This window comes from Ambystoma mexicanum, chromosome 11 (assembly GCF_040938575.1).
Source record: "Ambystoma mexicanum isolate Mex_15411 chromosome 11, UKY_AmexF1_1, whole genome shotgun sequence".
In the NCBI taxonomy this organism is placed as follows: Eukaryota; Metazoa; Chordata; class Amphibia; order Caudata; family Ambystomatidae; genus Ambystoma; species Ambystoma mexicanum.
This window is the reverse complement of record NC_090934.1, coordinates 1,077,446,992-1,077,518,815: the sequence shown is the minus strand read 5'-3', so window position 1 is coordinate 1,077,518,815 and position 71,824 is coordinate 1,077,446,992. Positions and strand designations below refer to the sequence as shown.

General features: G+C 48.3%; 1 protein-coding gene and 1 long non-coding RNA gene across 2 annotated transcripts; one reads left to right on the top strand and one right to left on the bottom strand.

Moving 5' to 3' along the window:
- Positions 1-23,124: 23,124 nt before the first annotated feature.
- Positions 23,125-26,269, bottom strand: EZH2 (enhancer of zeste 2 polycomb repressive complex 2 subunit). Its single transcript, XM_069624338.1, has one exon. It carries the CDS (start codon positions 26,062-26,064, stop codon positions 23,836-23,838), a length of 2,229 nt encoding a protein of 742 aa, XP_069480439.1. The 5' UTR covers positions 26,065-26,269; the 3' UTR covers positions 23,125-23,835.
- Positions 26,270-26,461: 192 nt separating this feature from the next.
- On the top strand, positions 26,462-44,470 carry LOC138504118 (uncharacterized). Its single transcript, XR_011279780.1, has 3 exons — positions 26,462-26,624; positions 43,047-43,144; positions 43,953-44,470. It is a non-coding gene; the product is annotated as an uncharacterized lncRNA (long non-coding RNA).
- Positions 44,471-71,824: the final 27,354 nt, after the last annotated feature.

Here is a 71,824-nt window from a genome sequence, read left to right as displayed (position 1 = left end):
CGCTCAGTCACTGCCGGGATCCTGTTAAACCTTGGAACCACTTCTGGTAGCATTTGACAATCTTGGCCATACAAACAGAAATGAGGGGACATTCCCAATAAATCATGTTTGGCTTTGTTATAACAGAACTCCGTCAGCCAAAGAGACAAAACCCACGAGGATTTGCCTTTGGCCAGAAAACACCTCAGATATTGCTCCATGGTCTGATTTACTTTTTCAGTTTGACCATCCGTCGGGGGGGTGGTAACTAGTGGATAGTCCGCAGGAGATTCTGAGTAGCTTACAGAAAGCATGTCAAAACCGAGGTGAATTGCGACCGTAGTCAGATACAGATACTTTTGTCAGATAGTCCAGTACCACCAAGATTGTAGCACAATCTCCATCTCGGGGCAGCTCAGTAACAAAATCCATAGATACACATGCCCAAAGTTTTGTGGGGTAGCCAATGGCTGCAACAACCCAGCTTTCGCCAAATGATCTGCCTTAGATCAAACACAAGTCTCACAACCTGCCACATATTCCTGTACCTGGGAGGCCCACCCCTCCCACCAAAAATACTGTTGCACCATGTCTTGCGTTTTCCTGACGCCCACATGCCCTGCCAAGGGGGAATTATGGCACCAAAACAAGGCCTTGTTCCTCAATGACTCTGTGGGAAGAAACAGCTTCCTCACTTGATATGGCAAACCTCAACACGTTTGGCTCTGGCCTTGCCGTTCTTCGCCGTTCAAATGTTGACGTATCTCCCCCAGCACCACCAGAGTAACTGCTTCCACAAACTTCTCCAATGGGATGATACTTCGTTCTACTCAATGCTGCCCTCCCAAATTTTACTGCCTGGGCAATACATCTGCCTTTCCATTGCTCTTACCCGGCCAGTATCGGACCACAAAATCAAATTCTTCAAAGAATTGGGCCCATCTTAATTGCTGAGCACTGGAGGTCCTGGCTGATGTGAAATACTGTAAATTCTTGTGATCAGTGATAACCAAAACTGGATGCCGGGCTCCCATTAAGTAATGACGCCACTCCAGAAAAGCTTCCCCGATTGCCAGATGTTCCTTATCCATAATGGCATAATTCTGTTCACACGCTGTCAGTTTGCGAGAAAAATAGTCTACTGGATGTAAAATGCCCTCCCCATCTGCCTATGACAAGATTGCCCCTATGGCCAGATTGGAGGCATCCGACCCCACCTGAAACTGTTTCTCAAGATTAGGGTGACATAGAATCGGGGTCCCTCTGAATGCTGCCTTTAACTTCCCAAATGCTTCCTCAGCCTCCTGATCCCAATGGAACTTGCTAGCCTTCTTTATATATATAATGATGGCAGAGAAATTATTGATAAATCTTCGATAGAAATTGGTGAATCCCAAAAATGATTGTATGTCCTTCACACACTGAGGAGACGGCCATTTGGTGACTGGCTGTACTTTCTTGTCATCCATAGCTACTCCTGATAGTGTCAAAATGAAACCCAGAAATTCTACTCAGGTGGCATGAAATTGCCATTTTTCTAACTTGGCAAACAAAGGATACTCCTGTAATCTGGCTAGAACTGCCTTGACATGCTGCACATGTTGTTCAACAGACTCAGAAAGAAAAAAAAATATATCATCAATGTATACGATCACAAACGGATCCAAATATTCTCACACCACCGCTTGCATAAAATGTTGAAGTGCAGCAGCAGCATTGCATAAACCAAAAGGCATCATCAAATACTCAAATAAACCCCGCTTTGTACGGAAAGCTGCCTTCCACTCGTCACCCTCCTACACCCTGATGAGATGGTACATTTCCCTTAATTCCAACTTGGTATAAATCTGGCCCTCTTTACCTGGTCTAGCAATACTGAAATTAGGGGCAAAGGAAACCGGTTCTTGATGGTCACCCCATTTAATGCTCTGTATGCCCTCCTTCTTTGGCACCAAAAACAATGGAGATGAAACTGGGGATTTAGAAGGTCTTCTAAACCCACAAGCCAACATCTCATGTAAATATTCCTGTAAATGTTGCATCTCCTTTTCCGATATGGCATACATGAGACGGTAAGGTAATCTATCCTGCGGCTCCAACTCGATCATGCAGTCAAATGGACTATGGGAGGCAACTGGGACACACCACCGTTGTCAAAAACCCCAGCAAACTCTTGGTACTCTACCGGCAGGGTGATAACCACTGCCCCAATCTGGGTCTGCTGATTACCTCCTTCCACCCAAAAGGCTGTGGGACCCCCAATTATAAGGTTACTCACCGTAGAGACAACCTTACTCCTAGTCCATAGTCCCCTTTCCTACATACTTATGGGACATTCCTCCGTCCTGTGGGACGGGACCGGAGCAATTTGTAAAAAGCATCACATTTTTCAAAAATGTGTCCTTCTCTTTTTACGCAGGGTACCGCATGCGGCTGTAACCCCGCCCTCCTTAACTCCGCCCAGCGCATCGCCCATCAGTCCTTTTCTATCGCCAGGTCAGAGACCTTTAAGCAATAATAGAGGAACCTTATTAGAGGGGACGGCGGGCGTATGGAGGAAAGGGGACTATGGACTAGGAGTAAGGTGGTCACTACGGTGAGTAACCTTATAATACTCCTACGTCCCGCCCCCTTTCCTCCATACTTATGAGAGATTCCCAAGCACTACTCACAGGAATTACGGGTGGATGGAAAACTCCTTACTGGAAAATGTTTTTAAGCACAGCCTGGCCAAACTGAGCATCAGACCTGGAGCGCAGATCCAAACAGTAGTTATTACAAAAGGCTGATAGGGAGGCCCAGGTAGCCGCTTTCGAGATGGTCTCCCAGGGGACATACTTTTGAAAGGCAACTGCAGCTGCGTTGCCCTGTTCCAGGTGTGCATGGACCCCTTTTGGAGGTTGAAGACCTTGAACAGCGTAAGACTCCATAATACAGGCAGCAATCCATCTGGCGATAGTCTCTGTAGAAGCCGGGTTACCGAAGGTGACCAGGAGCTGAGAACTCCTAATTTCAGATGTTCTGTCCAGATAGAACTTAAGAGCTCTTCTAACGACCAGACAATGTAAAACCCTCTCAGCCTCTGAGGCTGGATCTGGAAAAAAAGACAGGAAAAGAGATTGACTGATTCAGATTAAAATCAGAGACCACTTTTGGGAGGAAAGAAAGATTAGTCCTCAGGGCAACCTTATCCTTATGAAAAACCAGGAAGGGATGCTCCACCGACAGGGCCTGGTGCTCACTCACACGTCTTGCCGAAGTCACAGCGACCAAGAAAGACACTTTCCACGAAAGGTGCTTAAGGTCTACAGTAGCCATTGGCTCAAAAGGTTTATGGCATAAGGCTGTAAGGACTACATTCAGATCTCACGTCGGATGCGGTTTGCGAACAGGCGGGTAAAGACGCATGAGACCCGCAAAGCACCTTTTAGCCGCTGGATTTGACAGAGAAAAAGAGCACTGGTCTGTGGATAGGTATGCGGCAACCACCGAAAGTTAAGTCCTGCTTGACAAGACATGAATGCCTGATTCTGCTAGATGAGAAATGAAGGACAGCACCACGTTGATTGTAGCCCCTTTGGGGTCCAGCTGTCTGGCTAAGCACCAGTGGCATAACCAAAGAAATTTGCTTCTGTATTGGGATCTCATCGAGGGCTCCCTGGCCGCCTGAATAATGCGCATGTTATCAGCGGACAAGTTGAAGTGTTCTAACGATCTGAACTCCGGCACCATGCCGCCAAGCTGAACGACTGTGGGGAGGGGTGCCACAGCTGCCGATCTCTCTGGTGAAGCAGGTCAGGAACCAACGGAAGCCTGATCGGTGCACACACCAACAGATGCTGAAGCTCTGAAAACCAAAACCTGGCCGGCCACCACAGTGCTAAGAGCAGGAGAGAACTGCTCATCGTGCCACTCAGCTTGCAAAGCGTCCGATGAAGCAGAGGCGGGAAAGCATAGGCCCTCATGTTGTGCCAGGGAATTTCGAGGGCATCCCTCAGAGAGGAGGCTCCCAGCTCGTTCCTGGAGGCATACAGGGGAAGTTTCCCGTTTGACGCTGTTGCAAATAGGTCCACTTCTGTAGTGCCCCAACACAGAAAGATTTGCCAGAGGACCTACAGGTTCAGCTCCCACTCGTAGCTGACCATTGTACGTCGGATGAGGGCATCCGCAGTAACATTCAGCTGACCCGGGATGTGCACTGCCACCAGCCAGATGCCATGCTGAACCGCCCATTCCCACATCTGAATGGCAAGATCCACAAGAGGAGGGGACTTGGTACCCCCTTGCTTGTTGATATAGAACATGGACACCACATTGTCTGTGCGGATCAGGAATACTTTGTTGACAATGACAGGCTGGAACGCTTTGAGCAACAGGAGCTCCAAGTGATTTATATGAAGGAGTTTGTCCTGCGGTGACCAGAGATCAGAAACCTGAAGAAGGTCCGACGTCGCATCCCACCCCAGAAAGAAAGAGTCCGTTCTGATTGTCACTAGCGGGCCAGGGTCCTGAAAGGCTGCGCGCACCGAGAAATTGTTGAGAGACGACCACCACACAAGGTCCGCTCTTATAAAAGATGGAACAGGAACCATTTTGGAGTCTCGGTCCACTGCTTTGCACCAAGAATTCTGAAGAGCCATCTGTGTTCGTCTCATCCGACATGCTCTCTGACTGCACAAACGCCTGACACGTGGCAAACAGATCCGCCATTCTGTCCCAGGTCAGATATACTCTGTAGTCGATCGTGTCCCAACGAAAACCCAGTCCTGAGAGACAGTCATGGAGGATCTCCGCCAGTTCACCGACAGCCCAAGATGGTGCAGGAGCTGGAGGAGAGACCGAAGGTTGCTCAAGGCTGACTGAGGACAAGGAATGCGCAGCAGCCAATCATCCAAATACGGATACACATGGATACCCTGAAGCCGAAGATGAGCTGCGATAACCAACATCATCTTCGTAAAGACACGCCGCGCCGAGCTGAGGCCAAACGGGAGCACTCTGAACTGGAAATGTTCCTCCCCCCACGGAAAAACGTAGGTATTTCTGATGCGGACTCCGAATCAGATTATGCATATAAGCATCCTGAAGGTCCACCACGCTGAGCCAATCGTCCTTCTGTAAAGAGGACTTTATCTGATAGGGAGTGATCATCTTGAATTTCTCTTGGGGTAGAGAGAAATTGAACTGGGAAAGGTCTAGGCTGGTGCGCATGCCAGCCTGGATGGGTTTGGGCACCGTAAACAGCTGGGAGTAGAAGCCCTCCCCTCGCTCCCCTATGGGAACGGGTTCCACCACTCTTAGATCTAGCAATTTCTGAATCTTGGCTCTGAGAGAGGGCGACCCCGATTGCTGGTGCCACCAGAACCTGAAGAGGAGGCAGAGGAAAGGGAGAAAAACCGACCCTGTTGTTGCCTACGGGTTTTCCGATCCAGAAATCCCTTAAACCCAGAAGACGGCCGAGGCTGCGAAGATGTTCTCTGAGCCCTGAAAGGCGGTTTAACCAGGACAAAGACATGGCAGTCTGGGTGCTGTCCTTAGTCTTAGTCAGTTCAACATCTGCCGTTGAATGAAAAAGCTCCTTGCCATCAAAAGGCAGGTCCAGAACCTTATCCTGCACCTCTTTAGTGAACTTGGTAGCGTGCAGCCAAGCCTGACGAGAGGTGTCCACGCCAAGCATAAGGCCCCGGACAGAAGTGTCGACATGATGCGCCATGGCCTCCAGCATATCCTGTGCCAGGACCCTGGCATCTGACAATCCTGCTTTAAAATCCTTTAGTTTATTAGCGGGAATAAATTTCTCAAACTCTGACAGACCTTTCCACATTTTCATATTCGCCCCACTAGTACCAGTTCCGCGTTATCTTGACGTAACTGCAGGGCTGAATTAGCGAAAATCTTCCTCCCCAAAGAGTCAAGAAGCTTGTCCTCTTTGGTCAGAACCTGCGTTGCCGCTGTAGAAGACGATGAAGCGGGTCTGGATTATAATGTAGCAGCAGCCACCACCGTGGAGGAAGGGGGCGGACACAATGTTAAGGCCACTTCTTCCAAAGAATGGAGCCTATAACGAACATCAATCTTTTTGTTAACAAACAATCCAGAGTGTGGTTCCTCCCAGACTTTATGGACCTCGGCTAAAATGTCCTTCTGCAAGAACAAGCCGGTACGCTCCAAAGGAAACAAGGTGAACGCCCCCGAAAGCACCCCTTCCTGTGAAGCGGGTGCCTCGGGTACTGGAACATCTGTCAGGAATAAGGGCTGGATCCGCAGGGGAGTGACAAGGTTTGCTTATTAAGCCTGGTGCGGAAAAAACAATACTTTCCAGCATTCCATGGGAAGAACTATAGTTCTACAAGCGCGAGTTGCCAGCTGCAATTGATTAAGGGCAGCATAAGGCAGCAACGCGCGAGCACGCAGGTGTGGCTTATTTTTCCTTTGGGTGTGGCTGGAGCTGGACACTGAACAACTTTCACAGAATGGAGATCTAATCATTGCTCATGAGGACGCTGTAGCGAGGACAGAGCAGATGATGCAGGAAGCGGGGCGTTGTGTGGTAGTAGCATCCGAGCGTTCCAGTCATATACTGGATGAAAAGGATGTGCACAAGGAAAACAATGTTCACCTGAAAAGCCGCTCCCCCCACCCAGCGCCAATAGCCTAGTTGTAAGGGATGTATCCAAAATGGCCACCGTAGTCTTGGCGGGAAAGGCCGCCATTTTGTCAGCACCTGAGGAGAACTGCGACACATGTGGAAGTGAGGCAGGGGTCTCCACAGGTGGGTCAGGTTTAGCCTTCACACAAGGAACCTCGGCAGAGCCGATACTGCGTGGACAAGGATGTTTCTGAGACATGCCATCAGCCAGAATAGCCTTCAACAGAAGGACCTTGGCAACACTGGTAACAGAGAAATTTCAGTCAGAGACCTCACTCCGTGCCCCCTCAACAGAACTGGCGTCACCACTTGAGCGGGAGCGATGAGGAGTGTACCTCACCGACAAGGCCTTAACAGGCCTCTAAGAACTGTCGGTCACCTTAGCCCTCAAACGAGGTACCTCAGACCAGAGCCCGGTAAAAGCCCCTTCACGAAGGGCCTCGAACTTTAGTTTGGTACAGAAAACCTCAGGGAGTACCCCAGTGTCTTTAAGGGAAGCTCCAGAGAAGGAGACCTCAAAGCAAGCTCTGGTACCCGCCGCCTCACTAGAGCTGGACCCACAAACAGCCCCCACAGGAGGGGCCTTTGATTGTAATCCAGTGTCAATAGGCCACTAACGGAGGCCCTCAGAGAAAACTCTGGTACACTTTTTAGTCCTAAAAGGCACCGCAAGGCAAGCCCCGGTAACAGAGCTTTTGACACTCCTCGCGGACCGGGAAGACCTAAAAGACCGGACCGAGGTGCTCTAAAAAGTAAAGATTTAGGGTACTTGAAATGGATAGGTATAGGGAACATAAGGAAAGATACAACCTGCTAACAAACACTTGTCTTAAACCTGTGTGACACCTCCTGTCACCAGCTAACAACCTTCTTGATTAGGATATAGCTTCATAAATCACCTATTTCTCACTTGTTAATCGCTGCCATCAACAAATATAAGCACATAATGAGTTATTGATGGCCCATAGATAACTGCAGCAGCGTACAACATGAAATGGACAAAAGCACAAGACAAAGAACATGCATCTTGCAGCAGCGCGGTATTCCCATTGAAATAGCTCAAACCCCTCCTGTCGTTTATCAGGTGAATGTTTACTCCTAGAAATGTATTGAGCATAAGCACCTTGACACAAACAAGAAAGGGAAAAGAGCAAGCTGCCAAAAACAACACATAAGCATCTCTCTGCTTCTTATGCGAAAATGCTCCCCCCCCACCAACGTTCTACAGTTCAGAGCACTAGGATTCCACTTCCCGCAGTTTGCCCAGCATGTGTTCATGAAACTCTGATCTGCAATGAGACAATACACGTGTGGTACTCCGTGACATGCGTTACTGCTCTTAACGTGCGGAGAATGAATACTTAGAGAGTGACATCAGAGCGAGTTGCACTCAAGTAATGGCTGTAGGTACCCAAAAATATCATACACATTCCTCGTAGCACTTTGAAGCCTGGGGGCGCTTACCGGCACCTCCCCAGTCGAAGCATATCCAGCGTTGGACGGACTAACTGCTGTGATTTGCTCTGTGCCCTGAGGGACAGAGTCTTCCCGGGGAGCATGTCACCTCACCGCCTGGCCGGGGTCCTTCACATAGCTTTCATGAACGCCTGCACACCTGCTCTCCTCCGGCCCGTACTTGCCATGCCAACAATCACCAACAGGCAGCACGGGCCAGGGAGGGTCTTAACTAGAGCAAATAAGTCTGGGCATGCGCCGGCTCTAACGGATTCCCAAGGCTCATGGGAAACAGTTTTTGGCCCGTTCTCGAACGGGAGCACTGTCCTGTGCAGCCTTGCTGCCTCCTTTTCCTCACAGGTTTCAACTCAACCTCTGTGTAGAGGACTGTACATAAGAGAACAAACCCAGTCCCTCTGAGGCCGCTTTACGATTATTCAGATTTGTTAACATGATATTGGACCCATCCAGCCCAGTTAGGTGCAAGTTCATGCAGCACTCTCAATGAGACTAACCCTCCTATATTTTTTTCAGTGTTGATCCAAAAGAGAAGCCCACAACTAGGTCTTCCTTACATTCAGAATGTTGGATTGTTGCAAACCCCAGTCCATATCTCCTGGAGTACAATAATGGCAAGCGCCTGGATGAATTACAACAATTTGTCATCCACCATATTCCTGCTCAGCCCTGCAACATTCCACAAGAGTATGTGGACACAATCTGGTGAAATTTCCACCACCCCACCACCTGGAGACTGAAGATTCCCTCCAGAAACTGGAATACCAAGTGAAGGGGACATAGGTAACACCAGGGTGGTGTCCAGTCATAATGTCGAACCAATAATGTCGAATTACAAAAATGTCGAATCCAAAAAGTCTAAAAACAAAAATGTCGAATTTTTATTTTTTTTATTTATATATTTTTTTTGGGCTCCGGGGGTAAAAAAAAAAAAAGGGGTAAAACAAAAAAAAAATTTAAATAAGGGGGGTTGGGACCCCCCATTTCGAAAAAAAAGCAACCAAAAAAAAAATTCGACATTTTTGTTTTCGACTTTTTGACTTTCGACATTATTGGATTCGACTTTTTGACTATAAACCCACCAAGGTTGGGTGTGCGCCCGGTCAGTCTATGTTACCCAGAACCGACACATTATTAGTGGCTATATCATAGATAATTCCCCCCCCCCCCCCAATTGAAAGCAAAGAATCGACACCACATTGTCGGCTTTCGGGGGAAGTTCTGTGGTCAAAGAATACAATATTTTAAAAAATGACTGCCGAGCTGGCAAATAACTCACTTTCTTTGTACTTGAGGAAAAACTGGGCAGATTTTATGCCCCAGTCAAGGGCCAGCGCGAACTATCAGCTCTGGGGGTTACCCTTCCGTGCAACAAAAAAAAAACAACCAAAAAAAAGCATTTCATCAACTGAATGTAGGAAGGGGGGTCTGTCACCAGATTCCCCTCATATCTCTTCCCAGACAATTCCACAATTTCGATGGGAATGAGATTTCCATTCTAGGGATGGCAAATCTAGAGATAAAAATTGGGCAACATTGTTTAAAACACCCAGTGATAATCGTGGCTCTAGAATGCACTCCTTGTTTACTGGGGACCGATTTCCTTCGGAGGTCATCACCTGATTGATTGCGTGAACCAGGTACTCTAGACCCATACTAAGCAGCCTATCAAACTCAAGAAAAGTACAGACTAGGGGAGTGCAAATGGCACCTGCCATCTGATTGAGCAGCATACTGATCAATTGGAATTTCGTTTACAGAACAACCAAGTCACAGGAATCACCATCATCTCTGCAGGAGGAAAATAAACAGTGATGGAAACTCTTCTCAGCTCTTGAAAATCAACCTTCCACCCAGTTGCAAGTGACATTCCACACTGGAAGGGGACAGTCTGAAACAGAACACCAGTCAAAAAATTACAAGAAACACTGAATCCCTTGGAAGAGGAAGCCCAAAGTCAGAAAAAAGGTGAACACTTACCTTTACCCATTCAGGGGAGAGCCAATACCTGCCAGAGTAAGCCTGAATAATGGAAAGCTTCTTCAGCGAAAGATTATACAGGAAACTTCAACAAAAGAAAAATCAGACCATTCCTGCATTTAAATTGAATGATAAATGGGAAGTGGGTCTGGAAACATCACATTCTAAACATTTCCTGCCTAGAAAGTATGTGGCAACAATTTTCATTGGCAACCAAACTATAGAACACAATTGTTGGGTAGTTAGAGATGTCCCTTCTGACTTTTATTTGTGTAATAACAATATAAATCAATGCTCTAGTGGGATTACCATATATTGGCGAAAGATGAGAGGCAATTCCAAAATAGAGGGTCCGCATAAAACTGAATTAATTACCTGGCTGATCAGATGGCAAAAACCAGAGCTCTGCAGGGGAATTCATAGATACTATGCTGGATGAAATTCATGTCACAACTGTAACCAGGTCTCAAACTTGTGCCAACAAGGAACTCTCAACTGTTCAGTGGAGTAAAGATGCCCCGGATGCAGACTTGATCATGGCACAAAAAGAGGACACTATCATTGGGAAATTCTATCAACACATTGAAGACCCTGTGAGTTTTCCTCTAAAAGAAAGGATTATACTGGTAAAGAGGATCGCTGGCTGTTGATGACATTTTCCAAAATCCAGGACGGTTTGTAGTGTGAGAAACAAAAGGGTGTCTTCACTTGCAAGTCCCCAGGGATCTCTTTGTCGGCCAGGGCACAGCCATTGCCTTTGGATCCAGACCCTGGGGTGGGCCAGTGCAGGAGGATCACCTGAGTGATGGATCTTTGGGGAATGGGGTTGAGATAACCAATGGTGAGCCACAGTATCCCCCCCCCCCCCTTTCCCGTGCCCACACCCCATCCTATTTAACAGGATTCTTCAACGTTCCAACTCTCCCCCTTTCTACACAAACACTGGGCAGAGGAGGACCGAGAGTAAAGAGACTAACACTTGCATATCCCATTGGACATGTCAGACAAAGTCAGGCACTTGACCGTAATGACATACATCGGATACCCATTAGCTCCCCCCACACGGATAAAAGGTGGAACGCGAGACGTAGAAGATCTGGGGCGAAGGCAAATCCATTGGAGCAGGATGACCGATCGAGTAACTAGAGCAAGGGGTAGCGAAACCCTGAAGATCCCTGCAGGAGGTCATTGCCGGTGGGAAACCATGAAGGATAAGCAGAGAAAGCCAAATCCAACAAGAAGAAGCCTCAATTGTGTTTCAAGGACGACAGCAACCCTCCCAGGTGAACAGCAGAGTTGGGGAGGTGAGGTCAAGCCTGTGGTATCAACCTTGACTCATGATTTAAAGCCACAGAGAACTGAAAGGAATGCACACAACCGGTGAGTTAGCAAAAGACATGAAAGGCCGGTTTGTGTCAAGGAAAGATTGAAGCCGTAACAGTATCTATGAATTGAAGGTTGTTCGCGTGCTGATGAGATTCAAAAGAAAGCAAACCTGTAGTGAACTTAGTCCGCAGTAAATGTGAAGCCAGCGATACAGAGTAGCAGAGTGGCCTGGCGAAAAAAAAAAAAGTCAGTCCGAAAGTCTCTGTATAATGTTTTGTTATAAAGCGACATAGTGCCCAACAGTCAAGATTAACCCCAACAGGAGGGGAAGTTAAAAGGGGATTGCTTCAAGAGAAAGATTTATTTGAACTTTTCTGATTGTGTTATGGAACTACCAAGAAACACTTGGGAAAATACCATAAGAAAGAGCTGACTTGGAAGTGAAAGTGGTCCTGCGGTGGTCTATGGAAAAAGTCTCACACATTCAAAATTCTTCAACATCAGTGAAAAGTCTGAGCCCGACTGTGGGAGACCTGGAACATGAAATAAGTTAAGGGAAAGGAACCCGGTACGAGGGTGAATAAAGCTTGGTGAAGGGAACCCCTGTAAGTGCTGGGATTGCATAGTCCAAGCCCAGCTGAGAGAGATCTACATTGAATCAGGTACTTTTGTTGAAAGGTCAGAGCCAGACAGGTTGGAGACCTACGTGAATTTTTGTTGAACCGTAAAAGAACTTTTGGTGAACTTAGTGACTAACATGGAACACCAAGCGGGCCCTGGCCCACATATTGAACTGTCTGTTTTTGATAACCTGAGCCCGAGTGCGTCATCCTGTCTACTGGAGCCGCCTTACTCTGTGCTGTCCAACGTGGGGAGGAGAGCTGACTCGCCATTTTTGATCCTTTATCTTACAACACAGACTTTCCTTTGCAAACACATTCCCTTTTGCACACTTAGAGATAGGGCAGGCATTTGTGTTTTTAGTATAGGCCAGTTTGATTTGACTTAAGACTGACTAGAACTGCATTTTCTTTATTATTTAATGGCAGAGACTATTCCCATCATAGCTATAGGGCAAAGTAGGAGTTTTTCCAAACCCCAAGAATGTAATAACGGTTTTGAAACTTGTAGCTCATATCAGTGTCATACTTGTGATAGCATGCCTCCCTTACAGTAGGTACAGAGATCCCCTTCTGGAAGTGACCAGTGGGTTGTACCATCCTCATTCCGGAGCCTGATGTTGAATCACGCCCATGATGCGACCACTGCCATATGGGTTTTGGAAATCTTGTGCAAGTTTGCACACACGCCACACAAGGCCAGGACCTTAATATATATTTAAATGGGTGTCTTGTGTGTGCACAATTTCAGACAAATTCCCCCACACACAGAGCTCCCCTACAAACAAGGAGCATAACAGTGCCTTGGTCAGATTTGCAAGTAGACTTCATCAGGCCAGTGATTCGCTCCTCGAGGAAACAAGTACATGTTGACTTAACTAAAAAAAAAGGTAGCAAGCTCCCCTCTAGAACGAACATGGCATGATAACCTGTTCTGTGTTCCCCACTCCCCACATTGAGAGTCCACAGCCATTGCTTTTAACTCACTTTGCTCAGAGAGGCACAGCTCCACCTCACTGAGGCCCAACAAGGCTGAAACACATGTATGGGGTTGATGTTGGTACTCTTGCTCAAAGGAGGTTTGCCTGACATTTTGGTGCTGGACTGCCCTTGTGTGTGGGACAAAGACTCATAATATTCCTCCTTTGTGAAAAGTACAGTGAGCATAAAGCAATGGCTGCAGAGTCTCGAAAGTGGGACACAACCACATAACAGGTTATCCTGCCATGTTCATTCTAGAGAGGGGCACCTGCTACCTTTTTGGTATACATGTTGACTTAAAACGCTTGTTTACAAAGTGGGTAGAATGTCTTCCTGGTCCCAATTGTAAGGCGGAGTCAGCTGCCACGATAATGATCAACCACATCATCTCTCTTTTCAGCCTCCTGCAAAAAATGCGGTCTTACTGAGGAAGTAATTTTACTAGTGAAGTGATGACCAAGATGTGGGAGATTCTAGGGGATCAAAAGAAAAAACTCCACGTTGCCTACCGCCCAGCATCAAATGGAGAGGTTGAGATATACAATAGAATTGAAGAAGTTTGTGGCAGACTCTGGACCCGATTGAGACTTGCGATTACCACTTGTCTGGATAGCTAGGTCTACACCATCTTCTGCAACTAAAATGGCTCAATTTAAGCTTATGACCGGACGCAAAATGGCTTTACATCAGCATTATCTGCTCTATAGAACTCAGGAGCAGATTAACACATCCACTACTCACAAGTGCATTGAGAACTGAAGGAAGGACATTCAGCATGCTTTTGATTATGCTCAGTGAACCTTAGAGCAGTCCGCAGAAGGAATTACATTGTACTAGAACTGAAGACCACAAAAAAGGAGTACAATGAGGTTTACCTGTACAATTCCCAGAGAAACCAGACCAAGGAACAGAAATATCTTGTGGCTCGGCGTGGTAGTTTTGAAACTGGACAAAATCTCACCCGTTCCTTTTAAGATCTGCATCCCAAAAAGGAGAACAGACTGCAGAGAAATTGATCCATATCAAATTAGTTAAAAAGCGGTCACCCCAGACTAGCTTTAACGGTGATTGAGGAGCCCACAAAGTTAGAGCGGAGGAACCATCTGAGGAATGAAAAGGTAAGATCAGAAACTAAAATCTGGAACAGGTGAGGAATAAATTATAATTTATGAGTCATGGTGGTCAGTGAATATTGCCTGTGACTGAAAAAGTTATGTGTTTTCTAAAATGTTATCCGGGGAAGCAAGGATCAAACAAATACTTAACCATTCTTTTTACTACTTTCTTTAGAACAGTAGCTCCTCTTGCTTCCAGACTGAGGACCGGAAGAAGGGGACTCCTGGGAGGACCCCCCCTGGAACCCTTGAAAGGAACAAAGGAGAAATGAGGGAAGGGTTTTGTTGCCGTACCCACTGAACTCAAATTAAGGAGGTGGCGAGTAGACCACCCACTCCCAAAAGAAAAATGAGTGGGACGTGCTCTATCGAAGAATTTGAATTGTGAGAGGAACCCCAATCTTCCCTGCTCTTTCCCAGGAGTGAGCAGAGATGGGGTGGGGCGGATGTGGCATTCAATTACAGCCACAGACAAAGAGGAAACTGCATTTAGCTACGTTGGGCCTAAACACGCATAGCATTGAAAATAGAAGGAGCCGACTGCCAAACTGAAAGGGTAGCATTTTAATTCTCACCTACCAAATCAAAATGCTGTTTCCAGAGAAATCAAATTAAATGGACCTTGCATTTGAGCTACTAGGCCAAAGGCTTGAAACAACTTTCCATCACATGTGATTGATGTCTAGAGTGCAGCCTTGCTGACACACAGAGCAAAGAATAAAGGATAACTTTGCAGCAGCAACAAAAAAAGTTAACATGGAAGGGTGTACATTGCACAGTTTAGAGCAATGAACAGATGGGAAAATGAATCTCAATTGCCAGAATTATTCAAAACTGCCTATGAGATGGTCAAATGTCTATGCAGGCCTCATGTCTGACGAAAGAAATTGTTACATTTAAAGTACAGATCTTCTGTTCATTACAACTGACTTTAAAACAGATTCAAAACCACCTTCCCCAATGGATGCAGTCCTCTGCTCTATCTGAAATACAATCTCTTCGAGATTTCAGGGCCAGAGAGGAGGCTGTATTCATAGATGACAGAAGTTCTTGGGGTGGAATTTGCAGCTGAGTTAACAGAGAGGCAGCCCTTAATGGGTTGAACTCTGAATAATTCTTCAAATTAAAATCCATATTTGTGATCAGCTCAGAGATATGGAGGTGGGGGCAATCTGCTGTTTTTCAAGATAAGCCAACAGATCATCCATTAGCCCGGCCTTTGATTGTGCAAGAATATTTATGAACTTTATTGCCGGCTTGGGTCAACAATGTCACACCTGTATACAGGTCATGGGACAAGAAGCGTGCCGTTTGATTGTAATAATAATAAGCATGTAAGTATTTTGCCATAGATTTACATTAAGGATCATATGTTGTCCATTTTGTTGAGATCCCCATCGCAGAAAAATAACCCAAATATCACTGAAATGCTTAGGACTAGTGCAATCTGCTGAGACTACACCTGCAAAAATGTGACTTTGGGAACGCAAGTTCTAATCTGAAATGTGATGATAGCTTCCCAGAGAAGGTCACGAAGCAGACATGTTGGAATATAGTAGCCTATGGAAGTAAAGAATAGTTTGGTGATACGGATTTATTTTTACAGAATTCACGAAAAACTGGCATTCAAACCTGCAACATCGTGCAGAGACAACACGTTTCATTAAGTCCTGCATGGGCAGGCCGTTTTAGTCATATTATTATGCTTAACTATAAATTACAAAATGTTGTCATGTTGTGGTTTTAAGTGCAAAATTGAAATGTGTAGAAGAGTTCATTTCAAGTGGGAGGACTTGCCCTTCCCGAACTTGGTAAACTGAAGGGGCCAATCAATGAAAAGGAGGCTCAGCCTTGAAAATGAGGATGGAAAAGTTGTCCAATCAAAAACACATGACCAATGAGCTGGCATGACATCATTTAGATATTTTTGTGGGACTGTGAAAGATTCATAAGGGGGCTCACAACGGAAATCCAGAAACTACCTGAAAGTACCCGGGTTGGAAATGCCGATAAGATTACTGGAGGAAACCATGAGATGGGCCAGAGGATGGGATCTGATGTTGGATTCTGGTGGTTCCTGTCCTGTACCTGAAATAGGAGCTGAGCCTTGATGTCCTTTGGCCTGAGTGCAAACCGAGATACTAACTTGTACAAACAAACCAATCTTGTGGGGATCTGTGTGATGTTGTTTTTCCCTTTATGGATTGGGTGGGCAGGTTAAAATAAATTCTTAGCATTTTATAAAATAATAATGTAATTAATTCCCAGATAGCCAAATTACATGGGCGATTTTGTTGAAATTCGAAATTAACATCGCTTCCAATATATATATCATATTAAAGTTATTGGATACGCACATTTCTTTTTGCCAACCCCAAAAAATTCCCAACTGGGAGGTGTGCATTAAAAAACGAATTCCCTAATGCTCCACCTTCCCCTGCCTTAAGGTAGAGGGGTCCTAAATGATCAACTGAATCTGGGTGTGCGCGCTGGGGCAAAACAGTGTCTTCTGAAAGTTCAACAGAGTGACATCACTGATTTAAAGGTACATCGCTGTAGAAAGCAGGAAAGTGTTTCCTGAGAGAAGGGAGATTTTGCATTGCAGAGTGGTGATGAAAAGGGGTTTCAAAAATAAATAAGTGTTTCTTTTGAAAAGTTTGTTACAAGACTGTCAGCACTGCAAAGAGCACAGCATCAGTCAAAATTATTTTACCACTGAAAATGTTACGTCATAAATTCAACCCTGTGTAAAGGATTGCCAAGCATGCAGGGAGATAGAAATACAGGTCGCTGCATGTGTGAAATTGTTCTTGCAAATAGTAAACTGTTGTATGTTATTTAAATTAAACTTCATGTTCCGGGTAAGTGTATGATCCGGTCATGTTTCAAAGTGCTAAAAGTTATTAAAAGCGAACCTCATAAAAAGTGTTTTGACTGTACATGTTGTGAGTCTGATGCGTTACCCTGAACCAACTAGTGTTGTCAATTGTATAAAGAGATTGATAGGAACGAAAACTATTTGGGGCATGATGTGTGATTTTGAACAAATATTAATTTATTTATTAATAAATATTCTTTCTATATGCCAGCCTGGTTTACTAAAAGGTGACGAATATACGTGGGAACAGCTCGGACTAGATTGAACCGAAAAGGAATATTGGTGAGAGGCTTTTGATTGCTGTGGGATAATTTCCTGCAGCGATGGTGGTCGCATAAATATCTCCTGCAGAACACTGTTAGGAGTGCTCCAGGTGTGATGGGAAGTTTGGTTTACTAATCTTTTTATAGCTTGTAAATGAACCCAGCAGCCCTTCTATTGGTACAAGTGTTGGCGGTAAGCTTCCTACATTAGTATTTTTAAGAGCTAAGGACACTTACTTTGAAACAAATGTATAGCGACCTACTCCCCTACCTAACCGTGGGAACCTCCAGTATGGTGGTGAAAGGACAGGGGCCACTACAAGCTAGTGGTTCCTGAACCCAGATGTAGTATACAGCAGATCCCGCAGTCTACTGTCACAAGTCCCACAATAAGGCTGGGATGGACAGACTCCCAAGACCACTTTCCAAACCTTTTGGGGACCTTAAAGGGCCAAAGGGACTGATCCAACACCCTCCTCCCCAAACCAGCAGGGATAAAGCTCAATTTAAGCAATCCCAAAATCAGAGGGGGGTGAGGGGCAGGGGGGGGGGGCGGATTTCCTTCTTCTATAAGGAAACCCCATCCCCACTGGCCAGCATCCAGGAAAGCGGTATTTAATGTTGTTCTTAGATGAAACATACCTCACTGAAACTTCCCTGCAAGTTTGACACAACCACTGGGAATGTAATCCATGTTACTTTGTTTAAGGTCTATGCTCTCAGAAAGCTGAACGAGCTGCTTCACTACACTACTATGAATGAGCTTCATAACAATAGGCATGTGGGTACAACAAAGTTGCCAAAGCTACTTCCCCAATGGAAGAGATGTACACACACTTACACCAAACAGGTTACTAGGACACAGAATCCTCATGGCTTAACAATTGGCACTAGAAAGGAGGGACAAGGTGGCTTTCAAATGACATAAGCATTCTGATACACCTTGCCCAAAAAACACTCTGTGCTGGCAAGGCTCTTAGACAATCCAAGCTGTTGCTCAATCAGCAGCCTTAGGTGCAAACTACTGACAGGGGAAGGAGTCCGAGCACCATATAACTCAGCCAGCTGAGTCAGTGTGGCATTTGAGCAGGAGCTGGAGGAAAGTACTTGGCAGGCAGTGGAGCATAAGATATTTTGATGGGGAGAAAGGAATGGACTTGGGGGTAGTAAGTTATATTGGAGAAAGGTAAAAGCATTTCACCTGCTTTCAATGGGAGATATAGCAGCATTGCCACAGAGGGTATGCAAGAGTTCCCCCCGCCCTACTAGCTAATAAGAGCAATATGTTCCCAGCAGACAATGGCAGCATACAGGGTCGGCAAGAGGAATGAGACAGTGCAACTTTACTGAGGGTAAGTTGGGTGTAGTGAGCAGGGGAGTGTCACCGCACCGAAATGCTAGATCAGGGATGTGGTAATTGGAAAAAAAACAACCTCAGTACACATGAATTCCTAGTGAAAATGACCCCTATAGAGAAGATCGAGCTCTGCCTTAAACTACCGGAGAACTTTGTTGTTTGGCCCTCCAGGGGCCTTTGCTACAGATTCCACAGAAGAGGCTTCAAAAACCTACAACCTGAAGACAGAGTAACCAAGAGGACAATGGACTGTCAGGAGCCAAACCTGAAAAATTCTTAAGAAGCATTTATTTCTTTCAGATTACTCGTGAACAGTTCAACCGCAGTGTTTTTATAAGTTTTGTAATTAAAATAGTCTACTGCAAAAAACATTCTTGTGTCAGTCTGCGTTTCCCCCTGGGGTTCTCTGGGGCAGATTTAACATAGTAATGCAATATCAAATTGTATAACACATGATTTTTTAAATAACAATGTATTTAAAATAACTGAAAAACATGTAAAACAAATACATTGAAATGTCAATTCACCTGCAAAACTAAGATGTCACGCTTATCGCTCTAGTGAAACAGGAGACAGAAAGAAGAGTAGGGGGGTGTGAGGGATGGGGGACAGTAACCTTGCATTGGGCACAAAAACGTAGTCCAATATGCACTCTTGACTGACCTGTTATGCCTTGCAAGACTAAACAGACAGGAGTGATGTGCCAGTAACAAGATTTAGAAAAAAACATTATCCTAACTAAATAAATGGTTCTATGTGAAGACTTTTTTTTTTTTAATCTCAAGAGAAAAATATATTTACTTTGACCGATTTTCTTTTGATCAGAAAACGGCATGGTGAAGGTATTTTTCTCTAAAGACAGTTAAAATGTGCACCCCCCCTTATTTTTTTACATATCCGAGTTTCACTCTCCAAGCCCCCCCCCCATTGTTCCCCGTGCACCCACCTTTCCCCACTCCCCCAAACCAAAACACACACACGAACCCCCAATTCCCGCTAAACCAGAACCCAACACACACACTTACCTGTTCCCCTGGTCCTTTGCTTGCGGTGCCGCCCAGCCCATCAGCCCCTGCGTGCACTCGTGTGTGGCAGGGGCATGACAGTAGGATTTAGAAAGACGGCTCTGTGCGGTCATGGAGTAGTCCTTCTAAAACCTTGAAGTGAAAAGATCTTTTCATTTCGGACTAAATAAATACATGTTAAGCATCCACACATCACTCGGTCACTCACACAAACCATTACTCCAAAACAATAGTCCTAAAATAGGAAAATATTTGTGTAAACCATGGTATGGTGCCACTCAGTCACATGAACTAGACACGCTTATTTTAAAACACTGAAAAGGAATAACAAATTCAGCTTGGGGAGGGAAGTGAAACGTCTAAAACTGCTATCAAACATTTGCAATTTTACTGCCTGGGCAGGACAGGGAACTGATGAAAAACATCCATGGGGAGAAATACAGCTGTGCAGTGCGGTTAACACTATTCCAGTAGCTGGTAAATGTATTCCAATAAAGAAGGCCACTCAATTGTCCCAACTTTCTTAATACGAAAAATATTGGTCACCCATTCTGCACCGCTATAATCTTTGATTTCAGTGTCAAGAATCCTTTGTTACTGTATAGAAGAGAAAAATATGACAGAAGGAAAACAGTTTCAAAGAACATGGCCTATGTTATTCTATATGGGTAGTGGAGTGGTAGTAAAACCAAGCATATTAATCGTGTAATACATTTACCTTGAAGTTGAAAGTGATAGCGTTCCAGGTTGGGACTTCAGTGCAACTTTACATACTCACCGTAGGAGACCCACACCCGACCAAAAACATAAGTTGTTGCTTCAAAAGCAAACACCATCAACACGGGCTGGTCACATCGTACAAACTCTGAACCGATCCAAGTTTCTTTAAACGTAATATGCATGTCTGCCAACTTTTTTCTCGTGAACCAACATGTTCGTGAATATGTGATGGAGACAGAATGATATCAAATTAAATTATCAATAATACACTCAAAGCCAGACTATTTAGAAACGTACACATGCATCACTAAGCAGTGTGAATGGTGCCCTATATTAAGGAACGTACACATGCATCACTAAGCAGTGTGAATGGTGCCCTATATTAAGGCACCTTTTTAGTTAGTGCATGACAGATTATAATCAAAATATATGTCACTAAACATCACCTTTGTTTTGAAATGTTCAGGGATCACTTGGCCCAACAGTACAAGTTGCAAAATGTGAACATGTTAAGGGGCACTTCTGCGATGATTTTGGGGACACTTCTTTTTGGGTTTCTACAAGCGCCTCGATAGGAGAGAACATGAAGTATACCATAACACAAAAGAGAAGACCCGAGCTTCGCTAAAAGATGGAAACGGAACTGCACTGTTTAAAAGCAGCAGCAGGAGGGCAGATGTACGGATTTGAAAAGAAGGACATTTGCCCAAATAACAGAACAGAACGGTCCTAAGTGAAAAGATAGATTTCACTAGCCAGAATTGAAAGATAAATTTAAAGACAGCTCTTCTTTCTAAGCCGAACTGACATGCCCCTGCCGAACACGATGCGCGCAGGGCCGACAGGCATGCGAGAACACGTGTTTTTAGGGACAGGATGTCGGGGGTAGCGAGGGAGGTGGCGGCGGAAGGGGGACTGGTGCGGAACCCCTCGCCTTCCCACCCCCGATTTAGAAGGCATCCGGGCAGATATGGTGGTTGGGCGGCATCAAGGGGATAGTTTAGCTTTTTGCGTCACGCCCAAAAACGGTTGGATAAAATAATAAATCAATCAGTATTTTTGTTAGGCGACCTGCAAAACGAAAAATAGGACATAGAAACGTTTTTTCAAGTTGTGCCGCTTCAAATTTGAATAGTTCATGGAGTAATCTTTCTGTGCATCTGGACAAGTCAGGGGTAAATACGTCAAGCTACTACCCATAAACGAAAGGCACGCGCACCTGGCACAAATGCCATTTCTCCACATGCACAACCATACACAGCTTACCAAGAATAGCTCATCACTTAAATGCAAATGTTGAGCCCTGGATACTCGTCATTTCTGTAGTAGCCGTTTACAAACACGGGAAATTAAGACAAAAATAAAATTGGATAAGACACGCCCTTGAAGTGATGCCAATGCTATTGTGCCAAATAAACAGCCTGCTATCAGAGTATGTGTTTATGAAGACAAACCAAAGATTGGAGTGGATGTGCATGGAGCACACTGGCATCAGCTCTTTAATATCAAACTATCACTAAGTGAATCTGCCCCACTCCCTCCCACCACCTTAGAGTTATCACGCTCCCTTTAAGACAATTACCTCATGTATCTTTTCTGCATCTGTTCTACCATTCACCTGCCACAATACTCATTCTTCCCAAGTCACCCCACTCACTTCATTGGATGCCAGTTATTGAACCATCATCTACCTTCAGAGTAGTTAAATGCTTTCAGCTTAATCTTTGACATTGTTTTACCAGTCTGCACCCACTCAACCCACCCACAAGACTTTCAGCCTGTTGCTCAAGCCCCAAAAAGATGCAGCGTCATCTTTGAGAATGGTGGGAACTCTGCACCTCCAAACGTGTTGCCTCTTACAAACCACGCCCTGACCAGAGCAAATTCTTATTATAAGCACTGATCTCCCACGATCATTTTATCTACTATCCAGGGACTGGACAATCTTTCCTTGCCGACTCTTGAATAGGTTTTACACAATCCACACTTGTAACCAACAAATCATCACTTTCTCTAAAATCTATCATGAGAGCAAGCACTTCCTAGTTCATGGAACTCACCCTCTCCTTCTCGCCGGTTCTTTAATGCCTGCTGCAAACTTTGGGAGTGTAAGGGATCTGGGAAGTACTCTAGCACAAGATGTATGTAGGTACCCATTTGGAGCAGAACCACTGAAGGAATAGTATATATACATAGCTGCTAGATATAGCATTACAGTTCAAAGACTATGTAAGTCATTAAGCAATCAAGTTTCAACCTGTAAACACGGATCCAAATCCGCACATCTGTTCTAGTCCATTACAAGCAGTCTTCAAGAGCTACGCCATCAGTAAACTCAGGAAGAAACAAGGGTGCAAGGAAACAGAAAACAGGCCTTATCTTGCTACTCCACTGCCTGGTAGAACACTATACAGGTGCCAATCTGGTCCGTGCCAAAGCTCTTCCAGTTTAGGATGGAGCTCAAAACCTTACCCTTCAGTCAAGACTTATGTCCCACCTAGGATAACAGCATTCCCACATTGTATCTATGGGTGGCAGACTTCAGGCACACCAGACCATCCAAGCAGATTCAAGGTCATACCCTCCCGTCCCCCGTCATTGTGCACAGATTCACACCATTCATTACATGTAATAGCTCATAGCACTGTTGGATACACAGATTTTAGGTGCATTTACATTTGAACAACTAAGACTCTGGTGGTCTATTCCAGGTCACGGTTTTAGTGCATACCCTTTATTTGAAATTAAAGTACCGTACTCACCAAAACAATTTTTATTCAATATAGTTCAGGTTTTTACTGAACAGAAATCCTTAAAAACATGATATGCAAACCTCTGTTCCCAAAGACCCCATTGCAAATGTTAAATCTGTTGTGGAAAAGCAAAGGCCTCTACTTATTGTGTCTCTTCTTAATATTTTTTGTCAAGTTTTTGATGTTTCCCAGTCGAAACTGTTCATTGTGGAGGATGGCCCGTCTTTTGATTTCAGAGCTTAAGCCTATCAAAAGTTGTAGAAGTATTAGACCTTTGTTTAAGACTCTAAACTGTTGCCATTATTGGGTCAATCCAATCTCGTTTTAAGTGTGGTTATTTTCTTATCAAGTAAAGCTGTTCTTCTTTGGTCAGTCCAGCATGGCTTCTGTTGTGGTGGGCATGTCAAGTCATTCTTCTATGGAGATTGGCGGATCAAGTCCATAGGTCATTGGTGGTTGGCCATGTTTGCTAATGTACACGGTTTGTTTTTAATAGCAAGGTTAAGATTGTACACGTTATTGCATAAGTTAACTGTTAAAAAATGATTAGAAAAGGTAATACAAAGATGAGGTTCAAGTTTAGTAGTACAAACTGCAACTAGAAAATTACTTTGCAAGTTTCAAAGCAAAGCTTTTAAAATATCAAAAAGGAGCCCAAGTGCTGGAAAATTCCTGAAAATGCTAAGGCAGATATTTTTATATAGAGGTAGTCTACATCATGGAATTTCCATTTCTCTCTCAATGCCCACATACTTAAGAGCATCTGCCTGGCTGTATCTGTAATCAAAGAAAAGCTCTTCTCCGGTCTGAATGGCCCTTTTAGCAAAAATACCTATTCTATGATCACCATTAACCATCATAACTTTTGCATAGCAGTTGGGATTTACGGAATGATTTGCAAAACGGATCTTGTTTCCTTTGCGTGTTGCATCAACAACAAAGTCATTGTTCAAGTTGAAAAGAAAACTGCACATGTACTTATCATAGACCTTCCCTCGTCGGTCAGCTTCGTCCTGAGATATAATCTCACCACAGTATTCAGAGATAAATTCATTCTTCTGCACAGGCTCTTTGATGAAAATTCCCCAACCTGCCACATCTGAAGGAGCCAGGAGCAAATGCTTTTTGGACCCCCTCTGTATGCTGCAGTTCTTGCATGACACGTTCTTGCTCTCCCAGTGATCAGCTGCCCCACATGTCAGGCACAAGTCAGGATCACATTCACGGACAGCTAAATAGCATGGGCACTGCTTGGTGTTGCACTGTGCTTTGCAGCGGCAGCCAGGGAACCGATTCTGGCATTCTGAGCTGCACTGACAGAACTTCTCACAGAAATTCTGTGCAGTCACACAGGGACAGGAACCATCACATGGCTGACGTGGATGATCACATGGCTGGTAATTGTACACATGATTAGATGAACCATCTTTTTTCAGCTGAATTTTTCTACAATGTGCAGCCCACAACCTATGCTTTCTCTTCTTCTTTCGTGGAGGAGTATCAACATCTTCAGCAGGAGCTGGGGCGATGATGCTCGACTCCTTAACCCTAAACTCGTACACCTGCCGGCATGTCTTGGTTCCAATAAGCTTAGCAATAGTACAAAAGTTGTCATAGTAGGTGCCAATGAGGACTCTGAACATTGAGGCTTCTGAACCACTCCATTCAACATCTTCTGGTGGTTCAGTATTTGGTCTCATTTTTACTGGCGTTTGACATCTGGAATTTTCCTCCGATGAACTGGAGGTTTCTCCTTCCTTCTCCTCCTCTTCCTTATCGTTTTCGCCCCCAGTTTCTGTTCCAGCTTCTCGGTCGCTATCCGTGTCTTTAGATTCGGAAATATTGGTTGGTGTGCTTGGCCTACTAGCATTGGCAACACGCCCTCTACGACGACCACTTGGGCGCTTTGGAGGAGTCTCCACCCGCTCTGCTGTCAGGGCAGCAGCAAACTCCCGTGCCCCTTCCAGCAACTGGTAGCACTGCAGACCACAGGGTTTACCATCTGTCACCACTTCGTTATTCTTCCTTTTATACGTGTTAGGTGTTGCACGGAGTGGGTGCAAGAAGCAGTCATACTTGACACAGCGCCTGCAGAAAAGTGTGTGGAATGAGTGCAGGCTCTGCTCCCTCTGCACAGACCTGGCATGTGGGCCATCGATATTGGGTGTACACTCTGGGGGGAGGGCTCCTGGAGGTTGTTGCTCTGTCAATTCTTTATATTTCTCTCTTAGCTCCTCCGATGATCCCTTATCCGGAAACAGAGAAGAAATGGCTTCAAAGATCTTGTCAGATGGAAATCTTAGGAGTGTGTGGACTTTGCTAATCCCTACAGATTCTTCGTGAGACTTGTCACTGCCGTGTCCTTCATGTGCTAGGTTTTCTTCTTCATCTTCATCATCACTGTATTGACACAAGGCATTAACCAGCTCCACGAATATCTCGTCGTTGATGAAGCCGCATTCCCTGTCCCCGTGTACCTTCCCATCATAATTTTTGATGAGTTCCTCGATGAAGGTGCCGTCCTGGTCCAGCACTTCATCCCCCATGTAGGGGATGTTGTGCAGCACGGTCTCGTCCTCTACCATGAAGTTCTGCTGCAAAGGGGACCAAGAGTACATGATCGGCACCGAAGCCACTGCGTTCAGGGTGCGCAGAGGCACGGTCTGCGACGGGAAATCCCAGTCACTAGTCACCGAACCCTCCCGGGCGCCCTGAAGCGAGCTCACTGGGGGGCCAGCAGACACGGGTTGAATGCGTCGTCTCGCCCATTCCTGGTTGAGAGCCTCAGTCCGCTCCACGATTTTATGTCTATTGGAATTGAATGTACTCTTCACCTCATCGGCGCGGCGAAAGCGCTTCAGTTGCCGGAGCCGCATGTACTCGGATTTCACGCGCCTCCGCCAGCGGACTGGACCCTTCTCCGACTTCTTACCCATTTGGCCCATGCTTGATATCCTTAAGCCGCTCGCTGCACCGGCACCCTCCGGTTGAAAGCTCACTGGGCACGTCTGCCGGCACACCACTCAGATCTTTTCCACCAGAGCGTTTTAGGCGCCAAGTCACTTGTCTTCTTTTTTTTGTGTACGGTTGGCCGCTGTCCCATCCAGTCTTTTTTTCGTTGGCAAGTCCTTCTTTTGTTTCGGAACGGTAGTCTATTTTCAATTTCACTGAGCTAGTCTCTTTTCTTTTGATTCATGAGCTCTAGTCTTTCTTCTGTTGTACTTCTGCTTTTCCACCTGCAACGGCTAGTTTCGGAGCACGCCCTTACGAAAGACTTAACCGCAAATGAACTCTGTCACGTGATCTATGGAGTACGCATTTACGTATAAAAAAACACACATATGCTGTTTCTGAGGAGGTGAGCAGTTTGGTCTTGCTTTCTCGATTAGTGCTCAATGTGCCATTCTCAACCAAGGGCAGATTAAAAACACAATCGTGACAGCTGCTCCCGATCACTGCTGCGCTAACAATCAGTAGAAGAGACACGAAGAACGGCGTCTCCAAGGTAGGTTCTTAGTGGTAGATAATGAAGGTCGCGCCCCACTGTCGATGGGCAGGGCAGATTCTAGCCAACGTGTTGCCCAGGGCGAAACACTAAAATGCACCCCCAGCCCCTTTCCCGACTAGAGCTCGTCGCTCCCAAACTACACATGCGTGCCGAGCTACAAAACCCCGTCTCAATAATCAATACATCTTTGCTATACAAATGAAGCTGGTTTCATTGCACCGCAATTCAAGTGCTCTACAGAGGAAATCTAACGTGAAAACACAGCTGCTGCTGTCCAAGTAAATTGTTCTTCTGTCACCTGTTCTTGGTGAAGGGATTGCCTGAATGCAGTTTCGAACTGTCTGTACTAGCACACTGCGGGATAACCAGCCTACTGGAGTCTGAGGGCCCACTGGCCGTGTTGCAGGCATTCTGTTCGTACCATCTCACCTGTATTTAGCAAGGGACCATACTAGACTAACCATATGAATTATTTTCTGAAATGTTATCATTCCAAGATGGACAGTTTAGTACACTCCTTAGAGGGGGCATCCCATTGCGGTGCCTCCCCTCCCACTCCTACACCCTTTCCAGCATGCCACATTCATATGCCCCCCCACCCCAGGGCTGTATTCCCTGTAATAAAGACCCAAAACAAAATAAAGTTGGAAATCATAATGCCACAGCAAGCTTTATTTGCATAAAGTCAAGGAGTTGGCTTACAGGTGATCCGTGTACCCACCACACCACAGGTTATTCTATGCCGAGTGGGGTTTCATAGGTACACCCCCCCCCCCACTGTCCGTGTCCGGTGGACCCTTCCTGTTCAGTCCGACCCTCCCTACCAATTTCTTTCTACCCATGGCCATTCAATGCTTGTATTGGACTTTTCCAGACACTTTCCCTGTTGCCCTTATTCTCGGTCCACATTCCCCAGACACTTTTGTTGGTGTCCTTATTCACAGTCCATGTTTCTAATTCCGACACTTTTCTGGTGTCCAATATCACAGTACACGTTTCTACTGTGCTCTGTGCTCCCGTCCCATTTCGGTACCAACTCTAACTCTGAGGTGTTCGGGTTCCCTTACCCTACCCCTTCTACCATCTGGTTCTAGCGTTAAGTGCTCCTGATTCACCTTTCTGTCCCAGAGTGCTGTGCTTCACCTACATTCCATTCCTCCCACTTCCCTCAACCTTTAGTCCATCCTCAGTGATCTTACCCATTCTGGTCCCCCCGCCTGTTCCATTTATCCCTAGTCCTTACCCTCCATCCCTGCGCCTTGCCCCTCCTCTCCCTTCCGGTTCTCTTCTCTTATGCCTGACCCCCCCCCTTTGCCTCCACGTTCAGTTCCCTGTGATGCATACACCGCCCCTGCTGACCTCCATGTGACGTTCTCTCTATTTCCCAAGTACCCCCGTCTCTTCCCACCCAGCCTTGCGCTTACCCCCCCTTTACCCCTTGGACTTTCTGCCCCCCCAGTTCCCTCTTGTCCCCCCACTTACCCTTATGTATTATCTTTCCGTTATCCCTTCCCCCACCTGCTTCTTTGGCAACCATACTGTGCCACCATACCATTGTCTTGCTCCCCCCAACTTCCCTTGTTGACCTTTTGCGTTTTCTTCATTTTCCTCTTTCCGCCCCCCGCATTTGGGGTTTGACTGGCTTCCAAACCCCCTTCTTCCCCAGGGCCTCCCCCGAGTCTATTATTCCTGGGTGCCATAGGTTCTAAGCTGTTGGCTGAGCAGTCCCCTATGGGTCTTCCAGTGCTTTGCTAAATGGATCGACCTGTGACTCCGCCAAGACTCTCTGCTGTTCCCGCCCCGAGAACATGTCGCTCCTTAAGCCCCCATCCTGCTGCACCACAGCACGCATTCCCTCATTCACTTTTGGAGGGGACAGGGGAGGTGAATCCACCCCCCCCCCCATGTCCTGTCAGAAGTCCCCTCCTCCCCCCGCTTCCTGGCTCTTTGTACGGCCTCACCTTTGCCCCCTTGTAACCTCTTATGCACCCTGAATTTGTGCACCATGAATTTGTCAGCGCATCCCTCCACGGCCATGAGAGCAGTGCCGACATCTGACAAATGCGTCCTACCCCTGCCCCCCCCCCCCCAAAATAACCAGGTCCTTTCAGGGTGATCAGTGGGTGACAGATCCATCCCATACATCTGCTTTTTTAAGTAACCCCACATCCTTGAGTTTGCCTTCCTTCTTGCCACCTCTATTGCCCCAAGGCGCAATGCGCCTCTTGCCTGGCGATCATATCTGACCACATCACCTCGGTGCCCTGAAAGGCCCTCCCAACCCGTGTGAGAACCATCCTCATAAGTGCTGTCAATTCCCTTCTGCCTCTTGCCACCAGGTTGTTGCACCCTATGTGAAGCAACAAGATATCGGGTGGTGGGTGATGCTGGGCCGCCCGTTCCAGTATACCCCATAGCTGATCGCACTGTAACTCAGCCTTTGTGATCCAGTAAATATGGCTGTGTTGGAGGCCCATGTTGCCGTCCTCGCTCTTTCGGCTGCTCTGGACACGAACAAATGTCTCACGACCCATACCCGGGTGGCTTCTGTGAAGACGGGGGAGGTAATTAGTCTACTTTGAGATGGTTAGAGTACCCTCCCTGCGCACATGATGGGGGGGGGGCAGTGGGGCCCACCCATGCCCCCTTCATCGTCTCATCCTACCTGATATAAAGCTTGAATTTGTCCGATTGTCATCTCACTATCTTTTTAACAATGTCGTCCCTTAAACCCTCCCTGTGCGCTGTTGTTGCCGACCCTATGTGGAACGAATGCGTGGAGTAGGGAGCTGGGTCAATGCCAGCTTTGACCAAAGTTGCGGCTAAAACCTTTCTGAATTGGAACTGAGTGAGGGGCGTTCTGTCCTCGTGCATGAACAAGTAGGGTGACCCCCCCCCACCCCTAGCCGCTAGGAAGGCAGCCATGGTCGCAGGGCTCGTGGCCCAGTTTACCCAATACCAGCTCACTGCCTTTGACGCCTTGATCCGTTTTTCATATCCTGACGTTGACGTGTAGAGCCACTTCCCTTATTGACACATAGCCAACCAGTAAAGCCCTGTGTTCGTGTCACCCTTGGCTCTGGCCTCAAGCTCGCTGACCCGTAACGCCCCGAAGAAGGCTAAAGCAAAGCATGCTTTGAACATTGTGTTCATACCATGAGTAGCAGACCGCTCCAGTTGCTGCCATGACCTTTTTCAGAAGGTCAAAGTGAATGGGTCTCCTCTCGCCCCTGGCCTGAGGTGGCCCTCTGTCCCCGTCCCATCCTTTCAGGGCCTCCCTTACTAGAAAGCCCTTGGTTGGGTCGTGACTCCCCGCCAGCTGGCTATGACATGCTACTGTGCTGAGATGTGCCGCCACCCACAATCTTGATTTCCCCGCCCCCTTAGCCCATAACATGAAGGAATCCACCTTTTTCTCCTCGCTAACCCTCCCCACCCCTCCCCAAGTTTTTGGTGATCTCGAGGAATGTGCTGAAGTTGGCGTTGTATCTGACTCTCGTGCTTCCCGCCAGTGACCTTACAGCTAGCTGTCTCATACCTTCTCCCAACTCACTAAACGCCCTAGATGGTCGCTGAACAGGGTCATGGTTGGCAGAGCTTGTGGGTGGGCCTTCCGGAATCGCACCATCTGCGAACGTGAAAGTGCATCAGCTGCTATGTTATAACTCCCGGGGATGTGACGCGCTTTCACTACCGTATTCATAGATAAGCATTTTCGTACCAAGTGGCGCAACAGACACAATGTGGCAGGGCACCGCACCGAGTGGGTGTTGACCGCTTGCACTACCGCCATGTTGTCTGACCAAACCACTAGGCACTTATTCGCCAATTCGCTTGACCAAACGTGTAATGCTAAAATCACTGGAAACTGTTCCAAAACATTAATGTTTTTGCTCAGCCCTTTCCGGGTCCATGCGTTCTGCCAATCTCCCCTGCACCATTCACTCCCCAAAATTGCCCCAAACCCCACCCGGCCTGCAGTGTCGGTGAAGAGTTAAAGCTGTGAGCATGCTGCCCAGGGGGACCGCCGTAAGCACACCATATTGAAGTCTATCAAGAAATCGAGCCACACCCTCAGATCCTCCTTCAAACCTGTGCTCATGCGTACCTTGTGCCACCCTTTCGATGACCCCTCCCCACCCCCAGTTACTGCTGACAATCGCCGTGCAAAAACTCTTCCGGCCGGGATGACCCTTGCTGCAAAGTTAAACTTGCCCACAAGTGACTGAATAGTTTTCACGGTCGTCCTGTCGCCTGACAATGCCGCATTGATGTCGGCAATGCATTCCACAATCTTTTCCATCGGCAAACAGCAGGTCCCTAATTGTGTCTAATTCAATCCCTAGGTATGTTGATCTTGTGCAGGGACCTTGCATTTTTATCCCCCGCTAGAGGTACCCCCAGGTCTTCTGCCAATGCAATAGTTTTGTGGAGGAATGTATTGCTTATGTCGGAATCTCGCTTACCCACAAATAAGAAGTCCTCTAAGTAATGCATCCCCACTCCCCTCCCCTCCCTCCCCCCTGTTCTCCAACTCGTTGGGCCCACTCCAGGAAGGAGCCGAAAGCCTTGAAGTATGCACATGAAATGCTGCACCCCTTCGGCATGCATTTATCCACATACACTTGTCCATTGAACTGAAACATAAGTAAGAAAAAGCTCTCCGGGTGCACAGGGAGTAGCCTGAATGCTGACTCAATGTCTACCTTTGCCAGTAAAGCCCCTCTCCCTGCTTTTCTGGCGAGGCTGACCTCCTGATCAAACGACACGTATGACACAGAGCAGTCCGCCTCGTCCAACCAATCGTTCACCGAGTCGCCTTTTGGATGCAAAAGGTTGTGGATGAGGCAAAATTTACCTTTTTCTTTCATAGGTACTATCTCTAATGGCGATATAATTAGGTCCTTCAGCGGTGCTGTCTGGTATGGGCCCGCCCAATGCCAACTCCTTCATTTTGTCCTTGACTACTTCGGGCCATTCCTTTTGTTGATTTCAAATTGTTTGCTACCATTGCTCCCCGAGTGCCTTTGCGAAACCCCATTGTGAACCCCCCCCCCCCCCGCCTAGAGATCTTTCATGTGTCGGGGGGGGGGGGGGGTATCGTGATAGCCAGGGAAGCAGTTTGTCCACCCTGATTGGTGACAGGCCTTTTTTGCAAAGTTCCTTTGACCCCTACCCGCAAACCCCCTATGCCCTGGTGAGCCGGCATTACCATTGTAACTTGGCTCGTGCGACCTAACCGGCGTGGGCCCCCTTGGCCGGTCTCTTCCAGTAGCCCCAGATATACAGCCACCTTGAAGAAAATAACATTTAATTAGTTAACGGCATAGTTGTATCTGGTATTTACACAATTACAGCCACGCTGCCAAATGTCCCCTGTTGCCAGGGTCTATATTGCCTGTTTCCTCTAGTTTTGGCATAGTTGCACACGTGGTGCAACTATGCCGGAATCTGCAATTTTGACCCTAGTTGCATTCCCCCTCATTGTAAAACCTGCAAGTGAACTGGCCCCTGCCGTTGGAATAGCTCCCTATCCCCCCTCTGCCGCCCCTTGGCGTCCCTGTTAGTTGCCTACCCCCAGCGGCTGCAGTGATAGGTCCCCGTTTGACCCCCCCCTAGTTGCAGCATGTTGTTCCCGCCACCCAATGCGTTCGCCTCACCCTTGCCTTCTCTCCCTGCTCCTTGCTTCAATTCTGGATATGCCCTGGAGGGGGCCCCCCACCCCCTGTCAGGCGCCCCCCCTCCAGGTGCAAAATGCGATTAATGCGCCCTCCTGCTAAGATGATGCTGCACTATGGTTCCCCTGGTTGACTGCAGCCAGTCCTCCACTGATTTGTGATCCCATCTTAATTCTGGATCGTGCTCCATCCTTAAGCGGAATCACTGGTCCCTCAGCAGCCACTCACTCCTGCCTAGCTGATTCTGTTCCTCTATCATGCATGATCGGTAGCTCAGTAGTGCTGGCCCTAGGGTTGGTTCCTTTTGCAGGATGGTCTGCGCCATCATTTTAAAAGCTGCCAATTAGTTTGCCAGTGTTTCCTCAGATCTTACCCTTTTCCTGGCCTTCACTTTCTCCCTTCCTCCTTTTTCCTGCATGGTGTCCTGGCCTTTCGTTTCGTGCTCAAGTAAGGATAGAATATCAATGATTTTCATCAACCATATTTGGTTCTTCACCCATTCTGGCATGAGCCAGGTGGAGTAATCATCCCCAGTCATGGCGGGGAGTGTGGTGGTCTTCCTTGGACCGCCTGCTTCCTTTTCTGTATTTCCCTGCGCGCCCTCCAGGTTCCCAAGCGTCGCGCTATGGCCCATCTTCTTTTGGCTTGCCCCCAGCTCTTTCCCTAGCCATACATCGCTTGCCCCACCAGTGACTGGCCCCATGTTGCTATTCACCGGCGGCCCCTGCATGGCCTTCCCCTCCTGTATTGCCAACACAGCATTTGCAATCTTCTGAATTGAGTCCAGCTCACCATCCTTATTCGTGGTCGTGTTGGTTGGGCCGGCCCCACCCTCTCTGTTCAGAGTAATGCCCAAGTTGGCAGATAGTTTGGCAGTGTGGTTCTGCGGTGGGACCGGGATGGGGTGAAGCTTTGTGTTAGCTGCGGGCACTGGGGCCGGCGCCCCCACGCATGCTTTTAATGCAGCCAGCTCTTCCTCGAAGTCCCTCTTTGTCCTCTTCTGGTGTGCGCCCGCTTTTTTTTGCCGTTCTTTTACGTGCAGCAGCCACTTCCTGCCCCCCCCCCCCGATGGCTGCAATTCCCCCCCATTGGCAAGTTCCTGGTGTGGCGATTCCTTAAGGTCACTGGTTGCTATGTCCACTTCTTGATTGGCCAGCGGTGTTCTGTTGCCATTACCCAGAAATGGGGCCCCCCCATCCTGGTCATTGCAGCTTGCCACCCAATGACCTCTGCTAGTGCGGCAAATTCTACCCACGATTGGGTGTCCATGAAACGCCCTGTCAACGACGTTTCTGCAACTTCCTCTTCTGCTAGCCCTTCCTCCATCATCACAAGCTCTACGATGTCCAGCCATGGGTTTCCTGAACTTGCCTGAAGCGACATGGTGACCTGGTGGGTAACAACATTTTTGTCATGTCTCGCTATTTTATTTATTTTTATTTTTTTTGTGCCACGTGACCCCCAAATCTACCTTTCAATCAAGCTCGTTTCCAGGTGACAGGCGCACGGTTCACTTTTTCCGGCGTTCGCTTGTGGTGCCTTTTGAAAAAGTGATAATTGTGAGTCTTGCCTGATAATTCTTTCCTACTTATGCATCCTTGAACCTGAGATTACACATGCATTGGTTTGTAATGACCCCGCAACATTTGCGGGCCTATTGCCGTCGCCTTTTTTGATATCTGATTCCATGCAGAGCGCGGGGACCGAGAGAGAAGCCGTCTGCGTGCTGGCCTTTATAGGCCCTTACTCTCTCTCGGTCCCTCGCCCCTCCCCCCCTTCCAGTGTTGGCCCCGCCCATTTCTGGGGCGGGCCTGCCCTGTGTCCCCAGCAGCAGGGGGGGGGGGGGGGAGTCTGGCCGGGAACCCCCACTAAGGGGCAGCACCCGCCATGCCTCCTTCGTCGCATTCGCCCGCCAATTGTACAGTTTCAAAATACCTCAGTCGGAAAGGGGACAAATGGCACCAATGAGTGTTCTTGTCTGCTTTGCATTAAATCACAGAGCATTTCAGGAATATAACTGTGATCGGAGATCTCTATTTGATAAACAAGTCTGTGATAAAAGGGTTGTATGTGTGAATCTCTAAGTACATACCAGACACATGGCATGGTGCTCACATCACTGGTCATAACACACACCCTAACTTTGAAATGTTTGTAACCATGAACCATAAATACTCATTTGGACAGTGTATGTTTTTTGGTTGTGAGTATAAAATGACTTAAATATCAGGGAGATAAAAGGGCTCTTTTGCTTCTTGTTTCTGGAGAACTTTAGATCAGATGGGTCTGGGTCTCAGTGTGAGCATGCCCAGCCCAATAGAAACATATCTTTGGGGAATGAGTTCTATAGACGGAAAGGATACCGTACAATAGACACCCAATAAACAATGCACAGAAAGGATTTACCTCTTAAAAATTTAGCCTTACCAATAATAAGCTGATAAAGCGTTTTAAACAAAACCGGCTTCTAATGCATGGTAGAGGGTCCACATCTAACAGAGCTGGTTTTAGCATCTATTAGTGCTGCCTTGCAGCTAGTGAAAATGATGGTGTGGCAGTGTAGAAAGGGCATTTGGCCCTTCTTTGATTGCTTTGTGTTTGTGGGCACAGTATGGCATACCCATCAAAGCCACATAACATTCCACTGTGCAAATTATGGACATCGGACACATTAGACAAAAATAGGAATATGTGCTGTTACATAGAGGAGCACCACGTAGACGCCATTAACCAACAGGTTGGTCCCTTGTGTGGCACACAAATCATTGCTGCACACATAACTGCATTAATTTGCCATGGACCTCTGTCTGCATGGTGACACACAATGAAACCTGCTTTCCTAATCAAGGTGCCAAGTCACATTGATGAGCCATCTGGTGTGTGCTAGGCAGTGGTTGGCTGGTTAAGAAACGAAAAGAGCTTTGATGCTGTGCGGATGCGTTTAGTCCATATCCCAAAACAGCCACTAGAATACTTAAGCAAGAAAATTACAGTTAACCGCCCCAGGCATGCGCCATATGTAACAAAAAAAGTAATATACCAAAAAATTCTCTTGAAAGACTGTGTAGGTTTGGCAGCTAACTGATGCTCTGTACACGCCTTTCCGAATAAAAATGCCCTACGTTCAGTTCTTAAAACCAAAATGTTAAGCACATACTGTGTAAAAACAGTGACTTGTTTAATGAGGCATCACTTATAAATTACCCCCACTTTAAAGGCTCTGTCAATTCAATGGGCAAGGGGCACAGGGTGTGTGTCTTCAGAGCATCTCCTCGGAGGCTGTGTTCACACTATGCCTTCCTTTTTTGTTTTTAACAATGGAATGCTTAACTTTTTACCGGTGGTGAGCTCAGAGGCAGTTTTCTGGGTGGGCCCTTGCCTGCCCCCCTCGAACTCCTCTTCCCCCCCCCCTGAGCTATTTAGGTGCATTCCCTAGGCGGTCTACCGATTCGCCCGCCCCAGGAAACGGGTCTGTTCATGGGTTCTGAGAGGGGGAGATGGTGCATTTTTGTAGAGCGATGCTGGGAAAGGGGGTAGCGGGGAGGGTGTTGCGTTAGAGATCAGTGAGAGAAGGGGCCGGTCAGCGGTTCCTGTGGGGCGTTTCACTTGAGAGCTTGAGCAATCGATCTTCGGCCGCTACCCAGGTGCCAGTGAGGATGCTATAGACTTACTCACAGGCACAGCCAGAACACTTGTTAAGTACAAAATCCTGACACTAACATCGTTACACAGAGGACCTGTCACTTAACTCCTGCCTGAAAAAGTATGCTGCAGGCGTTTTTCTTCCCATACCACTTTTCCTGCGTTTCTCTAGACTTATGTTTCAGTCTTTTTTTTTTTTTTTTGGGCGGAGGAATTGTCCTCATGCTTAATTGTAGTAGGCTGACTCTTCGGTTTGCACCAACCTTAGTGGGGGCACTTATTGGCGTATTCAAATTCTTCAGTGTGGGGGAGTTAGTGATTGGGGTGTGGGCAGTAAGACAGGTGAGTTTAGGGGATGGGGTAGCAGTCAAGCTACGGGAAGGGGTGTGGCTTGTGTCTGAGATAGCTAGATGGAAGGAACCTTTTTGGTGAGTGAAGTTTTAGGGATTTGACCACTTCTGCACAGATATATAGGCATTCTAGCCCTCCAATCCAGTCTGTGAGACTGACATGGTATATGTCATTTATGACGAGCCTGTACACATGTTTCTAGGCGCGGCAAGACAGAGGGAGGAGAAAATGACCATCTTACTAGGCCTTACCATTCAGATCGTGCAAAGGTGCAGGGGGGAGTGCCATGGAAAGGGGAAGTGCAATCGGGGCAGGTTTGCTCTGAGTAATTGCAGCCAGGGCTGCTCAGCTCTCAGTAAGTGCAAGGAGGAAGATGACTGTAGGGTTACAGTTACAGCCCTTAAGTGCACGGAAGCAGTACAGGGGCGACTGGTTGTGGAGGAGCCTGGTACCCAGTGAGACTGAGGATAGCCAGGCACCCAGTCAGTGCAGCAGACAGGTAGATCAGCAGGGAACAGAGGTAGAAAGCGGAGGTGAAAAGGAAGGTTTTCAGCTGCTTCCAGCACTTCTGGTGGCCCGGCTCAAGTTTGAGAAGGGCAGGGAGGCCATTCCAGAGGGAGGCACCTACATAGGAGAGATGTCTACCCCCACTCTCTGCCTGGAGATGCGTCTGACCCTCGGAGAGTTGGAGGTGGTTGAGCGAAGAGCTCGAGAAGGAAGGTGTTTTGGAAGGGTTGGATGTAGTGCAGGCCCCGGCCTCAGAAAACCTTGTGGATGATGCAGAGGTTCATGAACTTGGTCCCCGCAGTCACCAGGTGCCAGTGGAGAGATTTCAGGGCTGGAGAGATACGTGTCCCTGGGCTTGAGGGCAAGGACCAGTCTTGCAGTCCTGTTCTGGATTAGTTGCAGAGGGCGGAGTGTAGAGGAAGGCAGATTGAGAAAGAGGCTGTTGCAGTAGTCCAGCCTAGAGAGAATCAGGGTTCTGGAGACTGAGCTTCTGGGAGAAAGTGAGCAAAGGAAGAGCACCTCTGAGGAGATGCTGCTGGTAGTGGGTCTACTTTGCAAGGTCTTTAATGCGAGGAGAGAGTGAAGTCGAAGATGACACCAATGTTTTTTGCCTCACAGGAAGGCGAAGGAAGAGTACCCAAGGAGGGCGGCCAGAGTGAGGGAGAAAGCGTGAGCAGGGTCCCAATAAGAAGGATCTCAGTCTTACTGGCATTAAGGCAGAGATCGTTGCAAGCGCACCAATTCTGAATAGCGGTTAGACGGTCAGGAATGAGCGAGAGAGGAGAGGAGGCTGAGGGGAGTCTGAAAGGAAAGGGAGCTGAGTGTCATCTGCATAACACTGAAAGTTAGAGGAGAAGGTAGAGATCAGGTGGGCCAAGTAGATATTGAAGAGCCAGGGTGAGAGGTTAGTGCCCTGGGGAACCCCACATGTGGAGAGGGAGGTGGTGGAGAGAAAGGACCCACGTTTGGACCTGGGAGGGTCGGTCCAGGAGGAAGGACGACAACCACTTCAGGGCCTGATCCGTGATACCCAGGTTCTCGCAGTCCATTGATCAGGATGACGTGATTGAGCGGGTCAAAAGCAGAGGAACGGTCAAGGAGGATGAGGACAGAAGGAAGGCTTGAATCGAGATTAGTGAGCAGAGTTTCACAGGTGTTCAGGAGAGCAGTTTACTTGCCTCTGGCTGCTCTGAAGCCAGACTAATGGTCATGGAGACAGCCAACAGATTCAGTGTGGAGAGTAAGCTGGCAGATGGACAGCTTTTCTAGGAGTTTGGACAGGCAAGGAGTGATAGAGAGGTGGTGATAGTTTACCGGACATGTAGGATCTGTAAAGGCTTTTTAAGGAGGGGGTGTACAATGGAGTGCTTGAGGAGAGAGGGGGGGAAATTCAAGTGGCCAAGGCTGGAGCAAGTGTGTCCATGTGGTCCTTGATGGTTCTAGAGGAGCAGGGGAGCACCTGTTTGAATGACACTTTCATAGATCAGACTTGTCTAGAAATCTTGTCAAGTGTTGTCTGAGAGAAAGAGGAGAAGGGAGAGGCGGCCAAAGGGGGGGGCCAAGAGAGGGAGAAGAGAGAGAGGACAGGATGTCCTGAGGTGTTTAGTGGTGAAGTGAGAAGTCGGAGCCGTTCGGAGGGAACAGGAGAGGTGGAGACTGCAGAAGTATTGGCCAGCTCCTTGCATAGATTTTAAAGCGTGCGGCTGTGTTGTTCGAGACGGCAGAGACACAGGCTTAATTTGGGCTCTCTTCTTGGACAGGACAGAGAGTCTGTATTGTCTTTGGAGCAGGCGGCAGGCGAGTTTGTTAGAGGATGCGCCCGTGGCCCTCCACTTCCTCTCAGCCACCCTCCACTTGCGTTTCAGGGTGGTGAGGTCGGAGTCATACCAAAAGTTTCACTTGGAGGTAGCTTCAGACAGATTCTCATGATGGGGGCAAGACCGTCCAGAGTGTTGGAGATAGAAAGATGCCGGTTAGAGAGGGCTGTTTCAGCGTGTGAGTCAGGCACAGGAGGAGCAGAGAAAGTAGCGGCAAAGGCATCTACTGACCCACGCTTCATGGGCCCAATAACAGAGAAGGTAGGTGGCAGTGCTGGGGTGGGCTTAGCCTAGGGGACAGAAATCATCAGGTGAGCGGAGAGCAGAAAGTGGTCAGTTCAAGAGAGAGGAGTGGTGAGAGGGTGCAAGAGGTGGATGTCTGAGGAGATGAGAACATCCAAGGTATGCCCTGCAGAGTGTGTGGGACTAGAGGGTAGAATGGAAAGAGAGAGAGTGTTGTAATAAACGTTCTTACGGTTTGTATTTAAAACGAAATGCACAATATAAAGTAAACAAATACATTTTAAAAAAGTGTTGCGGAAGATCCCCGAGGAGGGATTAGAAGCATCCAGGTGGATGTTGAGGTCTCTGAGGAGAAGTAGAGAGGTGTAGGCAAGGAGAGAAGAGGAAAGGTCAGACCACTCTTGGAGGAAGAGGGTGACCTGGCCAGGTGGCCTGTATATGGTGGCCACAGTCAGAGAGGCCAGGAGAGATGGCGAGGCTGCAGACCAGGCATTCAAAGGAGGAGTAGGCCTGCGTCGGAATGACAGAAACGGGTACCCACTCTGGAAAGATCAGAGCTACTCCATCTCCGGGGTGGCTGGTTCTGGGTTCGAAGAGGATCTTGTAGCCCTCAGGGAGGAGAGTGTTAAAATGTGTGACAGACCTGGCCGTAAACCATGTCTCGGTGAGAGCAAGGACATCCGGGTCAAGTTCTTGGAGGAGGTGGCAGATGTCAGAGGAGTGTTTCAGCAGAGCGAGAGTTGAGAGTAGTGACGTGGAGCAGGTTGCACATTTAGAAGACTTCCATGGAGGGGGTACAGGCATGAGGTATGCCCTGCGGAACTGGAAGACGGGCCCAAGAGTAGGCAGAGGTGGTAAAGGGAGGTGGCAAAGTAGCCAGAGAGGAGGAGGAGGAGGAGGGTGCCTGAAAGTTGGCGGATGAAGGAGGTGGCAGAAGAGCCAGAGAGGTGCTGGTAGAAGTAGCAGGAGAAGGAAGGAGGTTGATAAGACGCAGGAGACGCCTATTGAAAAGGAGGAGATTGGGCTGATGGCCGTGGACCAAGACAGAGCCTTTCAGATAGACATTAATGATGGTGGAAGGGGGCCAAGACGACCTCCCACTGAGTGCCACCATTAATGGCAGAGGAGGAAAAGGACAAGTGCATGGATCTGGAGTGGGAACGGCAAAGAGGATGTCAGTAAGAGTCTGTCTGGAGGAAGCACTGATGTAGGCATCAGCGATAGGGAGGTCTCAGTTGGAGACCAGGATGTCACTCTTGAACTTCTTCTCAAGTTAGTGAGAGGGATAGGATAGGAGATAATAGTAGCAGTTGGAGAAGATGGGGGGGGGGGGGGAGATGACAAGCACCATAGAGGGTGCAAGGACGAAGTAGGAAGAGGAGGGAGCCAAAGGGAGAGGAGAGATGCCCAGCGCCATGCAATGCAGAATGCCCAGGGTGAGGGTCAGGCACACAGTTGGGCACACACGGAAGGGGCAGATTGGTACACTGAACAGTACAACCGGTACCCTGAGCGGGGTGGGGTCCTAGAGAGTGGGAGAGAGCCTAGTGGGAATAGTTCACAGTATAACAGAAACCACAGTGGATGAAACCCTAGGGAGTGGGAGAGAGCCTAGTGGGAATAGTTCACAGTATAACAGAAACCACAGTGGATGAAACCCTAGGAAGTGGGAGAGAGCCTAGTGGACACACACAATTGCAATAGGTATGAATCGAGGACTAGGACCTAGAGAGGGAGAATAGGTCTGCAGGGTTTGAAATTGAGAGGAGCTGGGAGCTTTCTAACAAAGTTGAGCCTGTTGGCTTGAAACCAACAGCTACCAGGAGCTACTTTTGGCTCCTAATGCCAACTGGTGCCTTCCAAACATGTAAATGTGACATTAACGTTGAGTATTTGAGAATGTTAATAAACTTCCTCCTCCTCATACTTCCTCCTTGCACCCTCTATGGTGCTTTCCGTCTCCCCTATCTTCTCCAACTGCTACTCTATCTCATACCCTATCCCTCTCACTAAGTCGGGAAGAAGTTCATGACTGACATCCTGGTCTCCAACTGATTTTATATAATATAATCACAGTAGAAATGTTAGGGTAGTTACCACTGCCACCAGCCAGGTCTTAATGTTAAGGGAGCAAAACAAGGCTCTGAGAGGCACAGACAAAAAGGGATAAGAATTCACCCTTTCCAATACTCAATGTAAGATGGGGTGTACTGGGTCCGTGATAGTAAGTGACTATATAAAAAGTTAATGGCAACTTTACCTGTTTCTGGGGGATAGAAGTCAGCCTCAGAAAAATGTAGTCAGTGGGAAGTCTCAGACAACCCTGTGTCACTGCACTGAAGGTGCTGTGTAACGCACAGAAAAAGTGGTACACCTCGAGTAGGTGAGGCTCCAGTGCCCAAGATCACACAAAAAGTGAAAACACACACAGCAAAACACATGTAAGAGTGGGAAAAAGGCTCACACACTTACCAGGTGAAAAAAATCAATCCTAGAAATCCAGCAAAGCTGCTGAGGGACTCGTTGGGTAAGGGAAATCAGCCCTATATGAGAATTCTCCCTAACACCTTATGACCAATGTTGGTACAGTAGTCCAAGCACCAAAATATAATTCCCTATATTAAACATGCAGTGTACTCAGAGTAATGTGTTGAACCTTCCTGTAGGGAAACAGTTCCAGTGTTGCTAGTGCAGAGGAATCCATCTTTCTCTCACTGTGAAAATTAATATGAATTTACTACACACTCATAGATTCCATATAATCTATCTACTATTCAAAATCTGTAATGGGCTAAGTCAATATACTTACATGTGTGCCTAGTTGGAACATTCCCCTGCAAATCAATTGCAATAATGCGAGTCCATCCCTCTCGTTGGAAGCTGAAAATATGTTTACCATTACTTTACACCCATTAACTACTAGGATTACAGTTTCTCAGACGTGTAGAGCAATAGCACTATGCTCACTGTGAATGGCTTCGAGTATCCTCCTCACGTGGCAGCCATAAGCTTATTTTTGTTTCATTTTCGGCTGCCACGCGAGGGCGTGATGACGTCCTCGCATCTTCCCACGCGCAGCTTCCTGAGAAAGGTAGTCCCAAGTGGCTACACATAGTTAATAGTTATTGTGAGGTACGTTGTTTATGGTTTCTGGGGCTGATATTCCAACATGGTATTCTCCATAAAGAGAAAAGGGGTTGTCACAATTCACGTTGGCAAGTTCATCCGTAAACACCAAATGTATTTAGTAAAAAAAAACGAGTGAAAGAAAACAATGTCTATTTAATTCTCATGTGACTGCAAGTATTTGAAAAGCTGAAGCTGAAAATCAATGCATAGAACCTTCACCATATTTTTATCACGGCGCTGTGCAGAGACTACTATGTCGTTTTATTTAATTAGGGAGATTGGAATGGCTTATTCTCAGTGACTGCAAATACTACTGCAGTCACATGAGATGTAAATAGACTTTTTTTGCTTTCACTCATTTTTTTCTTATTAAATACATTTGGTGTTTACAGTTGAACTTGCCAGCGTGAGTTGTGACATTCCCCTTTCTCTTTAAGGAGTATACCATGTATCGTAATTGGAATGTCGGCCCCAGATCGCATAAACTTGCCTCACAATAACTATTAAGTGTCACAATAACTATGTGCAGACACTTGGGACTACTACTCCCGGAAAGCTGCGTGCAGGATGACGTGATGATATCATCACGCCCGCCTGCAGCGGCCGACAATGAAACAAAAATATGTTTATGGCTGCTTCGTGAAGCGGACATGCGGAGCCATTCTGGGGTAATTCCACACAGGACACCTCATCATAGTGATATTGCTCTACACGTCTGGGAAACTGTAACCCTAGTACTTAATGGGTGTAAAGTATGGTAAACATATTTTCAGCTTCCAACGAGAGGGATGGACTTGCATTATTGCAGCATACAGTACTTTCTCTCTGAAGGCGTTGACAATGGGTTTTCCCTTCCTGCCCCTTCATTCAGATACTCTGTTTCCTCTTTCCCTATCCGCATTATCCGATTGTCTCACAATTGTGGAGAACTGCAATATTGGATTTCCTTTCATTCTGCTTAGACCCGCTGCAAAGTATTTAGCCGTGCGTATCGCATTGTGAGTCTCCCTGTACTTCAGACTCACCAGCAGTGATTTCGCTTGTGCTTCCAGGCTATCTGCTTCAAGAAGACTGCAGCTGAGGTCTGGGTCTCACCACCTGCCCCTCAGACACTCCTCACCACGGAGAAGAACAAACACACCCGGCTTGTGTAAGTGAAGCTCGGCCCTGTCCACAGCCTTCCCTTTTTAACCACACTGGCTTCCTGGAGACATGGCTGCCGTGCCTCTTCACCCCAGATCCTCTGTTCTGCCATGGGGTAGCGTGCTGGTTTGTCAGTCTCCTCCAGCTGTTTTTCTCTCTCCCTCCTTGCTGCGCGCCTCCAGTACGCTAGTTGCTTGCAAGTCTGGTATCCCTTGCTGGACTCAGCCATGCAAGCTCACAGTTGCTGCGTCTCCAAATGCTGCTCTCTGCACTTCTGAAGGTCCCACCTTTTATATACCTGCAGCAGATTAACAGGCTGCATGTGTGTGTGGCCAGGGTAGAGGCTGCCTGACCTTCCATTACCCAATTATCTCGACATGCCCTTGCCTCTGAGTGAGTTGGATCTTAAAGGGGCAGTGTGTCTTTTCTTATTCCTTTTAATGGCCTGCAGGGGAGGTGTAGGTTTTTCCATTGGGCTAGGCTCACAATAGCCCCCAAAGGCAGAGGGACTGTAAGGGAGGTCGGTTTCAGGAAAAGGGGATACCATGTCTCGCCTGTCGGCACTCCATCCCCAATCCCTGAAGACCCTCCACTGAGATGATCTTCCCTCGCTTTTCCAACCCCATGATCGGGATCCAAAAGCCATGGCCCTTCCCTGCCCATCTGAGCAGAGGATCCCCGGGGAGTAGGCATGGGAGTACCACCAGGATTCTCACAAGTTACAGAGCAAACTGGATGCAGCAAGACCACCCACCCTCCCTCTCCTACTGTATTTTGTTCTTCCATTGTTAATGCTGTTTTTGTTTCATTTTCAGATGCCTGCATCAGAGTTATGGGGTGCATCTGCTAAAAAGTGCTGGTTGAGACCACAATGGTCCAGCACCACCACGGGTCAGATCACGGCACTCTGGGTTACAAGACCTTTGTCCATGCTACAGGGAGGACTCATATGGGGAGGGGGTTTGGGAATGTAATGAGAAGACAGCTAAGTGACCGTGGGGCCAAGCTGGTATCCAAAAGTGAACATATTCATGCAAAGGGTCGAGGGGGGAAAAAGTGGGCAAGGGGGTGGGTAAGATGAGGGATTTGAGTTGGAGATTTCAATGAGGGAAGAGGTGATCAGCTGTTCCTGCAGAGAGTTTCACTCCTCCCAAATGGAGTGCTTGAGCAGGCGACTTTAGGGCTTTTGTCCTGGTGACCTCGAGGAGGTCGCAGACTTCCTCGCAGGCGATGCCAGTTCAGCTTAAAATCTGGACATTGTGACATCATTACACGGCGCACATGTAAGATACCTTATGCCTAATAAAGCCTGCAGCAGATGTTTTACTTGGCACACCCCACATGTCCTGTGTTTCTGTCTGGTTTTGGGGTGTGGGTATTTTGATTGCCCTCATGCTAATTTGTAGTAGGTTGTTCCTTAACTTTGTGGCGGGCTGGTGTGGGTTGCTGACGCTAAGGCTTAAAGAGAAGTGGGTAGAAATCTTGGAGGATAGTAGCTACTGTAGGGGAACGGTGCAGAGACAAAAGTTACTAAAAGGAGAGAGGGAGGTGGTTTGTCTGGTATTGAGAGGGGCAATAGATGACTTCTGTATGCACATCTATCAATATAACTATGTGACAAAGGAACTTGTGTAGGAAATGAAACAGCATTAGCAAGGTAAGGGCACTGTGTCCTCAATTCTGCAAACTAAAGTATGTGTTCAGTTTTTTTATATAGCTTGTCCAAGGGCCATCGGTCAAGGGACTCTGGGCTTGCTGGATAAGGCAACATATGTTAAGGAGTTTTATGCAAACTTGCAGGTGTGATTCACAGTGCAAACTGACTGCTGCGTGAATTTGAGTTACAAGGACACTGCAATGCTTCATACATACTTGGCCATGCACACTTGGGCCAATGAGTTTAACAAGCTTATTGTGTGGAATAAGAGGGGACCAATAAGTCTGTTCCACTTTGCACACCATTGCTGGTGTGCTACTGTGAAATTGGGCTGGTTGAAATGTGTGTGGAATGCACTTAGTGCTGTCTCCACGTGGTTCTCTGTCGTTTTGCCGACAGGAATTCCCTGGAAGTAAGGGGAGCGGTGTGCTGAGTGGGGACAGAGTGGTTCTCATGGGGCTGATTGGGCAGAGACACCTGCGCGAGATACCATCATCAGCGGTAAGTACCGCTATATTGACTGTCATATTGACTGTACCGCTACTTAGCCGCAGCTAATACACAACAACTTCCAGAACACTCAGCCCCCCCCCGCACCTCCCCCGGCCTCACTGCCAAGTCGCCTCCACCATTTGGATCCTGGACAGACAAGCAGCAGCGTTCCATTCTGTTGGCATGCCATTTTAGAACTAGTAGCAGAGGCTTCGGCTACATCATGCACCCGCGATCAGGGTTTTAACTATTGAACATTTTATCAGAACTTTCTTTTATTTACCCTATTGATGGAGTATTGTCCGGCAACAAAATGACTTGTTACGTGCCGGCTCCCGACGGACTACAGAACCACAGGGTGGGGGAGTTGGACTCTGGCAGCCCCACTAGCTATCGGGCGTTCCCTGCTCCGGGGTATTTATTCAGCATTAATTAATTTTTATTTTAACAAACACTTGCTCTGTTTTTTTTCAGTGCCCAGTCCGTAGTCCACCTAGTGGTCTCTCGGCCCCCTTCTTTTTTGAAGCGATATTTGTATAGTGGTAGCCCATTTACTCATTTCCTGCTCTAATCATGGGCAAAAGGAAGGCTGATCTGCCCGTTTCTCCGAAATTAAGAACAACATTTCAAAGATACTGAGCTCTATACGCGAGGCCAATGTCTTAATGAAATAGAGATTCTGTTATTGGGCAACAATATAAACATTGACAGTCTTGCTGATGCAAACCCATATACAATTTGCAGTAGTGATAGCGAGGGTAAAAACCTGTCCCAACCCGCATCAATGTTGACCCCTAAATTTAGTGTGCAGTTCCGAATAATATTATGCCTCTTGCAAATGAATCTTGTGCTCCACCAATCCCCATCAGAAGTTATACAAACCAAAGAGCACCCAAAAAAGACCTGTTGGTACCCTTTTAGATTAGTCATCGCCGAGGACAGGAAGGGGGGGATAGAACTATACCTTCCCTGCAAAGGGCACAGATCGGACAACCTCAGTAAGCATTGTGGAATTCCACCCAGATACTGTCGGGACTGGCTCTCTCAGATTGTGAAAAGCACTCTTCCAGATTCCTCCACCCCCCCCCTCCTCACCTGAATCTTTGAATGATTTCTGCCTTGGACCTTTCTTCTTCTGAGGCTTTTTTCGTGAGAAGAGGTATGGCCGTCCTCGGGTGGAAGCTAAAAAAAAAAAACCTCTTGTAGCTGGTTTGAATTGTAGCAGGAAGGTACCAACTTCGATGTCTGTTGTGGGTGCTGTCAAGCAAAGTTCCCTGTTTCAGCATTGGAGAAGAGACAGACGGAAAATCCAAGAAGTGTTCTGTTGTTGACAGTCCTCTAGAAATGAGGAAGGTCCTTCTGTTGTAGAAGGAATACCGGAACAGTCAAGCTGGGGACCGCTCCGAGAGAAGCACCGTAAAGAGGGGAAAGCAAGGAGGGAGGCAGAAGGTACAAAAGAAAGAAAAAGGTAAGGAAAGTAGCGAAACGCTAGAAACAAAAGGAAAGGGGAACACAGGCAGAATCCCGTGAGGAAAGAAAATGGAAAGGTAAGGAATGGCTGAAACGGCAGGTAAACGAGAAAAGGTAAGAGAAAGTAGGAGCAAGCAGTGATAAAATGAAAGCAGGGAGGAGCCAACCGAAGCCGGCTTCTAAATGGGAAGGAGCAAGCTGCTGAAAGCACGGGAGGCAAAAAAAGAAGGGGGGGGGGAGGAGGCAAGAGGAACGGGAACGAGAGCCCAAAGCAAGGCACGACAAAAGGGAGCCACCAGGGGGCACTGAGATGTGCTGACGCTTCTCAGCCGATCTCCTCCCCAGGGCGCTGCATTTTTGAGCTAGGAGCCCCCCAGCCTTCATTTAGCCTAGCCCTAACCCCCCCTGGAGGCATCTGACGGCGTCAGGAATTGGCAGAGCGGAAATCCGGTGTTTATCGGTGCCGGAATCGTGAAGATTGCAGTATTGTGTCTGGAGACGCTCGGAGCCTGGTGAGCGTCTCCATTATGAGACCCGCGTGGGCCTGGCCTGTCGCGCGGTGGGGGAGGGTTGGAGGCCTGCGGTTCGCTGTGGTCTTTTACAGCGCTAATGGAGACTTCCACCCAGCGTAGTGACGAGCAGTAGCGGGAGGTCCCCCACACTGCAGGAGGCGGATTTGGCGGCTGGACACTACAAGGTGCCCTGGTGCGGGAAACACCTGGGGAATTTGGCCTTCGGAAGGCCTGTGTTGTCACCCGCTGGTGGTGGATTCTGGCGCTTTGGACGCGGGTCCTCTGGCTCGTTCCTTGGGACTCGGCAGCGACAAGGTGGGATTTGGACTCCTGGGAGGTGAGGATCCTGGAGCTGCTGAGGTGTGGATCCGGGGGCCGCTGAGAGGAGTCGCTTGCGGGGCCTGATTACAGTTGGCCGGTGCCTGGGCTCGGACTCGATGGCGGCCCTCCCCCCCCCTCTCCCCCAGCTGTGTGGCCTTGCATAGTAAGGAGCGTGCCGAAGTGCTCTCGCCCCCTGACCGTGAGGATCGCTGCCAGATGAGTGTCTCCGTTTTTGGGTGACTGGGGAGGAGCGGAGGCCTGTGGTAGGCCGCATCCTGTTGCAACCCTCTGGAGGACCCTTGCCTTACGTTGAGTGCAGTCGGGCGACAGCAGGGGGACCCCTGGGCTGCTGGCTGCGGACTGTGTGCTTTTGCGCTTTGGGTCCGCTGGGCCTGGGACAGGAGTCTCCGGGTCGGTGCCGTGGACCCAGCATTGGCGGAGATCGCGCTCGGCGGGGGAAGCTGCTGCTGGAGTCACGCGGCCCCGCAGGCTGTGGCGTTCTGTTGACCCCTTTCATTGCCATACAGTAATACATTTCTCCTTTTAATTGAGCAGTTTTTCCACGTTTAACTGGGCTCACCCTGCTGCAACCGGTTCAACAAGGCATCTGCAGTTTAATTCAATGGTTGCAGCGTGGTGGGGTAGGTGCATATTATACCCAGAGGAGCTCGGCCAATAATCCTAGAGGGCCCCGATCTGAGTAGAGCGGGCCGGCTCTATCATCTTTGGAAGTTTACCACCTGGGTCTGAGGGGTGCTGCGAGACCCTAGTTCTACTGGAAGTGGTGTTTATATTGATGGTTGCTCCTACAACGCCCCCCCTCTATTGGAACACTACACCTGTGGGGAGATTGCATAGCTCAGCCGGGCCGGTGTCCTTCTTGGCTGTGAGTGTTCCGTTTGCTCAGCTCCTATACCCTGCTGGCTGGAGGAGGGATACAGCACTCCTCCTTCGTCCCCTGACCACTCGCCTCCATCTGCTGGAACTGGATGTTCACACGCTTAGTGCAAGCGGAGGGGGCCCCTGTATGGTACCGAGTGCGTGGCTCTGGAGGGCGACCTGCCTGAGGTGTGCATTGTGACCTGAAGTACAGAAGGTGAGCGACTGAACCCGGTGTCATTTCTGCTGGGAATCTGGGGGGCTAGTGCCTATCAGATTGGAGGTTGCTCTGGAATTAGATGCTTGGGGTGCAGGCGCTGCAGAGATTCAGGCGATCTTCCCCTCAGGATACTATTCCCACCATGCTGGATGCAAACCAGCCTGGAACAATGGACACTTCAGATATGAGTCGTAATATGGTGGCTTTGTTGGAGGAGATCTGCGGCTTTCGCGCAGATATAAGCAAGAGGCTGGATTCCCTTGATATGTGGAGGACCGCGTCCAGGGTCTTGAAGCTAACCAATCCGCCGCCGATCTCTTTGAGACACAGTTCGACCTGCGTCTTGTAGATCTGGAGAGAAGGGAGGAAAAGATTTTGCTCAAACTGGATGATTTAGAAAATCGAGTGCAGCACTCCAATCTCAGATTCCTTGGGGTTCCGGAACAGGAGGGGGAGACGCAGGCGGACATTAGGCAAAAGGTCAAGGAAATAATAAGATCTTCATTTGGGGGTGAAAATACTGATGTCCCTACCATCGATAGAGCTCACAGAGCTGGAGGCCGCAGGGGTGACCCTCGCTCGATCCTGGTGAAGTTTCATTACTTTGTTGAGAAATGCAAAATACTGGAGCTGGCCCGCAAGGGAGGTCCGATTTGACTGGAAAGGTGCCAAGATATCCATAGATATCCATATATCAAGACCTGTCAGCGTTCATACTGGCTCGCCGGAGACTTTGTGGCCCCCTAACGAAGTGGTTGCAGGGCAAAGGAGTGCGATATAAGTGGGGGCATCCCTTTTCGCTCTCTTTTGAGTTTAATGGCGAGAAATATGCTCTTGTATCAGAAGCAGACATCCAGAGGGCAATGAGTGAACGGCTGAGCGACCCTCCTCTGGAGCAGGAAGCAGTTGGTGAAGGATCCAGTGAGGGTTTTCGTAAAGAATCCTTGGGGTTCCTGGGGCGGCGGCGGGTCCGGTGACACAGGATGTATAGAAAAATGACGCCCCCCCCTCTCCAGGACTTTCGGGGACCTGACTGGGGGTTTCCTGCTGTTTCTGTGTTTTCCCGTTCCTCGTTGGAGGGCTTTGACGTTGATTTTGGGTTTGTAACATGGAACCTGATTTTGTAAATTTGGTTTGGCTACATGTCCGGATTGGTGTGTTAGTTTTTTATTTATTTTTTTTTAAGCCGGGGGGCTCTGGGTTTCTTTGAGGTTTTTTTTGCCCTGGTGGGGGCGATCCAACGTGGCCTGAAGGCTCGACGAGGCGATGTTGCAGCCCTTTTTAGGCGCTCATAGATTGGGGTGTTGGGGTTGAGAGGGTGGGTTGGGGGCTAGGGGTGGTGTTCGAGCTACTGAGGTTGTGAAGTTGAACCAGTTTCTCATTGTTAGGATTTTGTGCACAAGGGTTCCTGAGCTAAGCATATACGTCGGCCTCCAGCAGGAGGTGGGTGGAGCATTTGGCTGTTCTTATGGGTGATTCTATTTATTCATTGTCAGTGGGGTCCCTAAATGGGCGAGGTTTGAACTCTCCAACAAAGAGGGCATTGATTTTGAGAGAGTTTACCAGGCTTAAGCTGCACTTCTTCTTTGTTCAGGAGTCGCACTGGATTAAGGGGAGGGAACCTGTCTTCAAATCCAGGGCAATTCGCTATCTGTTCCAAGCTTCCTATGAAACAAAGAAGAGAGGGGTTATTCTTTTGGTTTCCACAGATGCACATTTCACTCCCAGGACACATAGGACGAATCCGGAGGGCCGTTTTATCATGGTTAAGGGAAAGGTGAAGGGTTATTTGTACACTTTTGTGGGAGTTTATGCCACTAACAAGGCCAAGACGTGTTTTGGCGGGCATTGGGGCGGAAGATTAGAGATTTCGCAGAGGGAACGATAATAGTCGGGGAAGACTTTAATATGGTATTATCCCCAGATAGGGACAGGAAATCGACCAGACCCTGCCCAGACCTTAGAGCTCAACAGAAGTTAGCAGATATGTTTGCCCAGGTGAACGAGGAATTGGGATTGGTCGTTGCTCACCCTGCTGGTAGTACTCTAAACCCTCTCTACCTTATTATTCCTCTGTACATCAGTCCTTTTCCAGGATTGACTATGTGCTGGTAGATTGCTTAGTTCGGGACTACATCATCCTTTTCCAGGATTGACTATGTGCTGGTAGATTGCTTAGTTCGGGACTACATCACAGATTTTAGAGTAGAGACAGTCCCATGGTCCGACCATGACCTAGTTAGTCATGGAGCATTGCGATGGATATGCAATGACTCCCTGTTAATGGACAAAGAGCTGCGGAAATCTCTTCTAGCTTCTATCAGTGATTACGTCACTTTGAACGATACTGGTGAGGTTGATATTGGAGGGGTGTGGGATGCATTTAAGGCTACCATCAGAGGGGTTCTAATAGAAATGGGGCTAGGAGAAAGAGGATCCGGTCTAGTGAGGAACGCAAACTGAGGGAACAAATTCTTGCTATCCAGCTGGGAGGTAAGTTAAAATCGCAGATGAGTCCTGTTCAGCGCGAACGCCTCCAAAAACTTAGAGCGAACTGTCTGCGCTCCTTGTTGGACAGACGGAGAAAAAATTGGCGTTTTTGAAACAGCGGTACATGGAAAAGGGGGAAAAGGCGGACAAGATTCTGGCCTGGAAGTTGAGAGAACTTTGCAAAAGTAGGAGAGTCCACCGCATTATCGATCAGAGGGGGGGGAAAATGGTTGGAAGATGCCCAAATTGCAGAGCAGTTTGAAATGTACTATGAAAAGCTTTATGCCACCGAGTATTCGGGAGATGGCTCCGATGTGGACCGATTTTGTGGTTCGATGCCGCTTACTGGTCTTTTCCGAGAGAGAGCTGCCTCCCTAGAGCTGTCCATCACCCCACAGGAGGTGGTTGAGGCTATTGCTTCTTTGAAGAATGGTACCGCTCCAGGGGATGATGGGTTTACTGTCTTATTATTCTTTTTTTTTAAGACATTTCGGTCCACTTTAGCCCCATTTCTAGCTAGGGTGTACAATGGTGCGTTAGATTCGGGCTGCCTTCCTCCCTCCATGATGTCGGCCCTCATTGTAGTCATTCCTAAGGAAGGGAAAGACCCCTCGGTTTGTCAATCTTACAGACCTATCTCTCTTGAACATTGATGTGAAAACTTTTGCTAAACTTCAACAGGTTGTCTGGGTTTCTCCCCACTTTGGTTCATGGGGATCAAGTAGGTTTTGTCCCCGGTCGCCAGGGATCTGATAATATCAGGAAACCGCTGGGCTTGATGTACGAGGTGTCCAGACGAGAGTCAGAGGCTTACCTCCCCTCGCTGGACTCCGAAAAAGCTTTTGACTGCGTCGAGTGGCCATATATGGTGAAAGTGCTCCGGAAGCTGGGTTTTGGCGACAAATTTTGTGCTTGGGTTTCGGCCTTGTATAGCGGTCCCTCTGCACGGGTGTTAGTGAATGGCTGTATGTCATCAAGTTTTTCGCTATCCACAGGAACGTGTTAGGTGTGTCCTCCCACCCCCTGTTGTATGCACTGGCTATGGAGCCATTATTTGCCACGGCAGTCAGAGCTGATGAGGGAGTGACTGGGGTGCGGTGTGAGGACTATGAATTTAAATGATCCCTCTTCGCGGACGATATTCTGGTGTACTTGACTGACGTCTATGCTTCCCTTCCGCCACTGTTTGAATTGATTCGTTGCTTTGGGACGTTCTCTGGGCTTAAAATTAATATCTCTGGCAAGTCTTGCATTATGCCCATGGCCGAGAAGGACCAGAATATTAAGGGTAAGACGGAAGTACTTGACATGCGAGTCGAGAATGTCAGTATTAGATATCTGGGCATCAACCTACCGAGGGATCAGAGTAAGAGTTTGAGTTAAATTTTCTTCCCCTGCAGGCTAATCTTTTTGAAGATTTGTCGAGATGGCCTCCCCTCACTCTTTCATGGTTTGGACGTATGGTCTCAATCAAAAGATGAATGTCCTCCCCAGGCTTCTCTATCTTTTTGCCTCTCTCCCTTGTTTTATCCCAGACTCCTTCTTTGCGTCTCTTCGGTTGCGAATTCTCCGCTTTGTATGGGATGGTAAGAGAGCCAGAGTTAAGTTTGATACTCTAACCCTTCCTAAGGCGCTCGGAGGGTTCGGCCTCCCCGACTTTAAGTTGTATCATAAGGCAGCTCAGTTGCGGGTCATGTTAGAGCATTTACGAGATGACCATAGGACATACTGACATATGTAGAGGATGTGCAGGTTCACCCTTATAAGGTCAGGGACTTGCTCTGGTCCCCTCCACGCTCTCGTCCAGTAGCTGTTCGGACCCACCCGATTCTATCGGTTCTGTGGGCTTTATGGAAACCAAACAGGGAGAACTACCTGCTCTCATCTTGGCCTCCTCCTCCCCCCCCCTTTCTTCCTTGTGGGTTCCTCCACTCAGCTTAGGGAACAAAGGCTTTAGAGGAACAGAGTCATGGTCGGACCAGGGGATCGAGAGGGCTGCCCAATTGTTTGCCCAGAGGAATTGTATTGACTTTGCTCGACTATCGGGAGTACTGACGGACAATCCCCCTTCCATTTTTGATTTGCGGATTAAGGGCATGCTTTCTAAGGCTGACTGGGGAACGTCCCTTTCCCGCCCACTGACTCCGTTTGAAACGGTTTTTGTGGAAGCCGGATCCAGGAGAAGGTCTCTTTCTAAGATCTATGTTGTGCTTGTTGCAGCTAACCTAGAGGGTAGACAATCCTTCAGACAGGTGTGGGAGGAGAGAATGGGGATGTCCATTGACGAGTCTACATGGGGCTCTGTTCTTGGGTCTATCTTTAAGGGGAGGCTCTACACAACAGCAATGGAACATAATTTTAAAATTCTCCATTCCTGTCATCGGTCTCCTGTCACATTGTCTAAAATGTATCCCAACGTGTCCCCTATGTGTCCTAGAGCCTGTGCTAGTAGAGGAACTTGGTTCCACATGTGGTGGGAGTGCCCGGTCATCCTGGTCTATTGGGCGGAGTTACTAAATTGGATTAAGGGCATCCTGGGGACATGTCCCTCCCTCCACCCTCTGGAGATCCTTTTGGGTGCCCCCTTACCAGAGAGTAATGACTCGCCCTTCTCCAGGGTGGAGGGGGCGATGCTGAGGGCCGGGAGAATGGCCTTAGCTCAGAAATGGAAGTGCCCTCAAGCCCCTACGAAAGCGGAATGGTTTAATAAGCTCTTGACTATTTTTACATATGAGAAGTTAGCTGCTATCGCCAATGATAATGTCTTCCTTTTTACAGGATTGGACAATTGTATTCGTAAGTGAGGACTGTAAAGCCTTAACGCTCTAATTGTTCTTGAGCTCTGCCCAGAGTGTATAAATGTGGGGGGGGGGGGGGGGGTTTAATCTGCGGTTGTACTGTATGTTTCCGCTGTTCTTGGGGACTTCGCCGATAGAAAGGGATCACTGTTTAGCCTTTTCTGGTATAATGATGTGGCTCTTCCTCTTGTGCACTTTTGTAATTTTGAAACCTTTCTTTTATAGTTCTGTTGATTCCTCTGTAGCTCATCGTTTGGGGGGGTCAGGGGGAGGGTTGGGTGGGTCAGGGGGAGGGTTGGGTGGGGCGGGGGTGTGGGTTCTTTTTTTGTCTATTGACTTGGTAGTGGTGGTTCAGTTTCCTTTTGATATTCCTGTTGTCATTGAAAAAGTTTCAATAAATACAAGTGGAGAAAAAAAGGCCCAAAAGTAGAGCGTTAGTACCTGGAGCGAAAAGCGAATGGTTGCAACGCGCAGGTAGGAAAAAGGGGCATGGTTAAATATGGGACCACAACAAAAGGGACAGAAAGACTAGAATGGAACATTCTAATGGCGGTGTAGCCGCCAGCTACTCCATAGACGCCATGGAGGCAGGCGCGAGGAGCGCATGACAGGTACAGGGAAGAATCTTACATGCAAATACACTAGACGGGACTGTGACAAGCCTTTCAGAAGATTTAAACAAATGTTGCACAACAGTGAAGGGAACACAGGTAATGCCCCAAATACCAACTGCTAATAGATCTGAAGCGCTGTCACAAGCGGGTTTGGACAGAGGGCCAGGCCAAGACGGGCAAAGACGGTTAGCATTAGGACAGACAAAGGTAATTTAGAACAGTGACCCTCCGTGGAGAGAAAGAATCCCAAAGTTGTCACTATCCCAAATTTCAATTGGTCTCTCAGAAACCTGGGGTCTTGCCGTATAAGTGATTTCAATCCGGCACACCCAAGTCAATGCCTAGCGTGTAATGCACAACTGAAATCCTTATTTATTTTTGTCTAAAAGTTCTTTATTCTGAACGATATACCACTCCTATCATGCCCGTCTCTTGGAACCCCCCCCCCCCCCCCCCCCGGTCACACTGAACCAGGAAGCAGGCTGGTTTGCAAAGTTAAAATATAATCGTACTGTTTTAATGGGCACACAATAACCAATGGGGTTATGGAACAATGAATAATCTCTTTGGGGGAGGGGGAGAGGGGGAGATATCGATCGCACTGTGGTTAAAGGTTCCCCCTGCACACCCCTCAACCCCCCAATAGGCTATGTAAAGAGATATGAGAGAGAGCAGGTATTCAGGAATGGGATAATTCAAACAGAATGTCAATCCCAATTTCCCCTAGTAACACAACAGAAAAACGGAATTGAGTGGCAAGCTGTCAGAATGGTTTTAAAGTTATTTTGGATTGGCAAAAACACTTAATATGGTCTAAATTGTTATAATTTTTATGGGAGCAGCGTTGGATAGTTGCACACAAACACTAGCAATGATTTAATACCAAGAAATAATTTGAAATCTGAAAATTGAAGTTGGAAGCACTCAAAAACTGTTTTACACGTGTCAGACTGTCCCCGAATGAAAATATGCGGCAAACTTTTCACTGCGCGATAATCAGGAGAACCATAAGGATTTAGGATGCGGTTTTAGATGCGATTTAAAGCTGTGGATGTTAGCTACAAGCAGAAGTTTTGTTTCTAGCACAAAAACTGAGGAAGTTATGGACGTTTTAATGGAGGTTGTTTTTTTGAGATGGGCGCAAGAATGGAAAACGGGAATGCACTTTTAAAATGACAAATGGGATTTCTTACACTAGAGGATAACTATGAATAAAGGAATACCACACAGGAACACAGCCACTTGATCAGTGTGACTGCCTGCAGAGGAGCTTGCCTTCTTCAGATAAAAAATTATCAGCGCAAAGATAGTCTTAGCAATACTAGTACCGGAGGAAGATAGGATGGTTTGGATGGAGAGTTCAGACAATTTAAAAATACTCCTAACAACATAGGTTCTGAATACAAGATAGGATGGGTTTAAGATGGGGATTGACTATGGACAGTACATATGCTAGTGACACAATTCTTTCTATAGATAATCACTAGATATGTTTTTACACTGAACCATCAGGATTCTGGTCTTAGGACAGACTGCTGGGCACATCGGATTGGGCAGCGTCAAGGTGCTCTGGACACCGCAGGGCACCGCACCGGACTGGATTGGATCTGCAAGGCACTCTGGTCACAGCACGGCACAGGATTGGACTGGATCTGCCCTTCTTGGTTATGATGAAATTTATTTTCAGCAGGCAAGCAGTACAGCGCAGCCCAGTTGACTTTTGGTTCCCCTTAGAATTGTGGGATTTTGGTTCTGGAGTTTGAGGCCTAGCTGAAAATGGTTCAGCTATGCAATGGGCCTTTCTGCTTTGCCAAGTTTTTGGAGTCTGGAGCAAGGAAGATGGAAAGTTCTGCAGCAGGGTGCTCCGCCAGCATTCGGATAGTGGGTGAATCTGTCCTTCTTTATCTGCCCTCTGCTGTCTCTATGCTATGATAAAGGGGGTGTGTGTGCTGGTTTAGCCTAAGCTCGCCCCTTTGACAGGGATTGGTCAGGGTCTCCTCTCTGCCTTGATAGGAGGTGAAAAACAGTGTGTCGCCTTTATGGTGTGGGTTTATGAGACTTAGAGTCCACCCCCTAGCCTCTTGAACACAAAATCTACTTTTGACACAAACTTTGCTGTCAGTGCTCGTCACTCGCCGCGATTGCCATCTTGGTATGCAGGGGGACTCCTGCAATTCCCAGTTGTAAGCTTACACGGCTCCGATGTTGAAGTGTCTTAACTGCTGTTACGAGGATCAAAGCAGGATCTTCGGCGGGAGCTCCATGAAGCTAGGTCCTAACACATCAGCTCAGGCCCCGCCTCTCCCACACCTAATAATAGGATGCTGATGACCAAAGGGCGATGATCACTTTCAGGTCTGACTTGAACCTTGAAATCCTGAACAATTTTCCATCTATTGCCGGAGATCATAATGTAGTCGATTAGAGATTACCCCGGTCCTCCATTAAAGATCAATTTGGCCGGCTGGTGCTTGGCAAAGTGGCAGTTGCATGCTCTCAGATGGAGAGCCTGTAAGAAACAAAATGATTCCTCTGCTAATGGATGGATTCTCTTGGGGGGCCGGCAATGAGGTCTGGTATGTCCCACGCATGATCTTGATCATCCCAAAGACCAACTATGTTTTCCAAAGGTTCAATTTGGAAGTTTAAGTCACCAGCCACCAACGTACAGTTATTTAACCATTTAAGATGCTGAGGCTGCATCCATCTACAAGGTCTGGCTCACCCTGCGGCAGCCGGCACACAACAACGTAGTGTACCCTGCCTGTCACTCGGGCAACACTAATGCAAACCATCTCTGGCCCCCGGGCGCAACGAGGAAACTGCCCTGGATCCAAATCTACACTACCAGGACCTGCCGGGTGTGCAACGCCACCCGTCCTCTTTGCAAGAGGCAGTGCCTGCGAGCCCTGACAGCCTTGCTACTGCAGATGCTACCGGGACATTGCTCCTGCTGCCTGGCTCCAATTTTCCTATCCCTCTCTGTGCGGTATGTGCGAATGGCTGTCTTGTCGCCCCAGTGCCTCTGCTAGCGCACGACCACGGCCGGTCCTGTTCAATATTACATGCTGTGCAACGCGCCTTACAGCTGGGCAGACAAGTGTTAGGAAAGATTTCCATTTATGTGTAATTTTCCCTCCAGTTGTGTGCTGTTGTCTGTCTATCCTAGCGGGACTTTTGCCAGTGGAGCTCACCCTTCTGCTGCACTCTGCAGGGTTTTCGCTCACTTTGTTTTGGGGAAACTGACATGCCCTTAACCTCTTAAGTGCCACCGACGAGCCGGCTTGACGGTTTAGGCACTCTGTTTTGCTCGATCCCAGCAACGCAGGGATCGAGCAAAACTATAATCCAACCCCCGGGCTATGTGAGGGAGGAGGTCCCCCCTCACTGCCAGGGGGCTGGATTACCTTCAGTTTCACATCGGCGTGCGTAACGCACGTCGGCGTGAAACTGAAAGTAAATTCCCCGCAGCAGCCATTTTCGGCTGCTACGGGGAAGAGAGAAGGTAAGAGACCTTCTTGTTCCGCCTCGATCTCCGGCTGTATTTCAAGCCGGAGATCGAGGCGGGTATCGTTGGAAAGGGGAGATCCTCCCCTTTCCAACGATACCCATTGTGTGGCATTGCTGCCCACGGATCGGGCACAGGGCGCGCGATCCGCGGGCAGCAGTGCCATCGGATCAATATAGATCTGTTTGTGACGTGGGGGGGGGGCTGCTTACTAGGTAAGCGGCTCCCTTCCCCCTGTGGCCCCAAAGCATGGGGCCACAGTGCCAGAGAACCCCTGGGGGCAGATGATCACTGCCCCCAGGGGTGAAGAAAAAATGTTTTAAAAAATCGAGGGGTGGGGAGAGGGTTTGGGGCCCTGGGGCCCACTAGACCACCAGGGATATGACAAAAAGTGGCACCACTGATATGACACCACTGATATGACGCATTGCTGGTCACGGATCAGCGCAGAGCGCTGATCCGTGACCAGCAACCCACTGGACCACCATTGATTTGTTTGTGAATTTGGGGGGGAGGGGGCTGCTTCAAGTAAGCAGCTCTCTTCCCCCCCCCCCCCCCGCCCCCAAAGCATGGGGCACATGCACATGAACCCTGGGGGCAGATGGCTGACCATCTGCCCCCAGGGAATGTAAACAAATAAATAAATGATGGGAAAAGGGGGTGGGGTAGGGGTGGGAGGTCACTAGCCACCATGGATTTTTTTACTGATTGAAAGGGGGGGGTGCCCCCCCAAACTGAAGTGGGGATCTCCATTTGGGGTGGGGGGGGGGGAGTGCCACCCCCCCGTTGCAGTACAACATTCGCTGCCAATTTAGGGTACGTAACCCTCAGCCCCCCCTTAAAAAGCAGCCTACGATTTTTGTATTATTTTTTTGTTTACCCAACTTCGCTTGGCCGAGATGGCCACATTAGTGTGCCAATCTGGCCCCAGGGTGCCCAAACCCTACTGCCCCATCTAGTGGGGGTCCTGCCCCACCTTTTATGGTGCCCCCCCACCCCAAATGGCTGGGGGACACACCTCATGCAGCTCTCCCTGAGCCTCCTAGGAAGGGCTGCATGATGTGCCCCCCCCCCCCCTCTGTTCGGTGTGGGTGAGGAGAGGGCCACCACAAATGGTGGGACAGCCCCCCCCTATAGAGGGGCAGTACAGTTTGGGCACCCTGGGGGCAGATTGGCACACTAATGTGGCCATCTGCGCCAAGCAAAGTTGGGTAAAAAAATAGAAAATTGTAGGCTGCTTTTTAGGGGGGGGGCTGAGGGGCACCCTACATTGCAGCCGAATGTTCTACTGTAATGGGGGATGGCCCTCCCCCCGTCCCTCCCCACCCAAAATGGTGGGCCCCACCTCATGCATCCCTCCCTGGGGTCAGATGCCCCTTCCTAGGAGCAGATATCTGCCCCCAGGGAGGGTTGCATGAGGTGGTGACCTCCATTTGGGGGGGGGGGGGAGTGCCACCCCCCCCCGTTGCAGTACAACATTCGCTGCCAATTTAGGGTGGCCCTCAGCCCCCCCTAAAAAGCAGCCTACGATTTTGTATTTTCTTTACCCAACTTCGCTTGGCGCAGATGGGCACATTAGTGTGCCAATCTGCCCCCAGGGTGCCCAAAACCTACTGCCCCATGCATTGGGGGGGCCTGTCCCACCATTTTTGGGGGCCCTCTCCCCCACCCCAAATGGAGGGGGGTGTACCTCATGCAGCCATTTGTAGGAGGCCCATGGAGGCCTGCATGAGGTGCCCCTGCCACCCATTTGGGGTGAGGGGGGAGAGGGCCCCCAAAAAATGGTGGGACAGGCCCCCCCAGTGGGTGGGGCAATAAGGTCTGGGCACCCCGGGCCAGATTGGCACACCAATGTGCCCCTCTGCACCAAGGCAAGTTTCGTAAACAAAGAAAATAATGGAAAATGGTGGAACGCTTTTTAGGGGGGGCTGTGGGGCACCCCAAAGGGTCTGGGAAGTTTCTAATGGGATGGGGCATTGATCCCCAGCCCCCCCCCCCCCACCAGCCGCAATGGAGTGGGTGCCATGTCATGCAGCCCTCCCTGGGACCAATTATCTGCCCCTGGGGAGGGCTACATGAGATGGGCCGCCCCTCCAATTTGGCCATGTGTGGGTTCCCACGGGTGTCCTCTTCTGGAAAATGCATGGGGTTCCCTGTTTTCCTTGCTGGCTTCGACACCCTAGGCCCAAATCTGTAGGTTGCCCACATGAACAAAATGGGCAGTGGCAAAAGGCTTGGGGTTACCAGTGGGTTACCCTTTTCCTTTTGCACCCCTGGTAGGTGCACCCACACATGTGAGGTACCGTTTTCATCGGGACACGTGTGGGGACGCGGGACGGTAGGCCATGTGTTGTTGAGGGCGTGTTTCGATGGGTGAGCCGAGCGAAATGTGCGGAAAATGCTTTTTTTTTTCGCCACATTTCAGACTTTGCGGGGGTGTCTGGGTAATAAATTCTGGGGCGATTTGGGCATATCATACCTCCTGCAGATTCCCACGGGTGTCCTCTTTTCGGAAATGCATGGGGTTCCCTGTTTTCCCCGGTGGCTTGGACACCCGAGGCCCATATCTGTATGTTGTGCCGGTCGGCAGAGCGTCTCAAATTCCTTTCTGAAAACAGACTTGGGGTTAATTGTGTTTTAGGCTTTCCCCTTGGCGGCTAGGTAGGTGCACCCACACATGTGAGGTACCGTTTTTGAAAGGGTTGTGTGGTTTTCATAAAGTTTTGACCCATTTGCTGGTGGCCTTTGTCACACAACCCTTTCATTTCCCAAATGTGACCTACATTTAGTCGCTGCTTTAGGCACCATACGCTTTTGTAACCTGCACAAGTCACCTACCCTTGAAAAGGTCTGCCTGTGCTCGTTCAAAAAATGTATGCTTGCCGTTGCTCACCACATTGGTTTTCCCGATTTACACATGCTAAGTGTGTCTGTTCAGGCCGTGAGCGTAAAACTCCTGTGTACCATGGCTCAGTGTTTGACTTGTGGTATTGCTTGTTTTGTAAAACACTACAATAAATGTGTGCTCTCCTAACTGCAAGAGTCGGGGGAATGTAGCAGAGCATTGCTTTTCTCAAAATTCATAGAAGCCATTGCCGTACCAAGCCAACCATGTCCAACACATACCTTTTTGGTTTTTTTTTGGTCATTTTCCCGCTTTTCCCCCAATCTATGGCAGTTTCCCCTACCTAGTTGTTGCCTGACCTATGCAAATCACCCCTTCCGAAACTTAGAATTTTGTCTACTTTTCAGAAATACTTGCCTTTCTGTCCTCCAATTCGGCTTACCTACCCTTTTCTTCCATTCCGTCCATGCATGTCCAATTGGCAAAAATGGTCAAAATCGCCTACCTCTCACAAAACGGTTGATAACCACATCAAAATAATTTGTTTTCGTTTCCACTCAACCTGTTCTTGAAGGCCAGGAAATTGGGGAATTAAGCACACCAAACCATTTGTTCCTATCTCTTACAAGGAAAAAACCACAGGCTTCTTTGTACATCATTTTATTGGCATTTTCTGAAAAAACCCAAAATTTTCGCACTTTTTGTTTATTTTCTCTCACCCCCCCTACAGCAACCTAGGATTCCTGGGTGGCGTTACGACCGCCTACATGTGGGGAAAAAAAGGAGCCAAATCTGGCCGAGATACCTCATGTAACAAAAAAGTTACAAGCCATTGAATGGCCACATACCGAAATCACCAAAAAAGGCCCTGGCACTCGGGAGAAATACCCATGGCACTTAAGGGGTTAAAGACAGTCAGCAGAGGGAAACTTGGTTTCCTTTAGTCTTTCAATTTGTTGCTAGTTTTTAGCAACATGACAACAGTGCACAAAGTACTGTGCAGTGCGCTAGGGTCTTCCTTTTATTTTTAAGGCACCTAGACACCCTCAAAGGATTTTTTGTTCGAAGTACAACTCAGCTGGTGGCAACTGTTATTTTTCATATATTTTGAACCCTTTCTTGTTGTCCATATCACGTTTAACGTGTTCGGCCCAGGACAGTGGCTTGGCCCCAAAATGGCCATTCCATGAGATCCTTTGTTCTGTCCTTTGGCCATCTTGTCCCTTTGCCTTCCCCAGGTTGAGCAGACACGGGGAAAACCCTTATTTGGTCATGCAGACCTCCACGCAAACCAAAGCTTTCGCTGGCTTCTGCATTCCTTGTGTGTGTGCCTCCAGGATGTGGGCTGGACTGTCTAGTTACAATACACATCCTGGGTGCCAGGATGTCTACTGTGCTGAGAATGACTGGGACCACAGTGGTCCGTGATTGGTCCACGTCTGGGATGGCTGTATGTGAGCCGATCTCTCATTGTGTCCTCTTTGTTTTGGCGCAAAGGAGATTCTGGATAAGAGAAGTGCCCCTTACACCCATACCAGGACGATCTCGTGAGTTCTCACCAAATGTACGATAGGAGCCAAGTATCCTGAAACCAAGAAGCAGAGCCGAGGAATCGCTGGTGATGTGCTGGAAGGTTTGGCACCCTGAGCCCGCTGTTGTCCCGTTGGACCACCTGTTTTTTATTGAACTTATGTCTGCAAAGGCGCTTTGACGCATTGGAATAGTAGGACTAACTATTCTCGGCACCTCCACCATAACCTGTTAGCAAGCCTTTTCGAAAGTGTTCCTGGACCACCCAGTGAACTGACCAGCTTGCACGGGACCTTTGCCCTGGAACTGCCGCCGTCTCAAGTTGACACTTGAGCATTTGGAGACTGTTAGCTCTGTGTATAAGACACTCTCCCGCCCAGTTTCGTACACCTAGCTTTCCTAGGTCTGGAATTGTGAGAGTACGCCTGAACCGGAGTGTACGCAGTCGCTGTGTCGCCCAGCTGTGGTGACAAACTTGTGGCTGCCTTGCTGCTGTGCCCTCAGACCTGTTGCAGCGGAATTGACCTCATCACTTCACCAGGAGCAGAGAAATCGCCACTGTCCCACCATGGAATCATCCATGGAATGCAGCCCCTGAAAGCCGCAGAACTGCACCGCTGCAAGATATGAACCCGCAACCGAAGTGGACCTGACTGCCGAAGCTTGGTCTGGAGTGTGCTGAGGGTCGGTCAGTACTTGCAACTCTTACCGGTGGCCCCTGGCGCATCCATCCATTTCTACGCACGAGTGTCTCCTGAGGGCCACTGTTCTTTATTGAGGTAGCCTGTGCTACCGAGGTATTCCCAACTTTTTTATCCTGTTCTGCCCTTTGGGGGAGACGCTCCTCGAATAGTGGTAACATATTCTTCACTGCCTCGCCCACCTTCCTGAGCTGCTACAGCCTCTGCAAAATACCCTATTTGTTTGGCTCAACCGCACAACAACGTGCTCCAGCACCGAAAGTACTTTTATTTTTTATTTTTCAACAAAACATTTTATTCAGTGTTTTCAGGAAAACCTACATCAACATCACATAAGGGCATAACACAATAAGGTTCTGACATACACAGGAGATCATTTGCGCTTTTGCAGGCTTTTCCCTCCGGGGAGAGATCACTTGCTACTATTGCGTGAGATTATGTGAGCCTTGATTGCTCCTTCAGTCTTAGGGTCTACGTGTGCCAATGGGTCGTGGGAGGACGGCGGGTTAGTCATGGATATTTCTCTGCATAGTCCATAAATGGAGCCCATGTGTTCTAAAAGCTTGTATTGTTTCCCAGGTGCAAAGCATTGATTTTCTCCGACACCACAATGTCCCAGCATTTAGTCCACCAAATAGGTAATGACGGGCCTTCAGGGTGTTTCCATAATCGAGCTATGGAGATCTTTGCAGCGATGAGGAGGTGGGTGATTAATTTTGCTATCTGACCTGTTAACGGAAATGACCCCTCCCCGGTGTCTCCCAGTAATACTATGCTTGGGGCCCATTGGATTTCCAGTCCAGTGATCAGTTTAATTTGTTCCAACACCACCCGCCAGAATTTCTAGCTTTTGGGCAGGCCCATATTAGATGAAACGGGGAACCAGTATCTACACATCCTCCAACAGCCAGAGGGAATAACGGGGTTGCTTTTGTTGAGCAGCTCAGGAGTTAAATAGAACCGATAGCATACTTTATATCCCTCCTCTCTATTTGTAATGCATTTGGTACTGTTATGCAGTCTTTCCCATATTCTGCCCCATTCTTCTATTTCTAATGTGTGCCCTAGGTCTTTTTCCCGGCTAAGCATGTATTTTTCCTTCCTGGAAGGATCTGTCTTATCTAATAATCGGAATAGAGCAGAGATGTTACTCCTGGGCGCGGATGCAGTCCGCGTCCTCTCCTGCGCGGCAAGTTCCCTCCCACCTTTTTCTTTAACCACCCCTTGCGATGTCCAGTGTCTTAGTTGTGCGTAATGGAAACGCTCAGATTCTGGTATATTAAATTTAGTTTTACACTCTACAAATGTGAGGGGGATACCATTCTGCAAGAAGTCTCCAATCCTCCTCAAGCTTCCCGCCCTCCAGACCGCAAAGCTATTGGTGGGGACGCCAGGGGTAAAGTCTGGATTACTCCAAATTGGTGTAAGGGGACCAAGCGTGCCCGTGCAACCACACTTGCGTGCTGCAAGTCTCCAGTTCGATACTGTATTTTATGTGGCTGTGAGGGGCCCATGTTTGCCGGATTGCGAGAAGATGCAGTATGTGGGAGGGAGGAAAGTGGTTCTGAGCACCATGCTTCCTCAATTTGCTTCCAGCAGAGCTGGTCTACCGTGGTTTCCCAGGCAAATGCATGTGAGAGCTGAGCAGCTCAGCGATATCGAGCGTCTGGGACCCCCAGGCCCATCCAAGCCCCTGGAACCGAGCACAATTTACCTAGTGATACATGTTTTTTGCCCCGTCCAGATGAATTTGAATATGCTTTTCTGTAGTTCAATAGGTGTCCTTCCGGAATGGTTACTGGGAGTGCTGCCCAGTGATAGATCAGCCTTGGGACAATATTCATTTTTACCGCAGTTATCCTCCCTAGCCAAGAGATTTCCTGTATTTGCCACTGCTCTAGGTCTTTTTGTAGCTCCTTGAACAGTGGTGGAAAGTTGTATTGGTATATTTGTTTGAATTTCCTGGGAATTTGCTCTCCTAAGTACCCAATGGAGGATTCTTCCCATGGGATGCAGAAGTTTGGGGTGAGAGAAGCCCTATGTTTACGTGAAATGTTGATCCCAAGAACCGCTGATTTAGCATAATGTACTCTAAATCCTGGGACTTCACCAAAAGCCTCAAGTTCTAACCCAGAGATATATCTATATGCGTAATTGTGAGAAGGACATAATCAATATACATGGCTGTTTTGTATTCCTGCTTGCCCACTGTAAGGCCCTTTACGTTCAAATGTTGTCAGAGTTTAAGGGCAAACGGCTCAATTGATAGGGCGACTATGAGCGGGGATAGTGGGCATCCTTGATGCGTGCCTCTGGATATGTATATTTTGTCTGATCTTGTGCCGTTAATTCTGAATTGTGTGGAGGGATTCTGATAATTGGACATTTCCCAAGTCACAGTTAGGACCAAACCCAAAGTGGAGCGTGTTTCCCCTAATGTATCCCCAATCCAGTAGGTGAAATGCTTTATGGGCATCTAGAGAAATAACTGCCAATTTCTCCCCCCTTTCTGGGAGTGGACTCTTATCAGATCCATTGTGCTTCTAATTTTATCTTAGCTGCTTCTGCCAGGGATAAAGCCTGTCTGATCTGGGTCTATTAATATTGGTAGGACGTTACTCAACCTAGCAGCCAGAATTTTGGAGAATATCTTTCCGTCATTATTCATCAATGTGATTGACCTATAGGAGGAGCATAGCTCCAGTCTTTACCTGGTTTGGGGGCAAGTATGTTAAGTGAGTCTTCCATGGACGGGGTGATGCTCGTTGTAGTGAGGAACGAGTTGAATAAAGCTGTGAGCTGCGGAGACAGGATATGTGAGAATTTGGCTGTGAGTCCGTCGGGGTGCGCGGCTGAGTTTTTCAGGGTTTTCATTGGTCTGCAGTTTCCTCGACTGAGATCGGCTGCTCCAGGGGATCCAGGTGGGTTGGGGAGTGCAGAGGGGTTGCCGATGGAGTGCAAGTACTGTCTGTCTATCAGGTGTTATAGGGGCTCCCGTCATGATTTCTTTGTGAGGTTCAACCATGATTTCCATTTTCTGGGTCTGAGTAAATCGCATGTTACCATCCTCCCCCATAAGCTTTAAGATATTATTTCTATTGTGTACCTTTTTTAGTTTGTATGCCAAAATGTGATTAGCTTTGTTCCCGTTAATGTAGTAGTATTGCTTTGTATATGCCAGCGCCCTGGCTGATCTATCTGCCCAGTGCATTTCTAGGGCCAACTTGGCTTTTTTTGAGATACTCTCCCCTTTCCTAGTTTGGTGGTGTTTATAGCTTTTTTCTAACTCTGAAACTTCCGCCTCGAGTTTTGCACCCTGGAGTCGTGCGACACTCCTCTGCTACTGCGCTAATTAGTGCCCCATGTATTACCGGTATCATGGCGTCCCTAATCATGGCAATGGGGGGATTCCCTAGTTGTGTTATTCCCTAAATAGTGGTTAAGGGTCTCGCCCAATTCTCTTTTGATGACCACGTCTAGCAGGGTAGAGTCCTGGAGTTTCCAATATTTTTGGGGGGAAGCTTGGCAACCCTGTATTCGCAGGTCTGCGGTGACCGGGGCATGGTCTGATAGAAGTCTCACATGAATTTGTACCTTTTCAAGGCAGGTGTAAAGGACGCTTGGCATCAAGATCAAGTCTATTCTAGAGAAGCCTTTGTATGCATTCGAGTAGAAGGTGAAGCCAGTCACACCCATGTTAGCTTGCCGCCAAATTTCAATTGTCTCTGTTTCCCTGAGAAATTTAGCAAGCCTCGGTGCCCGGGAGAAGTCCGCTCTACTAGGGGGAAGAGTTTTCTCCACTTGGGGCTCTGGGACTACATGAAAGCCCCCCCCCCGAGCCCCCCAATTAAGCGGTGTCCTTCCGTGAATGCTAAAATTGTCGGGATTAAATCAAGCAGGAATCTGTCCTGCGCATTGTTTGGGGAATAGATGGATGCTATGGTGAGCGTTTGTTCCAGGAAGTAGCCCTTAACCAGAATACATCTGCCCGGGATGTCCCTTTTTTTTTTTTTAAAACTGTAATTTGGGTTAAAGGAATGTTTTCACTAAGCAGGAAGGACACCCCACCCTCCATCACCCCCCCGACCCCCAATATGGCAAAGTAAGATTTCTTGAGCATATTAAATTTAATTCTATGTTCATCGACCTGGAGCAGATGGGTCTCATGCAGGCATATGATGTCGCTTGAGAGTTGGCATAATCTTCGCTCTACTGAGCTCCTTTTGCCTGGAAAGTTAGTCCCTGAACGTTCCATGTCATCATTCGTATTTCACATTCACCGTTCGACCCCATGATCCCCATTAGTGTGCATGCTTCTAACTGCATCTATGCGATTACCCTCCCCTGTGATGGAGGTAAGTTTGCTTTGACCTTGTGTGTCTGATCTTTTATCGTGTGTTGTTTTGTTCCCTACAATCCCTTGAATTACATTTTTTCCCCACGCCCCCCCCTCGCCCACAATATTCAAGGTTGGGAGCAGCCGTCAACCAACGGGGTATCCGGCTCAATGCCACCACCGACACTGGAGGTCAACAGAGCCTGGTGCAAACTAAACAGCATAACTTTATAACGTAGAAAATGCATTTTCCCAAGTTGCAGGTTCAATGTTTCCTGTCGTTTTTACCTTTGAGTCCCAGGGCTGGGATGATTTCCCACTGCTCCATCCACGAGAAGTTCGGTCACTCCGGGTGTTGCTGTTGCAGGACAAAAAGTCTAATTCCCGTGTTACACTCAGCTGCTTTCCAAGAGATTTCTGCCTGTGGGGACCCCAAGGGGGATCTAGGCTAGTCAATTGTGACTATTGTTCCTCCTTCAGTCCGGGGTCGTCTTGTTCTTCCGGGGAGGGCCCCGAATGCGGCGTCCCCGGGTTCACTCTCATCCAGGTGCTCCTAGCTGGATTCCCTGTCGGTTCTTTGGAGGCTGATTCTCTTCTCGATTCTCCACTGTCTGCTCCCATCCCCAAGAACCTCTCTGCTTCTTTTAAGGAGTATATTTGTTTCTGATTGCCTTCCCAGATGAAATTTAGCAAAGTCGGAACGCCCCAGCGGTAAGGAAGCTTCTTTTTTCTCAACCACTCAATAAGATGTTGCAGCTTTTTTCTTTTTAAGAGAGTGAAGCTCGCTAAGTCCTGATATATTAGAATGATCGCGCCTCTACATTGAGTGTGTTTAGAGTTCTTGGCTTCTTGCATTATTTCCTCCTTCACCTTGAAAAAATGAATTCTCGCTAGTACATCCGGAGGAGTGGAGTCTATTTTGAGCAGGGCGCATCATCTGGTATTGTGATTTATACATCTGAAGAAGTCCTACGTGTAGCTTTCCAGGTGTGCTTCGACAACCGAGGTAGGGATCCCTCGTAGGCGAATGTTATTTCGTCTTGATCGTTTTCGGCATCCTCTTGTTTAGCCTCCAGTGCCTCGCATCTAGCCTCAAGTGCATCAAAACTGTCCCTGCTTTCTTCAATTTCGAATGATTGTTCACAAAGGTTATTCTCGATATCAGCTGTTCTGCATTCAACTGCCGCCACTCGCTTGTCCAGAGTAGATATTTTGCTCATGACTTCCTCGGTTCCCTTTTGGCATTCCCTTGTCATGGCTGTTAGCCTGCAGATCTGATTTCATCACAGATTGTGAGAGTGGGGAACTGCTTGATGTGCCTGTTGGTTCCGTGAGCTTTGTATCTGTTCCCTCTTTTTCGCTCTCTCAGGGTTGGTTCATCAGTGGGGAGATGTTCATTTGCTTATTGTTTCCCCCCCCCCTTTTGGCATCTTTTACCTTGTTTACTCTGGGATCTAGATCTTACTTGCTAGACCCCCTTTGGGTTTCACGCTTTAGAGGGATCGAATTCTGGGCTGTGATTAGTGGCCGGGCTCTTCGCTTCTTCAAAGCACCGCACCCTGGAGTCGTCCGGCATACGGCTTGCGTAGCTGATGAATGGTGCTAGGAGCTATGGGGGGCTGATGCTCCAATTTTGGCCTTCATAGTTGCCCTCTGTCACAGGGCCTCAGGATATGGTCCTGAGCGCAAGATAGTCCCACCCTCGCTTCTCCTTCGGTGTCTGACTTGAAGGTTTCAGCAGACTGTTTAAAGTATGGCGCTTCTGACCCTGTTCCAGGCCCAGTTGAGATGTGTTGCTGGCGTCTGGAGTGCCTCGTACCTCCAGTACTCCCCAGGACCTCCGGGGAGTCGCGGGGCCAAGTGGAAGGGAGCAGCAAGCGGGAACTCTGCCCGTGATTCTTGTTGAGCTAAATACTTTTCAGGTCAGGCAGCTCTGGGTTCAGACACTGTTGTTCCTCCCGGGTAAACCAGTCCGCTCTACTGATTCGGCCGGATTGGGACAGTTACGGCATTATTGCAATGTAGGCTTAGCGATGGCAGAGGTTCTTGCCCAGTTGGCAGGTGGTAACGTCTAATGGGAGCTTTATGCCCAAGTCTCTTGTTGCGTTTGGAATAGTGCGAACAGGGCAGCCATGGAAGTGGGCTCTGTAGGTCCATCGGGATAAGGCGGTCCTCCCCAGTGCATCGGCCGGGCTAGGGTGATTGTTGCAGCGCTGCAGTATGGTGTTGTAAGCTGCGTAGGTTCTCGCCCAACTGAGGAGCTTGATTTGGTGATCACGGGGGGAGAAGCTTCAGAGGAGGGGTTCAAGTGGCCTCAGCGCTCCCCTTGCTAATTCTAACCCTCTTTCACCCCGTGGAGCAAGATAGAACGGGAACCGCACTGCTTAACTTCATGCTGCCTACTGTGTGGGGCTTGAGCTCCAGCTCTGTGGATCCGCCGTGTATCTCTGCTTTGTTCTGACACCGACGGGGGAGCTCATAGGCGTCATGTGGATGGTACGGTGTAGCTGAATGATACGCTGGGGGATAAATCTCTGCTGCCTGTTATCCCGTACCTCGAGCTGGTGGGGCTTCTTTCCCCCCTGTTAAAGCTTGCTGGACCTGATCGGTTCCGAGCCTCGTTTGCTTCTCGGTTCATTAGTTGTATTCTGCTAGCACAGATCCCAAACGGCATTGTTGTCCTGATCCGCAGAGGCTTTCCAGTGCAGGTTGAGCTTGCTACTGTTACTACCGAGAGGCGTTTAGCTTGACGGGAAGTTCTGCTGCCTTCTAAGTTTTCCAAACACCCAGGCTGCGATCCTGAGCTCCATAAATCATTGGGAGGTAGCAGGTGCTCTTTCATCGTCGAATCCAGTCGCCGGTACTTGTAAAGAGCGCAAGCCCTTTCATCAGCTTCAGGAAGCTCCAGGACGATGCAGCCGCCATCTTCCTTCCTCCAAGTTTGCCCACAAAATCAATCTGTTAAGGGTGAAGGGAGGGAGTACGTGCTCTGCATTTTTGGAGGAGTTCGGCGCACCGTCCCTTCCTCACTCCATATGTAGGTCGGTGTGCTTATAAGCAAAGTCAAGTTGGTGGCTGGGTTGAGGTGGGAGCTTCTACGGAGCCATGCCACCAGCCTTGGCGCCAAGCCTCCCCCCCCCCCCCCCCGAGCACAAGGCTCCACTCATCATAGGGACTGGACTGCCTCTTAGGGTTTAAGGGAAGGTCTGCCTGAATAATATTTGCACTGTTTGCTCCCTTTCCTCGCAGGTTGTGGACCCTTACTGTGCACTATCCCTTTAGGCCATTGGTAACTGTATATATGTTTGATGGTAGGGTTGTGTTGGTATAGTTATCACTGCTGATATTTGCTTTGTGTTTTGATTTTAAAGGCCTTTTATAAATGTAATATGTATTTTTGATATATACACTTGACTCAAGAGTAATTTGTAGTGTTGTTTACTGTGGGTGTTCCTTGTGGGCTTTGGGTGCTCCTTGTGGGCTTTCGATCACCATCACCCCTCTTGAGACCTAGTCTTGACTGCTGCCAATGCTACCTTGATTGGGCTGGCTTGTCCAGAAGGTTACCCTGTTCCAAGAAACTAGGCTGGTTTTCTGAACTTCTTCCCACCAGGTCAGAGTTCAGAAATCCATCTTAACAGACACAAAGGAGCTCCCCTCCACCTTGCTTCACCCCCTCTGCCTGGCTAACTACTGCTGATCTGAACTGTGAAAACTGCACTAAGCAGCTTGCTCCAAAACCTGGCTCCGGTCCTGATATCCAGTGCCTCGCGGTGGGTGCCTCCTGCTGCCGCATTACCCCAGGACCCATTGCTCGCACAAACTCACGTGGCCTCAATGCAACCCTGGACTACCACGAAGCAAGACCGACAACTGGGCGAGGTTGACCTTGGCTGGTTCACACCTCCTCCACCCCCCCCCCCGCCAGCCACCCCTCCCTCCCCCCCACGTCCTCCCTTTCATCACTGTGACTGCAGAGCTGGGCCATACACCCCTCCAGTGCTGAGGATAAGGAAACATAAACAGGGTACCGAATCCATAAGCCTCCTTGGGAGAACCTGTGGCATTGATCTCCCTAAAACAAACGGCCAGCGAAGCGACAGCTATAACAAGACCAGACACTGGATCAGCTGAGCACAAAATGCCTACATGATCAGTAACACAATCCTACGTGGCCTATTATAGAGCCAACGACACTTCTGCAACTGGTTGAACTTTGGGCAGACGGGCACTATCCTGCGAAACCCAATCGCTAGCGCCCTGGTGACGTGCCCACTTGATAGTGTAGCTGCTCATAGATTGCTGCGCCTTGTA

Excerpts from the sequence above, each read along its gene's own strand:
- EZH2 (XM_069624338.1), bottom strand. The coding sequence starts at position 26,064 with ATGGGCCAAATGGGTAAGAAGTCGGAGAAGGGTCCAGTCCGCTGGCGG.